This window comes from Camellia sinensis, chromosome 4 (genome assembly GCF_055761805.1).
Source record: "Camellia sinensis isolate YWXY chromosome 4, ASM5576180v1, whole genome shotgun sequence".
NCBI lineage: Eukaryota > Viridiplantae > Streptophyta > Magnoliopsida > Ericales > Theaceae > Camellia > Camellia sinensis.
Genome location: NC_138964.1, coordinates 62,282,690 through 62,343,637, shown reverse-complemented (window position 1 = coordinate 62,343,637; position 60,948 = coordinate 62,282,690). Strand labels below are relative to the sequence as shown.

General features: G+C 39.0%; 1 protein-coding gene and 2 pseudogenes across 2 annotated transcripts; 1 reads left to right on the top strand and 2 right to left on the bottom strand.

Moving 5' to 3' along the window:
* Positions 1 to 7,567: 7,567 nt before the first annotated feature.
* LOC114268843 (uncharacterized) lies at positions 7,568 to 10,295 on the bottom strand. The gene has a single exon (XM_082925051.1). It carries the CDS (start codon positions 10,168 to 10,170, stop codon positions 7,876 to 7,878), a length of 2,295 nt encoding a protein of 764 aa, XP_082781177.1. The 5' UTR covers positions 10,171 to 10,295; the 3' UTR covers positions 7,568 to 7,875.
* Positions 10,296 to 18,662: 8,367 nt separating this feature from the next.
* Positions 18,663 to 24,673, top strand: LOC114279480 (expansin-like B1; annotated as a pseudogene).
* LOC114279479 (histone-lysine N-methyltransferase, H3 lysine-9 specific SUVH5 pseudogene) lies at positions 21,313 to 31,822 on the bottom strand (annotated as a pseudogene). The gene is made up of 3 exons (XR_014366632.1): positions 26,399 to 31,822; positions 25,394 to 25,507; positions 21,313 to 21,570 (listed from the first exon to the last, which is right to left on the bottom strand). The product of XR_014366632.1 is annotated as a histone-lysine N-methyltransferase, H3 lysine-9 specific SUVH5 pseudogene (transcript).
* Between the last annotated feature and the right edge of the window lie 29,126 nt (positions 31,823 to 60,948).

Genomic DNA, 60,948 nt, shown 5'->3' with positions numbered 1-60,948 from the left:
TATGCTAAAACTATGAGATTTAATTACTATATTTTTCAAAACCTCAAGAAATGTCAGTATAATTTTCCCCTCCACATATCACTAAAAGCATTTCTCTCACAAACACTGGCACGTACACATCCTTCTTTCTCATTTTTTTTGATAAAAGGAAAAAATATCATTCAGTTATAACTTCAAAAGTTGTTAGAATGTCATAGAAAAATTTATAATTTTAATTATTAATATTCATACAATTTATTATTTATTTATAATTATTTCTTAGAACTTAAATTGGACTAAAATCTCCCCTAATAAAAACGTGAGAGATACTTCCACAAAACTTTTATGTTTGTAATATTGTTGGCATAAAATACTTGCAACATGTAGGTGTATAAATAAAGTGCTTAACTAGACACCCGTATTAAATTTCATATATAATATAGTAGTATAGACACAAATATTGACCAAGGAAGCTTTATTAAAATGGTGGCAGCAATTAATTTTGAAAATTTTAAGTGAGGGTTTGGGTGGGGTTGGAACAAATTCTAGAGGCCATTAGATGTGGAGGCATACATTGTGGGTAGGGGTCTATACAGTTGGGGCTCTTTTTGCATGTACAAATTTAGCCTATTGACATTCATGGTATTATAAAATGTTGGGTAAGTTATTTCTTTTCCTCTTATTTATTGATTTAAATTTGGTTTTGGTTTTAATTTTTTTAATTTGATCTATACATTTTAAATTTAATTTCAATTTAGTCTTTCCTTTTAAATTGGATGTTAAAATTAATAATTTTGTGAAAAGTGCCACTCTCTTGAATTATAAATGTGAAAAAAATTAACAAAAAAAACTACGTTGGAACTAAACTTAAATTGTGGAAATTAAATTATTCAAATTAAAATAATAAAAACTAAAATAAAATTTAAGTCAACTTATGAGAGTGAAAAAGTATAATTTATACCAAAAAGAAAAGTCATACTTTGATAACAAATCAGGCACAACATTAACTACTTTCAAAAGATCTCTTAAGGACAATCTATATAAGTGAGGGATAGGTTAGTGTGTTGCCATCAAATAAACTAAACCGTAAAAATGTCTTGCAATGGGGTGAACTAAAACCAGTAGTAGTTGATATTATCAAAGTTTGATTTTACTTCAATCAGATATTGAAGATATCAAAACACAACTTCATCACTGTTTGTTTGTTGAAATGGCAAGGCAAGAGAAACAAGTGCAGTTATGGGTGGTGCTAGCAATCTTCATTGCTATGGCAACTACTGTATACACTGCTGATGATGATAACTTGCACCCCTTTCCACCCCCATGCCGATTCCCATTCCCATTCCGATGCCCATTTCCAATCCCATGCCGACCACGCCCATGCCCACCATTCCCAATCCGATGCCGACCATTCCCATGCCCATTCCCTCCACCACCCCCATCACCACCGCCTCCATCGCCTTCACCACCCCCTCCACCACCTCCGTCACCACCGCCACCATCGCCTTCTCCACCCCCGCCCTCACCCCCTCCACCACCGCCTCCGTCGCCTTCACCACCCCCGCCCTCACCCCCTCCACCACCGCCTCCATCGCCTTCACCACCCCCTCCACCACCTCCGTCACCACCGCCACCATCGCCTTCGCCACCCCCGCCGTCACCCCCTCCACCACCGCCTCCGTCGCCTTCACCACCCCCTCCACCACCTCCGTCACCACCGCCACCGTCGCCTTCGCCACCCCCGCCCTCACCCCCTCCACCACCCCCGCCACCGCCTCCATCGCCTTCACCACCCCCTCCACCACCTCCGTCACCACCGCCACCGTCGCCTTCACCACCCCCGCCCTCACCCCCTCCACCACCGCCTCCGTCGCCTTCACCACCCCCTCCACCACCCCCGTCACCACCGCCTCCTTCACCTTCACCACCCCCTCCACCACCCCCGTCACCACCGCCTCCACCACCTCCTCCACCACCCCCGTCGCCTTCACCACCCACTCCACCACCCCCTCCACCACCCTCGTCACCACCGCCTCCGTCGCCTTCACCACCCCCGTCACCACCACCTGCGTCACCTCTACCACCCCCTCCACCACCCTCGTCACCACCACCTCCGTCGCCTTCACCACCCCCTCCACCACCCCCGTCACCACTGTCTCCGTCACCTCCACCACCCCCTCCACCGCCTCCGTCGCCTTCACCACCCACTCCACCACCCCCTCCACCACCCTCGTCACCACCGCCTCCGTCGCCTTCACCACCCACTCCACCACCCCCGTCACCACCGCCTCCGTCACCTTCACCACCCACTCCACCACCCCCTCCACCGCCTCCGTCGCCTTCACCACCCCCTCCACCACCCTCGTCAACACCACCTCCGTCGCCTTCACCACCCCCTCCACCACCCCCGTCAACACCGCCTCCGTCGCCTCCACCGCCCCCTCCACCACCCTCATCACCACCGCCTCCGTCGCCTTCACCACCCCCTCCACCGCCCCCTCCACCACCCTCATCACCACCACCTCCGTCACCTTCACCACCCCCTCCACCACCCCCGTCACCACTATCTCCGTCACCTCCACCACCCCCTCCACCGCCTCCGTCGCCTTCACCACCCACTCCACCACCCCCGTCACCACCGCCTCCGTCACCTTCACCACCCACTCCACCACCCCCTCCACCACCCTTGTCACCACCGCCTCCGTCGCCTTCACCACCCCCTCCACCACCCTCGTCACCACCACCTCCGTCTCCTCCACCACCGCCCCCGTCGCCTTCACCACCCCCGCCCCCGTCGCCTTCACCACCCCCGCCTCCGTCAAACTGTCCACGACGACTACTCTCCTCAACATCCTGACTATTAGAATCCCTACACAACAATGTTAGCTACTAGAGATCACTAATGAAATAATACTGTAATGGAACCTGCATTACTAAAAATAAAGAGCCAGAGTGCTATACTTGTATCTTTTTGACAGCTTCATTAACTGTTTAATGGATGCACCTTATATATTTCTATTTCTTTTCATGCATGTTATTAAATTGAGCATTTAAAATATTCCTTTTCTTTTTTAGCTTAATTATTATTTTTAACGAAAATATTATTATTTTTATTAATTTTACTTTACTTAACAAAAATAAGAAATAATTTAAATTTAAAATAAATTAAAAATAAGAATTTAAATCAAGAAAATTAAAGACTCAAGATTAATTTTATTGTAAGCATCAAACTTTGAGAGATTTATTTATTTTCTTAAACAGTTTTTCTATGCTCCTCAGTTCCAATCCAACACTTCCTTCACCAATAAAAATAAAAATAAAATAAAATAAGTAAAACCAAGCGCATAGGCGAAAATGTAAGTTTTTTTTTTTTTAATCTTTTTATTAGAAAGAGTCTCTTTCATTTTTATAAAAAGACGTGTACAAAAATATAGTGCAGATTATTCTTGTGAATTAATTGATTTTTTTAGTATTTTTACAAATTTTTTTTTATTATTTTAGTCTATTGTGAAAATAGCCTTATAAAGTTATGTATATGTGGCATGGAAAAGTTTTTATTTATTTATTGTTATCGAAGAGGCAGTTTTATTATAAATTTTTTTTTTAAGGTCCTTGATATTAAAATTTTATAAGATAAAAGACATATAATATTTTCATAGTAGTTAAGGTCCCTCAACATTTCTACAGAGAAATTCGACTTAAAAAAGTTTTTCCAGACTCAAAAGAAATTTCAATTTTTACAGACAAATTTATCTGATTTCACAGAGAAATTTCTCTGAGCTGGGCGAAATTTCTCTAAATCAAATTTTCTCTGTGAAAATATTGAGAAACTTTAGCTAATAAAAAAAAAAATCTTGAACCTCTTCTACTACACAAGGTTAGAGAGGGATGCTTTACTAATTTCCTCTTTTATTTATTTAAGTAGATAAACGAGCTACATAATATGGGGCAGCTCTCCTACAAAAATCCTACCTCAAAAATGGAGATGCCAAGAAAGGAAACTTAGGATATAATACAAGAGATTCCTATGAAAATGATTGTGCCAACTTTGCCATAGCATCAGCAACTGAGTTCGTCTGCACAGTCCAATCACGCTAAAGAAAGAACCTGAAATCATTAACAAGATATTGTATCCATGGTGAGCAATTAGTTTGTGATGTAAGTACCTAGAATAGGTTTTAAAAAATTGATCCAGAAAATAAATGAAAAGTTAAAATTGAAATAGTGTTATGTTATTAGGCAACGCTAGGCTTTAGGAAAATTGAGCATCATTGGATTCAAAAAAATTGATTTCTGCAAATATTTAACGTTTTTTATTCACACTGCAACAAAATTGGATTTTTACGACTTGCAATGCATGCCGTAAAAACTCTTTCACGACATACACACAAATATCATTATATAACATGCCATGGAAAGTTGAGCATCATTTACGACATACAGGTAAAGTTGTAAAAAGTAATAAATTAAACATTAGTGACATACTTTCTATGTCGTATATAACCAAAATCTTTAATACAAGTCCATTTTATTAACTACAAATTTTAATTACAAATACTCATTACATGGAGTAACAATAATAATATTCTCTCTCGAATAAATACAACAATAATACATGTCAAAATTCACATTGAGATACACATGAATCTCTCATTACAACAAGCTTTTCTCATTTACACTATGACGTATAATAGAAAATAAACTCTTCAATCCTCAATCCAGCATTCCAAACTTCGTTCCTGAAAAATGGTTAAAATAATCGAGATGAACACGAAGTCCAGTAGGAATCTTCCTTGATTCTAAACAATAAGGTCCCTAGATACTTTGCCAAAACACAAAAACATTTTTCTCTCTCTCTCTTTCTCTCTCTCTAAAAACCTCCTCCCCAGGCCTCTTCTTGGGCCGGCCAGCCGCCGCCTTCGGCTATGGCGGTCTGCTGGCCTAGCTCTTTCCAGCGTTCGCTTGTCAGTTTTTTCCCACCTAGGTGTGTTTGTGTTGCTGCGGTTGGTTTGTTTTGGTGACTCGGGGGCCACTTTAGCTGATTCATCAGGGGACGTCCAGGATCTTCATTCGTGTGCTCTTTTGCGAGTAAGAGCTTGAGGGGTGAACTCTGGTTCAGGTTGGTGAAGAAGTTTCGATGCTTTGTTAGGACGAAAACATGGGTGTCGAAGTCGATCCAGACCTGTCTGGTTTTCATTCGAGCGCTCCTCTTCGGGTGAGAGTTTGAGGGGTGAACTTCTTCTTAATGTATGGAGGTGTCCCAACGGTTGGTCGGTGTTTTGGTCAGTGTGTGGCGCTACAGTGGGTGTGAGTTAGCGGTGTTGGCTATGGAGTTGCAGCGGAAGAGATAATGGTGGCAGTGGGTGATGATCTGTCTTCGGCAACAAGTGTTGGAGCTGGGTGATTGGTGTGTTCAGGTGTGTTCAAGTGGGTGATTGGTTGATGGTTGATTCCGGTGTTGGCCCATGGAGCTGTTGGCTATGGTGTTTTCCGATGGTTTGGCCTCGGGAGTGCAGCAGCATAGGCGTTGTGTAGCCTTGGGAGTGCAGCAACTTAGGTGTGGGTCTTGGCATAGTGAATACGTTGTGTTCAGGCGGGTGGTTGGCCTTGGGAGTGTAGTATCCTAGGCGTGAGTGTGTGTAGCAGAATAGGCGTAGGTGGCGTGGGTCTCGGGTAGTGTGGGCTCTGGGTGTGTAGTAGGTGTATAAAATAATTGGGTTACCGGCTTGGGTGTTAGGAGTGTTAATTTTAGCAGTTTGGGTGTTTTGGTGGGTTGATTTTGTGGGGAATCATGTATTTTATTTTCTATTAAGTCCTTAACTTTTTTGTTTTTAAAAAAAAAAATTGTGAGGCCGAGGGGTTGGTTGTATGGTTGCGAGTAGCAATAGTAGGGGTTTTTTGTACTTTCCGAATCTCTCTCAGTACATTTCATCTTCCTGCACCTTTAATTTCATGTTAATTAATGAAATTTTTCTTTGCTGATCGAAAAAAAAAGGTCCCTAGATACATGTGGTCCTAAAATGCTAAAGAGTGATATAAACATAAATTCATTGTGCTCTTTTCATACTCAAATTATAATACATATAGGTAATACCATTCTCATAAAGAAATTCATGAAAACTTTTCAAAGAAAAGCCCTTTCATTTGTTTTTGTATCAGTCAAATATATATATTTTTTAAACAGAGTATTTTCAAGAATCCCTTGCTAATTTTAACTAGAAGTATGAACATAACAACGAATCACTCTCCTACATGTCACAACACATCATAACCCATTATAATCTACATAAAAAGAACCCATACAATTCTATATATTCGACTTTACTCAATCAAGATTATTCACTTTCCATTATCTCAAACACATGTACAAATCTCATTATAATCATTCCACACAATCCAAATTGGACTCCGGCTCCATTACCAAGACTTAACATCATACTGCACGCTTTACTGGTCACTAGCTGGAAAGAATGCGGAACCTCACACTTTACGGGTCATAAGCTGGAAGGAACCCGGAATCTCACGCTTTACCGGTCACAAGCCAGAAGGAACACGGAACCTTTACACATTTTATCAATCCACACGCTTTACCGGGCGCTACTCTGGAAGGAAAGCGGAACCTTTATTAAGCGCCACGCTTTGTCGGCTCAAATATGACAGGAAACAGACCCCAAGGCAACATTACAATCCATCAATTTCTTAGAGTCATTGCTCATTTTGAATTGTGGACAAAGCCAACACATTCATTTATCATTCCCATTACTTATTAGCTCAATAAGACGTACTCATTATGTTCCACAACATTCTCTAGTACTTATCAAGTCATTTGTTGTTATAATCCCGACAAAACCAATAACAACATTCATTATTTTTATCACAAAATTCATCCAATAACACATCCACTAAGAGCATATGGCGCATTTTTAGAAGCATTCTCAATTCTTATACTCCAATGGTCTTTTAACTTTTCCACATAATTATCAAGTCTTCATACTCAATTTCATAACACAATAATCATCATAAATTATCCCCAATTAATTAATTTAATTACTCATCTTAATTTCTCCAACATAACCCTTCTATACAATAGTTATTTTTCAACCATTATTCATCATTATTTATTCTCATCTCTACAAAACATAAACTTAAAAAAGAAAAAAAAAAAGTACTCTCAAAGTGTGATCCTTACAACAAAATTAATCTTGAGTTTTTAATTTTATTAATTTAAACTCTAAGATCTGGTTTGGTAATATCACATTTTAGTCTAAAAGTCAAAAATCCAATAAATTATACCAAAAAAAAAAGTTTAAAGATTCTATTTTCTCTCTACTCTTTGCACATCTTTTCATAAAAAATAAAAAATTCATCTGAAACATACTAATTTTTTTTACCTTATATTTTAACTAAAAAAATCAAAAAGTTATTAAAATAGTTTGTTCCCAAACGAGGCATAAATTTTTAATTTGTTTTAAATCTAAATTATTGCCTATTTTTGTTAGGTAAAGTAAAACTAATAAAAACAATAATATTTTAATAATTAAACTCAAAAGAAAAAGAATATTTTAGACTCTCAATTTAATAACATGCATGAAAAGAAATAGAAATATATAGCGTTTATCCATTAAACAGTTAATGAAGCTGTCAAAAAGATACAAGTATAACACTGTGGCCCTTTATTTTTAGTAATGTAGGTTCCATTACAGTATTAGTCTGGGGCAGTGATAGTGACGTGGGAAACAAAAAAAATAAAAATAAAAAAGAAAAATACATAAGTTAAAAATCACATTATTACGTGGCACTCCTCATTAGATTTCTATTAGAATTCTTAAATTATAGCTCCCAGTATTTGATTAATGATCTCTAGTAGGTGACAGTGTTGTGTAGGGGTTCTAATAGTCAGGATGTCGAGGAGAGTAGTCGTCGTGGACAGTTTGACGGACTCGGTGATGGAGCTGGTGGAGGGGTTGAAGGCCATGGTGATGGAACCGGTGGGGTTGATGGAGCCGGCGATAGAGATATTGGAGGGGTTGATGGGCCTGGTGATGGAACTGGTGGAAGGGTTGATGGAGCCGGCGATGGATCTGGTGGAGGGGTTGATGGGCGTGGTGATGGAACTGGTGGAAGGGTTGATGGAGCCGGCGATGAAGCTGGTGGAGGGGTCGATGGGCCAGGGGATGGAGTTGGTGAAGGGGTTGATGGGCTTGGTGATGGAATTGAAGGAAGGGTCAATGGACTTGGTGTTGGAGCTGGCAGAGGAGTTGATGGAAGTGGTGGAGGTGGTGGAAGGGTTGATGGAGTTGGTGATGGAGCCGGTGGAGGGGTTGATGGAGTTGGTGATGGAGCTGGTGGAGGGTTTGATGGAACCGGCGATGGAGCTAGTGGTGGGGTTGATGGAACCGGCGATGGAGCTGGTGGAGGAGTTGATGGGCCTGGTGATGAAGCTGGTGGAGGGGTTGATGGAGCCGGCGATGGAGCTGGTGGAGGGGTTGATGGGCTGGGGGATAGAGCTGGTGAAGGGGTTGATGGGCTTGGTGATGGAATTGGAGGAAGGGCCAATGGACTTGGTGTTGGAGCTGGCAGAGGAGTTGATGGAAGTGGTGGAGGAGTTGATGGAGCCGGTAATGGAGCTGGTAGAGGGGTTGATGGAGCCGGTGATGGAGCTAGTGGAGGGTTTGATGGAACCGGTGATGGAGCTGGTGGTGGGGTTGATGGAGCCGTCGATGGAGCTGGTGGAGGGGTTGATGGGCTGGGGGATGGAGTTGGTGGTGGGGTTGATGGGCTTGGTGATGGAATTGGAGGAAGGATCCATGGACTTGGTATTGGAGCTGGCAGAGGAATTGATGGAAGTGGTGGAGCTGATGGAGGGGTTGCTGGAGCCGATGATGGAGCTAGTGGAGGGTTTGATGGAATCGGCGATGGAGTTGGTGGTGCGGTTGATGGAGCCGCCGATGGAGTTGATGGAGGGGTTGATGGGCCTGGTGATTGAGCTGGTGGAGGGGTTGATCGAGCCGGCGATGGAGCTGGTGGAAGGGTTAATGGACCTGGTGAGGGAGTTGGTGGAGGGGTTGATGGGCTTGGTGATGGAGTCGGAGGAAGGGTCAAAGGACTTGGTGTTGGAGCTGGCAGAGGAGTTGATGGAAGTGGTGGACGTGGTGGTGGAGGCGAGATGGGGAAGATAGGTGGAAGGGGGATTAGTGGAGGTAATGGTGGAGGAGGCGGTGATGGAGGTGGTAGAGGGGGTGAGGGCGGGGGTGGTGAGGGCGATGGAGGTGGTGGTGACGGGGGTGGTGGAGGAGGTGGTGAAGGCAATGGTAGCGGTGGTGATGGAGGTGGAGGATGGGGTGAGAGTGGGGGTGGTGAAGGCGATGGAGGCGGTGGTGACGGGGGTGGTGGAGGGGGTGGTGGAGGGGGTGGTGACGGGGGTGGTGGAGGCGACGGAGGCGGTGGTGACGGGGGTAGTGGAGGGGGTGGTGAAGGCGATGGAGGCGGTGGTGACGGGGTTGAGGGCGGGGGTGGTGAAGGTAACGGAGGTGGTGGTGGAGGGCGTGAGGGCTGGGGTGGCGAAGGCGACGGTGGCGGTGGTGACGGAGGTGGTGGAGGGGGTGGTGAAGGTGATGGAGGCGGTGGTGATGGGGGTGGTGGAGGGGGTGAGGGCGGGGGTGGCGAAGGCGATGGTGGCGGTGGTGACGGAGGTGGTGGAAGGGGTGGTGAAGGCGACGGAGGCGGTGGTGGAGGGGGTGAGGGCGGGGGTGGCGAAGGCGATGGTGGCGGTGGTGACGGAGGTGGTGGAGGTGGTGGTGAAGGCGATGGAGGCTGTGGTGATGGGGGTGGTGGAGGGGGTGAGGGCGGGGGTGGCGAAGGCGATGGTGGCGGTGGTGATGGAGGTGGTGGAGGGGGTGGTGAAGGCGACGGAGACGGTGGTGGAGGGGGTGAGGGCGGGGGTGGCGGAGGTGGTGGAGGGGGTGGTGAAGGCGATGGAGGCGGTGGTGATGGGGGTGGTGGAGGGAATGGGCATGGGAATGGTCGGCATGGGTGTGGGAATGGTCGGCATGGGAATGGGAATGGGAATGGGAATGGGGGTTTAGGATGATGTGGTAAGTTATCATCATCAGCAGTATATACAGTAGTTGCCATAGCAATGAAGATTGCTAGAACCACCCATAAGTTCACTTGTTTCTCTTGCTTTGCCATTTCAACAAACAAACAGTGATAAAGTTGTGTTTTGATATCTTCAATATGTCATTGTAAGTAAAATCAAACTTTGATAATAACAACTGCTACCGTTTTCAGTTCACCCGACATTTTTACTGTTTAGTTTATTTGATGGCAACACGTTAACCTATACCTCACTTATATAGTTTGTCCTTAAGAGATCTTTTGCAAGTACTTAATGTCGTGCCTAATTTGTTATCAAAGTTGGGGGGGGGGGGTCACTTTCATAATTTGACTTGAATTTTATTTTAATTTCTATTATTTAAATTTGAACAATTTAATTCTCACAATTTAAGTTTAGTTTTAATTTCGTTATTTTGTCAATTTTTTTCACATTTATAAATCAAGAGAGTGGCACTTGTCACAAAATTAATAATTTTAATGTCTAATTTGAACGGAAACACTAAATTAAAACTAAATTTTAAATATCGAGATCAAATTGTTTAAATTAAAAAAATAAAAACCAAAATCAAATTTAAATAAAAAAAATATGCCAAAAAAAATAACTTACCCAACTTTTTTTAGTACCATAAATGTCAATAGGCTAAATTTGTACACGCAAAAAGAGCCCAACCATATGGACCCCTATCCAAAATTTAAGATAAATTACTAATAGGTCCTAATAATTAGATTTAATTCCTATCAAATTCTATTGAATATAAATCTTAATAAAATTATTGTTAAAAATAATTTTTTGTAACGATTTTTTGTATGTCGTTAAAAATTGGCAATTATTAACTTTTATTTGTTACGATTTTTATAAATTGTCACTAAAAATTATAATTTGCGACGTTTTTCTGTGATGAATTTTTCAAACCGTCATTGAAAGTTGAAAATTAGTGACATTTTTTTGTAACGATCTTTTTATACTATCGCTAAAATTTATAATTAGCGACATTTTTTTGTCACAAAATTTTCAAACTATTACTGAAAATTAACAATTATTAACATTTTTTACTAGTACTTGATGAAAAACGTTATTAATTTTTACATGACTTATTGGACAATAAACCAATCTATTAAGTCCTATACGTAAATTCCTCAAAATTTATGCCCCACATCTGATGGCCTCTTGGTTCCAACCCCACCCAAACCCTTCCTTAATATTTTAAAAATTAATTGCAGCCACCATGCTAATAAAGGTTACTTGTTCAATATTTGTATCTATACTACTATAATATAAGGCCCTGTTTGTTTTGGGTTATAGTAAGGGGATTAGGATTACTAGTACCTTGGGATAAGTATATGGGGTGTTTGTTTTGAGAGATAGCCTTGGGACTATTAATACCTTGGGACTGACTAATACCTTGGTATTACTAATACCTTGTTTGTTTTGAGAGATAAGGAGGGTACTACTAATACCTTTGGGTCATGTTTGATTCACAAGATTAATAGTGAAGTATTAATAATCCTATTAAATTAGTGTGGTATTCACTATCCAATTGGATTAATATCCATTGGATTAATAATCCCACCCCTACCCCATTACTAATAATCCTACAAATTTGTTGGATTAATTATCCATTGGATTAATAATCCTAAACCAAAATCTTAAAACAAACATAGGATAATTGGGTCCACAGATTAATAATCCTAATCCCATGCTCTAATCCACCCAATCAAACATGCCCTTGTAGTACTAATACCCTTGGGGAGGGGATTCATAGTGAGGAGGTAGAGATGGTATTAGAAAAATAGTGAGGGGATTAGAAATTTTTTTATTTTTTTTATTTTTTATATATTGGAAATTTTTTTAAAAATATAATTTTTAATTTTTTATATTTTTTTATTTGTTTTATTATTTTATATAAAAATAATTTAACAATTCCTCACTACTAATCCCCTCACTATCAATCTCTTCACTACTAATCCCCTCACTATCAATCCCCTCACTAACAATCCCCTCATTATTAATCCCCTCACTATCAATCATCTTCATTCTATCTCTGAAAACAAACGACCCTCACTAACAATCCCCTCACTATTAATCCCCTCACTATCAATCCCCTCTATTCCATCTCTGGAAACAAACGGGAAATGAAATATAGTGAGAGTGTCTAATTAAGCATTTTATACACCTACATGTTGCAAGTGTTTATGCCAACAATACAAACACAAAAGTTCGTGGAAGTATATCTGACGTTTTTATTAGGGAAAATTTCAGTCCAATTTAAGTTCTAAGAAATATAAATAAATAATAAATTTTATGAATATTAATAATTAAAGTTATAAATTTTTCTATGACAGTCGAATAACTTTTGAAATTATAACGGAATGATAAAGAAAGATGTGTGTGTGCCAGTGTTTGTGAGATAAACGTTTTTTGGTGATATGTGGAGGGGTAAATTACACTGACCTTCCTTGAGATTTTGAAAAATATAGTAATTAAATCTCATAGTTTTAACATAATTACATTTTACTTCTTTAAAGTTTAATTTGTATAATACTTAATCTCTTTTTTTTAGCAATAATTATATAAATAGAAAATATGTTGAAAAAAATGGTTTTAAAATATTATTTTTCATACTCTTTGAAATATAATTAATGTAAGACCCAGATGCGATTTTTTTGTGAGTTCGAGTGGTGATGAATTCATTGCCGTGTGACGAATAAGAATATATAATTAGTTAGTCAAAACTATTTACAAGCAAATGAAAAATTGAATTCAAAGTGAACCTCATGAACTTGGTATATGATTGTATGGTTCTCAACTAGTTGTTGTGTATTCTCGTCTCACATAGAAAACTTGCGATAAATTTTAGACTCTTTATAAACTCCTAGTTGGACAAGTGGTGATGGCCCCAAAGGACAACCGAGTTATATAAGGTGGGGGAGGGATGGGCAAAGGTGAGTTGGCCCCAACTGGACCCAAAATCACACACTGCCACCCTTCCCTAGACCAAATTTGAGTTGGATTGGACTAGCTCAATATTTCTCTTTTTAAATTTAAATTTTTGCTCTAATTCAAATTTCAGATTCAAAATCTTAGGCCAAAACTTTTGAAATCCAAATTCGAACTCTGGTCATCTTCTCCGATCGGTCGCATCTTTTGGATGCGACTATAAAGTCGCAACTTTTTTGCTCATTCGAACACATTTCTTTGCCTATATAAAGGCGATCCCTCTATCCATTTTGCTCATCGAATTTGTTCTTTGCTTTTATCTTCATCTTCTATTCTAATTCTGAATATTATATATTCTAAGAGCTTGAAATTGTGAGAATGCAAAGCGTAATCTTTGGTTCGTTGTACACACAAAATATATGCATATTCTGTGTCGTGATGATTATTGTATCTTAGAAACATAATGTTCATTCCATCTTAAAAATACAATGTTCAAACACTGGTTTCAATCACAATCTATTCTTCGCAATATACAAAACGTTTGTAAGTAACTTTGTTATTTGTTGTTTATTTACTTAGTTTGATTTTCGGAAAAACTATACCGGTGGTCCTTACATTTTACCCATTGTCATTTTAATTCAAGAACTTTCATTTGACTTAATTTTGACCCTTTTAATTTTTTTGTCCATTTGATCCAATTGATAATATCATTAGTGTTTTTTCTTATGAAAAATTATCACTAATTTGATTGAGGTTAACTCACTGAGTTTATTAAATTTATAATTTTGTTCTTAAAAATATGACACATGACATTTTTGTTCGCATTTTTCATAAAAAGATGCTAAGAGTTATAATCATTTTGACCAAATTGAGACAAAATCATTAATTCATGGTCAAAATTGAATCAATTGAAATTACAAAGACCAAAATGACACAATGACCAAAGTATAGGTACTACTATCTTAATTTTTCCTTGATTTTTTATTTGCATTATAAATTGATTTCTTGAAATTGTTTTTAACAAAAATGATACTATCCCCTCTTTTATTTTTAATGATTTTTTCCCATTTTTATCATTATATTTTTACACTATTTGCATTAATTTCAACTTCCTTAACTTTACTTTAAAAAATAATTATAACTATATATTAAAATTGTAAATCAATTTATATTTTTTTTAACCCTGAAGAGAGGTCATTGTAATTTACCCTATGCGGAGAGCAGTGTTGGACCATAGCGTTTAATGTGCCAACAGGGGGTGAGTTTGCGATCAAAAACAAAACAAACAAACAAACAAACAAAAAAATCTTTTGAACCTCTTTATTTTTATTTTTAAAATTTTCAAGTTCTTCTAGAGTGGAAGAATCTTAAAATTAAAAAAATAAAAATAAAAATAAAAATATATAAAAAAGGGTAAACTATAAATACATTCCCATGAGATTTGCTTAAAATACTAATTGGCTATGTACTTCTGAAAATTACTTTTCATCTCTTAAAATTTCTAATTGGACAAATTATTTTTTTCATTAATCAACCATTAAATCAATTATAAGTTTTTAATGATATTAGCAATATATTTCAATTAACAGTTTTGGTAATTTTATTGTTGTACAGAGAGATAGTTAAAAATTTTATTTTTTCTGTCAATTATGTTAAATAACCAATTATGACAAAGGAATATTTGAAATTTTCTGTCATGATCCAAACCTGCTCCTAAAAGTTTTGTTCATAACCGGCCAGTAATCACACGATTACCTATGGCCTCATACAGAAAACAAATGTTTTTAATAATGGGCCTTAAGCAAAAGCAAATTTAAGAAATAACATCCATTGAGCAATGCTTAAACGGTCAAAATAGAATACTTATATACATAGGAGCCAAGACATGAGTTACACATCCACAAAACCAACATAACAAACACTGGACAAAAGTCTTAACATAGACATAAGTCAAAAGACAACAGCTCTATCTTGGAGTTTCGACACGACAAGTCCTTATAAGCAATTTCCTGAGGCTGACTGGTTGACTTCCATGCTGATCATCTACACACATACAACATAGGGGGTGAGCGACACTCAATAAATAATAGTAAAGTAAAGAGAATCAAATGAATAATTTTGAATTAAAAAAAATCTTGTTATGTGAATACAATACTTTTCCACAATTACATCCTTCACAACATTATCCATAATTACATTTAAAGAACAGCTTTAGGACCAACATATTACGGAATAGCCTCAGGCCCAACATATAACAGAACGGCCTCAAGCCCAACATATAACATAATAGCCTCAAGCCCAACATATAACAAAATAGCCTCAGGCCCACATATATCACAACAGCCTCGGGCCTAGATATATCACAACGGCCTCGGGCCCACTCATATATTATCATATCATTAACAGAACGGCCTTGGGTCCAAGCACATCATAGCATAGATGGAACGACTTTAGGTCCATATTACACATGTCATAGAGCGTGCATAAAACTAATTAATTTCAGTCAAAACACAATATCAAAATAAGTCACTGTACCTGGATCAAAATAATCAATTAAAACATATCTTTACAATACTATTACTCACAGTTATGTTGGCTGTGCGACGGTCCTTCTGGTAGTTAACCCACACAACATAACACATATACAAATTCGGTAAACAATTCATTCATTTCTTAGTTTTTTTCTTTATTTATTCGTTTTATGATTCGTTCATTTTCCGTTCATCTTTAGGCATTACGGAAGGTCAAAACATGCACATAAACAGATTCAGAGGGTCGAAGAAGTTAAAAGAAAAAGACAGGTTTTCTGCCTGTTTTCCGCAAGTGCGGAAGCCCCTCACCGCAGGTGCAGAAGGTGCCGCACCTAGGGTCGCATGTGCAATTAAAGCAGTGTGCGAGCCCCTGTTCCATCCTATGTTCTGTACGTGCGGGACTCATGGCCGCACATGCGGTTCTCCTAACCGCACGTGCAGTTCTGGGTAATTCAGTGCAGTCCGAAAATGGCACAAAGTGTAAACTTCTATACTCATTTCCAAGCACAAATTCATGCAAAACTAACTCAAAAACATGATATACTAGCATGATTCAAGTGTAATTTCAACTCAAACACATCAATCTTGCTTCAATGTCAAATTCAAGGTCTCATCTTTTCATAAGTTCATGAATTACATGATCAATCTTAAAATACAAATAAACATCGATGATCATTCAACAAATCTTTGTTATATGAACAATCTAGAGTTTATTTTATGAATTATTCACAAGATTGAACTCAAATCAACAATGTTGAAGAGATTAAAGTTCCATTTCTTGAATTTAGTTCAAACAATTACATATCCCAAAACCCTAACTCATATAAGTGTCGGAATTTCAAATTCCTCTTGATTTCAAGCAAAAAATGAGTTATTTACAAAGATTCTAAGTAAATTTCCATATCTTAGCTCAAATTTAGGGTTTGCCCTTTGAATCTATTCCAAATCTTTAGCTTCTCCTCTTTGTCTCTCTCTAACTCACTCTCTAGCAAAAGCTCTCAACAAATGACGAACTCAAGAAGCAATATACATATACCCCACTTAGGCTAATTAACCTAATTAAATCATTACAAATCGTAATTTTACAAAATTTCACAGTAGGCTCTACAAATCATGCTAAGCACAGATATGAAGTCGATTTTGATTTTTGGCGCCTCTAAGGCTTTCAATTTCTGTTCAAAGTTGTAATTGCAACATAGATTCCTACATTCAACAGATATAATTCCAAAATAACATACTTCACACACTTAAACATGCAAATTCATATCAAACACATAATCACATGCATAATTAAGCATAATGCAGGTTGGGTTATCACATTTTCACAATCATTGGGGGAAGTTATAGCGTGTATTTGTAATTTATCAAAAAATAAGTTTACTAAAGCCAATAAAACCCAAAAAAAAAAAAAAAAAAAAACAAATTCTTTTGGCTTTTTCCCGTTTTTCTGTAGTTGGTTTTTTTCAATTTTTTTGGTTATTATTATTTTGATTTGTCAAGTAGAATCTAAAAGTACATTTTTTTAAAATTAAAAAAAAAACTAACTAAAAATAAATTAAAAAAATCATTAAAAAAGCTAATTTCAAACACACCTATGCAAGAGTTCAGAGAGAAAATTTGTATGAGAGAGTCCATGAAAAACAAGTCAGAGTTGGCATGTCTCATAAATGGTTTACTTTCTTTATTGCTCTTTAAATATTTATTTATTTGAGACTTGCAATATTTAATGAGAAAAAAAATTAAAAAAAAATTTCATGTACATTGAACTTTTGATCCATGTGTTGAGTACTAATAAACTAAGAAAGGAAGATAAAAAGATAAAAGAAAATGATATATAAGCTCACTTTTTAGATTCATTTTTTAGATCTATTGATGTGTAAGTAAGATTATTGGCTGATGATTAGAGAAAATATGAAAGAAAAAGTTACTTACACATTCTAATTGGTTGCCACATCACCCAATTTAGAAAATAAGTTTCATTTTTAGGTTTAAATAACAATACTCAAAAGATAATAAAAAGATAAAGCTCAACAAAGGATCTCACTTCCCTTAGCAAGGAATGAATAATTTAAAAAATAACAAATAAAATAAAATAAAATTGTATGGGTAGGTGAGGACCTTTTCTAGGTGATAGTTAATATGGGGAGATGGGGAGCACAACAATTATGAAGGCAAATGTGTGAGAGAAATCACAAAGAAAATGTCTTCTATAAAGAATGTTAGAGAAAGTCCAATGCATGAAATATACAATTTAAAGAATATTTGTAAAAAAAGGGGGGTTAATTTTACCATGATCCTTTCAATTATCAGTAAATATCACTTTGATCCCTTCAAATTCATACATATTAACTCATTCAACTATGAAAATCAAACAAATATACCTATTTTAAAGGTGGTCTAGATGGGATGAAACTGATATATTTTTATAGTTGAGGAAATCAAAATGCATAAATTCATAGACAAGAGGGTCAAAATGATATTCACTAGTAGTTAAAGAAGTAAGAGAAAGTCGGGCAAAATGCCCTCATCAAAAAGGTTAAGCAAAGTAAGGGCAAAAAGGAAAACAATCACACTACATATTTAGAATTTACACCTATAATTTTATTTAGAATTATGAATGTATAGTCTAAATTTAATCAATTGATGATGAACCCACAATACACCATTTGAATCTCAACACTTTATTCATTTTCTAGATAGGCTTTTTCAAACATTGGATTCACTAAAAATAATGCAATCCAGACATCTAATCCCATGACTAATCAAGCATATGATACAAATCCAGTCCAACCAAATAGTCTGGGGACAATGTATCTTAGGACTAATAGTCTGATAGATTACAATTCCTCCCTTATCCAGTCCGTCCAAACAAACACACCCTAAACGTAAATGCAGAAATATGAAATGGTCTTAAGGGGTTAATACAGGTGTCTATTTGTACACATCTCTTAGTGGAAAAGAAAAAAGGTGGCAATTCTCTCATCCAGCCCTCCTAACTTCAACTATAAATATGTGATTTCATATGTGAGCTTCCCATCCCCAAAATCTTTCCCTTATTCATCATCTTTTGAGATAATAGATCTTATTAAGAATAAGAAATGGGTTTTGCGGCTAAGAACTATTGCTCTCTTCTGTGTGTCATAGTGCTTTTGCCTCTAGTTTGCTACTCCCATGATGCTTATGTGTGCTCTAGAGAAACCTATTATGGTAGCCCTGATTGCTTAGGGACTCCAAGTATGTATTCTCTCCTATATATACACACATAGTACTGATGTATATGTGTATTAGCAAATGTATATATACTATGAAGCACGGACACAGACACAGGATACGACACGGACATGCAAATACACAAATTTTCAAAAAAATAGGGGACACGACACGCTGGGGACACGTTTAATATATATAATTAATTTTATTTATTATATATTATAAAATTATTTTTAAAAAATTATTTATTTTATTTAATGTTATTTTAATAAAAAATAATTAATTTTATTTATTATATGTCATAATTAATTTTATTTATTATATTATATGTTCAATACATATTATTCAAATGAACAAAACTAATCAATTTTTTTTTAAATATAAAATGGAATTAGAAAAAAGAAAAAAAAGAAGAAGAGAGATGTTACACTGAAAATTTAATAGAAAAAAAATAAAATAAAAGTTTACTCAAAGGAGAAGAGAGAGAGAATGAATGACTGCGAGAGAGAGACACAACAACTAAGACCGAGAGAGAAGATCAGAGAAGAAGATTATGAGAGAGCGAGAGACAACGACTGAGAAGATCAGAGAAGAAGAAGAAGAAGAAGATCGAAAAAGAAGAAGAAGAAGAATGAAGAAGAGCAACGAAGGTGTACCTTAGATAATAGCCGACGAACGACGGTGGCCGACGAGTGACGGTGACTGACGAATGACCACCGAAAAGCGACCAGGTCTTCTCTATTTCACTTCTGTTCTGTCTTTCTCTTCTGTTCTAAATTGATTTAGGGCAAATATTGTTCTGGATTTGTTTTCTTACAAATCGACCCATAGAAGTTTTATAAATTATGAAATTGACCTTGAACGAGTCCTGAAAGTGTCTGAACGTGTCCGAAACGTGTTCGGCTGCAAAAAAATCAAAAAAAAAAAAGGAGACACTCTCTATTTCGTGTCTGACACGTGTCAATCGCGTGTCCGATACGTGTCCGTGTCCGACACTGGTATGGAGCCCTTGGAGAGGTGTCCGTGCTTCATAGTATATATATATATATGTATGTATGTATGTATGTATGTATGTATGTATGTATGTAAATTTCTACATTGATGATTTATCTACGATGATTAAAATGTGTTTAATGATGTTAAATTAGCTGGAGCCTGATGGTTTGGTGAATATGGAAGAACCATCTATGATGGAGGCATGAGCAGGGTTTCTAGGCTGTACCGGAATAGAACTAGCTGTGGTGCATGCTATCAGGTAATTCAATTAAAAAACAACTTAATCTTTTTAAGTTTATTTGAGCTTGAGGCCTCGTTTGGGAACATGCTAATTTAGTAACTTTTTGACTATTTGACTAAAAAGGTAAGTAAAAAAAACTTGTATATTTGGAATGACTTTTTGACTAATTACGAAAAGATTTGCAAAAAATAGAGAGAAAAAAAAATCTTTGACTTTCTGATATGAGTTGTTGACTTTTTGACTAATTTAGTAACTTTTTGGCTAATTGGCTAAAAAGGTAAATCCCCAAACGGGACCTGAGAGTAACAAAGAATGAAGTGTTGGACACTTCTAAAAGTATATTTGAAAGGATATGCATAAATACTGTTAGGTTCCTACGTAAAATTTCAAATAAAACAAATAAATATTTAATTGTGAGGCTTGTGACTATGTTAAAGTGCAACAACTTTAAACTATATGCCTTTCTTAAAGGCAAGAAACAGGCAGCCAATTGAAGTTGCTTCAGAACAAAAAAAAAGAAGTCGCTCCCTTATTTTTGTGTCTACAATGGAAGTTATTTGTTTATTCACGACTAGAGGTTAGGTGCAAAGTACCACAACTTGGCACTGAAGATGGAGTGAGGATAGTGGTGACAGACTATGGTAAAGGGGACAAGACTAACTTCATCCTAAGAACTCGCGCCTACTCAAGATTGGCCCGTCCCAACGCAGCCTTGGATTTGTTTGCCTATGGCATGGTTGCCATAGAATACCGGAGAATTCCTTACCAGTATCTAGGTTTAGGAATGGCAACAAGACGGGACGGGGCTAGGAACTACACTCCTGATCCCCGACAATGAGAAATTCCCCGTCCCGGCCACCCCGGCCCCGATCGGGGATCGGGTATCCCCGACCCCGCAAATTTCCCGAATTACAGTAGCTGATCAATTTTTTTTTTTTTTTTGATCTGTCAGCATATTTTCAAATTAAAAAAAAATTGTAAACATTTTCAAATTAAAAAAATCTGTCAACATATTTTCAATAGCATAATCTGTCAACATTTTCAACAAATTCAAATAATCTATCAACATTTTTTCAACAGCATATCTGTCTAACATATTCATAGAGCACATCAATCTATCAATAGGGAATATGTCAATAACATATGAAAAAATCTGTAAACATTTTCAAATTAAAAAAATCTGTCAACATATTTTCAATAGCATAATCTGTCAACATTTTCAACAAATTCAAAAAAACTATCAACATTTTTTCAACAGCATATCTGTCTAACATATTCAAAGAGCATATCAGTCTAACATATTTTCAACAAATTGAAATAGCATATTCCATCCAACAGCCCACACAAAGGAAAATTCAGCAAGTTGCAAAGAAAATAATTAGTCCAAGCACAGCCCGCAAGAGATAGGCTACCCAAAAAATAAAATTAAAAAAAAAAAAAAAAATCCATTACAATATAAAAAACCAAATCCATCGTGAAAAAAAAATAACAATAAGATTGTTTGTCCAATACTCATACAACCACATCACAACTTTCATTATCTCCTTCAACTTGAATTCCTGTTAAATAAGAAAAGGAAAAAAACAAATAATCAATACTAATAATACTTGAGAGTTAACTTCTAACATTTTTAAACTTTACAAAAACAATATGAAATGAATAAATTGAGGCAGCCCATTATAATGTAAACACTAATCACATCCAAATATCCTAATGAAATACCTATAATTACAACTACAATTAATGGCTGCGCAAGTAGAATGCAAAATATTTGGTAGCAGATCTCAACCAACACCCAAAATTTCAATTAAATTATCATAAAGTACATGAATTACAGTCTGGCTGCCGTTTTTTTGAGGCCAAACATGAAAACTAAAATTTGTCTACACAACTCAAAAAACTGTTTCAGATTCCAAAATTTGAATCCAATTAGACTCTTCACAATCTTATTCGCAGAAAGAAACCAATCCTAACTTGTAGTATAAAAATAAAAATATTTTTCATGATAATGTTGATTCCTCACATGCTGAAATCAGAAAATGAAGCAGCTCATACCCATTCAAAATGAAGCACATGGACCTTTAATGAAGCACTTTCTTAGGGAAAACCCATAAGCATCATTCTACCAATTAAACAAGAATCTTACAGTTTGGTTGGATGATTGTGATCTCTCATAAACAAAAGAAATGATTGTGTCTTTTCACTATAATATTTAGATAGGTAAGAAAGCAGATTATGTGATACAGGAATGTGAGTGAAATTTTCTTTTCTTTCTTTGTATTTTAATGGGCAATCTTGGTATTATATAAACTATAAAACTAATCGTGTTATTTCTCACCAAATCTCAGATGAAACCTATAAAAGAATAGAGTTCCATTTCACATACTTTCTCAGCATTCTTCACCTAACTTATAAATAGTACTTTTTCTCTTTGATTTCTTATCATTTCTCACGAAATCACTTGATCCAAACGGAGTTTTATTCATCAAATCCAAAACTAACAATAATCCCACTGTTTTGTAAACAGATCAATAATCCCACTTCTTTGACAAACACACACACACACACACACACACATATAATAAATTTAGAGGACAAAAAAAAAAAACAGAAGTTGAACCCTCCTCCCTAGATCGACATATGTATATATATATTATACACTCAAATATATATACATATATATATATATATAAATGTAAACCCTAGATCGAATTCGAAATCCCTAGAGAGAGAGAGAGAGAGATACCTTTTCAAAATCGGCGGTGAGCTATGTTACACGGACTCTGGTACGGGTATCGGGTGCGGGTGCGTATCTAGGGGTTGGACACTTTAAAATTAAAAATTAAGGATACGTGGATATGTATCCAAATTTGGATACGGGTACGGGAATACGTTAAATAATTTTAAAAATATATATATATTTATTATATGAAGATGAGTTATATTATATAAATAACAAATAAAAATCTATGAAGATGAGTTATATTATATATATATTTTTTTATAATATTTTTATTTTAATATACATTAATTATTTATTTTATTTATTATATTTTTTAAACAATGTGTTCTGATTAAATTTTTTTATTTTATTTTAAATACATGTATTTATTTATTTATTATTAATATATATAAGTATATATTATCTTATAAATATATTATATGTTATATAATAATTATTATATAATATATAATATATAATAATAATAGTTATTATTATAATTATTAACTATTAATAGTTATTAACTATTATTATTATTATTATATATTATTATAGTTATTATAATAATAGATAGATATACGAATAGATAGACAGATATGGTAGATCGAGAGGAGATCGAGAGCAGTACGGGAGAGAAGAGGAGATCGAGAGATTGCGAGAAGATGAGATCGAGAGAAGCTGAGATCGAGAGAAGAGGAGATCGAGAGACGAAAGAACAGGAGACGAGATCAAGAGTGAAGGATCGATTGGGGTGAGATCGAAGCCTGCGACTAGAGAGAAGTCGGCGACCAGGTTCTTGCTCTCTCCTCTTTCCTCTCTTCTGTATTTAGGGCTATTTCGTTGCTTCTGTATGTAGGGAAAAACATAGCCGTATCCATTTGTGATGAGCCGTATCCTGGCCGTATCCCGCACCCGTACCCGTGTCGTGTCGTGTCGACACGGGTACCTCTGAAATTTCAAAGAGTCCGTGTAACATAGGCGGTGAGGTGAGGGAGCAGCGGCGGTGAGGGAGCAGAGAGAGCAACAGCCCCGTCGTGTGTGAGAGAGAGAGAGAGGAAGGAGAAACCCTCAACAAAAGCGGCGGTGAGGGACGATCGGCGTGAGGGAGGATCGGCGGTGAGAGAGAGAGGGGGAGACCAAACCCTAAAGAACACAACGGCGAGCGAGAGAGAGAGAGAGAGAGAGAGAGAGAGAGAGAGGAGCAGTGCCATGTGAGTGAGAGACTGATGAGAGCAGCAGTGCAATATGTCAAACCCTAAACAAACACACACACACATTATATATACTAGGGACATAATGGTAATTTTGACGTAGGGGGCTAAATGGGGCGGGGGCGGGTCTTGGACATGTATCCCCGTCCCCGGCCCGGATGTCATCGGGATTAATTTTTTAATACCATCCCCGGTCCATCAGGGGTATTTTTCGAGGAATAACCGTTTAATTCGGAGTCGGGGGGTCGGGTTTAGATTGCCATCCCTATCCAGGTTACAACCTCATGGTCAAGGTTCATGAGCACAGCAGGTTCCCTGAGTACCTAGCCTCAGTCATGTTGTACCAAGCTGGCCAAAACGATATCACCACCGCAGAAGTGTGGCAGGTACAGTCTTCTAAACAAATTTGGTGAACTGGGTATTGTAAGCAAGTTGTCGTGTGTACATATCATTTTAAGGGCAACCTAGTGATGAGGCTCTTGCTAAAGGAGGGTCTGGAAAGTCTAATAGTCATATATTTTCTTGATGCAGGCGGATTGCCAGCAATGGAGGGGTATGCGAAAGGCCTACAGTGCAGTATGGGACATGGCTAACCCACCAGCAGGGGCACTTAATTTCAGGGTCCAAGTAAGTGGCAGTGCAGGGTTGAAGAAGGTGCAGCTGACTAGTGTGATTCCTAGTGAATGGAAAGCTGGGGCTGTTTATGACACAACCATTCAGCTTACTTAAGCCCTATTAAACTCCTAATCCCAATGAAGACAAATATATCTTAAGTATATGTAGAGTAGGAGCTGCTTATTAATTATTTCCTAGTAGTTTTGATTCAGTGATTAAAGTTATGTTTGTCTCCGGTGTTAGAGCTAGTGCTCTTCACCTTTCTCAATAAGGAATCGGATTGTGTACTATGTTTATTTCACATGCAAATAATGCAGCTAAAAGAGTGTGGACCCAACTAACTCTCAACCCTATCCAAACTCTTGGTGATAGTCCGAACACCACGATTTTATGGTTAAAAAATAAGAGTTAACAACCTTTTAAATAAAAAGTTAGGCCAGCTCACAATCAAGCTAATTTGCAAAAGAAACTAAACAAAATGCCGATCTTAGTAAAGGGTATTGATATTGCAAGCAATTTGTCACTCCTAAGTAATCATCACGTTAAACAAATGTGAGAAACATAAAGTTGCAATGCAGAAACACTAAAAAAAAAAAGTCACTTACATCATAACTGTTCCACAAAATTCACATGTACAAATTCCAAATCATGCAAAATCAGCAAAACATGAAAAAAGTGCCATCATTCCAAACTATAGAAGGTTACCAGGTTAGTGCTTCAGAATTTTCTCCCCAAAATCACTAATTCAGCACATGTTATCAGAAAACAACTTGACTACTTGAGAAACCACTGTCAAAAAACTGATGTACAGACTAATGTTTGAGTTGCCACTACCTCAGAATATGATCCGAACGAACCAACTATTTTAACCCTTCTTTCAATTCTCCTCTTGTCTGCTTCCATCAAAAGCAAGGCTTGCCCATCTAAACAAGAACCATAAGCAAATCCCTGAAAATTAAGGGATGAGATGTAAAGTTTTTGCATTCATGAATTAGATTCTATATTACTTTAAGCATGAAGAAAATTTTATGATTTGTGAGGGCAGCCAGTTCAAGCAAATAGAGCTGAAGTTATTTCTGTACCATGTCCCCCCCAGAGGTTTACGCCACTTTGCGAATTGGCCAGAAGTAATATCATTTTATATCTATAAAGTATGATCATCAATAAAAACCAGTGACAACAAGATTTTGGGAAACTATCATAATGATAATGACATAATTAGATAACTGTTCAAGGTGTCTACATCAAGAAAACATGATCACAGATGATAGACATAAAAATGCTGGAAGAAAGACCCTCAAAGTTACAACATGCAAAAATCAAGACATAACATGTTTTAGTTTGATTGAAATAACTAATAATTTCAGAAACAAGGAAGAGGAAGATGATGCACACAGCCAAGCCCCATGGCAAAGTTACAGTGCTGCAGGAGTACAGTAGCCTGTAGCCAGTGACAAACACCCACAGCAACCTCTCAGCCAAGGTTGCCTCCAACCCAAATGAAAATTTGGAGGTGCAAAGTATGGGTTACATGTAACTCAATCACAGCTCACATACATACCAACAAGCACAAGGAGATACTGTAAAACATTGTATGTTGTAATCTGTTAAGGTCCTGCAATCTTTGTTTATGTAACTTTATGTCATCTTGAAAAGTTTAGTAGTGTTGGGGTGTGTTTCAATTCATGAAAATGATATTTGTCTGTATGTGTGCATCCATATTTTCTTGTTTCTGTTGAGGCATCCCAAGTACATGCTGAAACTAATTCAATATACAACCTAGCACAGAGAGTAGATAATAAATCAAGTTCCACAACAAAGTAGTCAACGAGAACTTACATTAAGACACAAGGAATCTCTACTTCTGGAAAACCCCACACTTTGTTCCCTGCATCAATACATCCTGCCAGTGCACTCTGCAGCACCACAATAGCAGCTCTTCATCTTAATATTTCCATTCAAATCTTGAACCTGATTGACGAAGTAATTATAGTGGTAAGTCAGCTCCTTCAAGGGAGGAATGTTTTCTGCAGCAAAGAGCATTATGTGGGGTTTACTCTTGTCCTCGTGATCATAGAGGACATTCTGAGCATAAAGGTTAGGGGAACAAATATGGTTGATGAACCTCCCCACATGCCCACACTGTGCTGCATCGATTGTGAAATGCTCATCCTCCACAACTTCACTAGAACTTAACTGTACAACAGGCTTGAGAGTCAAAAGTCCACCAATGAGAGAACAATCACTGAAATTGTGTCCAATATCAAACAAGTATTCATCATTTTGTCTTTTTTCAGCTTCCTTGTCTTCAAGAAGCTCCCCAATATACTCGCATATAAAACTTCCTGAAGAAATAGAAGTTAGGGATCTAACACCCCAGCCCCTTGACTTCATTTTGAAGATTTCAAGCCGTATTTTCATGCCATGCTGACTGACTTTATTATAGCAAGAAGGAGGGCATTTGCAAGAAGGACCACACTCATATACCAGAGGCTTTGCTTCAACAATAGCCCCATTGCAGTTGTATGGAATCTTTCCTCCATTATTGAACATACATGAGCATTTTTTAGAGTCCAAGCATCCACCGATACAATCACAACCCTTGGGAGCAGTAGGGCAGTACCAATCAGGATATTTCATCTCAGTTATATAATTGAATTTGGGTGGTCTCTTATTGTCTATGGTGTTCACAGCACAAATGGGAAATAACTCTTTCCCCCCTGATATATCACCAACACAAAGACCCTCCCGAATTTTAAATCTTTTTGATTTCTTCACTTCTTTCCAAGCAAAGCTCTGGTTGGCCTGGAATTCCCTTCAACTCGAACTTAAAAACCAACTTACCATGTGGCCCTACATCATGCATGTATCTGTCTACTGTATACAAGCCATCATAAGTATATGTCAGAACAATCTTGGCTCTTGCATCCAAGGTAGATAATTTTGTCTCTTTAGAACCACGGATTACCCGAACAGGATTCTTTGCTGATATACTATTTTTCAGAGCCAAGTTTCCTCTTTCAAGTTTCTGGTCTTTAGGTTGTTGTTTATCCCGACCACTTATATTTCCTCCATGACCAGAGTATATTAAAACATCAGGGTTGTCCAAATCATCTGCATAACCACCTGAGACAACAATGCTTGTTGCAATGATCATCCCGCCATGTTTCATGTAATCAATACCAGCCTGATAGAGACGATGAATGCCAACAAGAGCAAGCTCCACCCTGTATTGAAACTCATCACCCACATCGACTCCCGGCACTGATCCTATTATCTGTTTGACTGTGTTAACTTCTTTTCCTTTTGCTCTGATAATTTGTGCTGCTTTCAGATCAGGCCTTCTGCTCAAGTACCCTTGTTTCTTCAACTTTGCTTCTTCTCCTTGCAAGAGCTTCCTACAAATAGCTTGGAATAGACGTTGTGTTTCCCTCACTTTGTTACACACATTACCATGACTCGAGCTATCAGGACCAAAAGGAGGCAAGATCACCTGAAAATCATGTGGTCTCTGACCTGCAGGAGAATCTTCATCTTGCTCACATATGGAAAAATCTCCCTTATCCTTGACAATCTGTGCACTTTTATTTTCATATGAAGCCTTTCCAGAAGGAAGCAATTTCTTCTTCATAACCCTCTTTTTGGCATTTCTATCTCGAACATCCCTGTCCAATTCTTCAATGCCAGTCCTTGCTGTCTTTCTCACTAGACTACATTCCTCTTTAGCCCTCACTATCTCTCTTGACAGCGTACCCTGCACAGCAACCTCAACTGGAGCAATTGAAGTCTTGTTTCCCAAGACAATTCTTAGGCGCTGTTCCTCAATCGGACAAATAGCATGCATTCCACAAAAAGGAGGGAATTCACGAATAGCTCTAACCCTTCTCCTAAAATATTTAGCTTTCGGGTTAGTCTCCTTCGAAACATTGCCATCACTAATAGACCACTTTGGAGGAAACCATGTTTTTGCACCACCTGATGGAACCATCCCATCAGCCATAGAAACAATCTCCAACACAATTTTGCTTTCTAGTGCACCCTCACTCTTCACCACAACCTGAACTTCCACTTCGTGCAACTCCTTTGACAATTCTAGTGCATTATTTTCTAAAGCTTTTGGCAAGCCACTTCCTAGAGGCTTAACAATAGGGGACAATTCAGCCCCATTGACCTTCCCAGCCGCAACCACCACCTTCCCCAACAAATCATTCAATATGTCAGGCAATTCCAACTTCACCGGACTTTCCACCAATTGATGAGATGATGAATCATTCCCAATTTCAGAAGCTTTGACACAATCACCCTCTGCAACTTTCATCATCTTTTCATCAGCCACCAAATTCTCTTTATCACCTAGTGATGCTACTACCTCAGTATCCTGGGGCATCAGATTGATAAATGAAGCATTCTGTCCACACCCATGTGGAAAATGGCGAACAGCATAAACCTTTCACTTCTTGTACTTAAGCGAAACACCAGAAGAGGTGCAATAACCATTGTACAATGACCTCTTTTTAGAACTTCCATCAAATAAATCACCATTTGATAAGCAACCCATCCTCCTCAATAACTAGCAAGCAAACTGGCTCTTTGTTGTCGTCAAGAAAAAATGCAGCAAATAGAAGAATATGTGATGAAAAAAAATACAACAAATAGAAATCAGTGCAGACAAGCTAATGAATATGGACAGATATGAACGGGAAAGAGAAAATAGACAAAATTCATGTGATGTATCTATGCATTAAAGGTACGAGAAGCTGTGAAACTACACAAATTAGAGTTGAAATGTAACCAACGATAAATTTAGAACACCTAATATGTTAGAAGTTGCAGTTCTGGTCAAGAGAACACAAACTGATTAGAAAGGACACCAATCAACACAAACTGATTTGTGTCCATGACAGTACTTGAATGGAGAGAGTTCTTGCATACCCATTATTTTTGGTAATAGTGGAAATTTCAAATTTGCCTCGTGGTTTTCCTCTCTTTCATTGAAGGTTTTCCACATAATGTTTGGTGTTCTATGTGGTTATGTATTTTTTCTTGTCTCTTTAATCCATTGTTGCATTCTTCAATTCACACTTGATAGTGGTTGGAAGCGTATTTTCCTTAGAGCCAGCCAAACCCAGAACCGAACTGATCTTGGTTGGTTCTCAATTTTACTGTCACGCCCCAAACCCACCCCTAAAAGTTTGGGCATGACTGCTTCAGAAACAGACATAAAATTCGAAATACATACATATGAAGCCTAAACGGAAGCATTAAATATTATAAGATAACATGGAATAAAAAGAAACTACATCCATTGAGCGACCACCACTATCATGCTAGGATCACAAATAGTGAATCAGATGATAAATATTTACATATACATATACAACCCTGCTCCTTGAATAGGCGTATAACAAAAACATTGGAAACTTCTACATTTATAGACAATCAGAGTATAAGCCAAACTCAGCAAACTTCACGATAAACGGGTACACACACAGAGGTTGACAAAGGAAGACGGGTATCGAGGGTTATGGCTGACCTCCAGATTAATTATCTACAGAATCAGACAAAATACTGAGTGAGACAATCTCAGTGAGTAATAGTACTTCAATAACTCAATGTTCAACTGGAATTATAATACAAAGCAATGCGTATACAATGTAAAAGACAGGTGGTTAATCTGATTCTGTACTAATATTCAGAACGACCTTGTCGGTTCACAACGTCACAGATTGGCCCTTGACCTGGTGGGTTCACACATTCACAATTTGGCCCTCGGCCTCATAGATTCATAGCTTCACAAATTGGCCCTTATCAGAATGGCATACAGCCCTTTTCATGCATGTATGAACTCAAGAGGTGGCTCGCACGGATTCTAGAGGTGACTCGTATAACAACACTTAGTTCCGTGCAGCACTTTGTTTCATACTAACAGATCATACAGAATGACCATAGGCCCAGATATCACAAATTGGCCATAGGCCTCACAGATGTTTCAGAACGGCTATAAGCCTCAAAATTTTCACAAAACGGCCATAGGCCTCATAACTTTCACAGAACGGCTTTAAGCCCAGTTCACATATGTATGGACTCAAGAGATGGCTCGTACGGATTCTAGAGGTGGCTCGCATTGCAACACTTAGTTCCGTACAGCACTTTGTTCCATACCATAAATTAATAGGTCTAACAGATTATACCGAACAACTCATCTCATATCATAGTATAACGGAACGGATAAACTGAACAGCATAATTCACTTCATAGCGTGGGTCACATAATAATGTTATTAATATTCGATTCTTCCCTTGGATTGAGTTATTATAGGCTTGATGTGACATTTTGTCTTTTGATTATTTTAGCCTATTTTATCTTTTTGTAGATTTTAGCCCAAAAAGCAAAAAATTGCATTTGCCAAACAAAACCTAAGCCAAGATGGCTAGTAGGTTATTCAAGCTCGACTTAAAAACTTAATGAGCTTTAAAATATATTGCAGATAGACTTGCTTCTGTAAGGAGTCAATCTGAAATGACATTTGACAAACCGGATACGAGTCGAGCTCGAAGTAGCTTGATTCACATTATAGCCTACGTTTAGTGGCTAAAAAATGTGCATAAATTATTATTATTTTAAATGAAAAAGGAAATTTATATATAAAAAATTATATATATATATATATATATTTTAACCCCCCAAAAAAAATGGTGCTGAGAAACAGGTGATTTACGTGAAAACAACAATGGCAAAGAGAACCGAGACAATTCATGCACAGTATTGATGCATCCTAAGTAAGTGAAGACGCAAATTTAACAATATCCAGTTCCAACCTAACTTGAAATGACTCCTAACCCATCGAATAGACCACCAATCAACAATAAACATGATAAATTAACTGTTTGGAAGCTCAGAAAGTAAAGAAAGCTTAAAGTAACGCTAAAAATCAGGTAAACCAAGTAGAAACGCGAAAGAAAACGAGAAATGTGAAGTGATTCAAATTTAACAATATCCAGTTCCAACCTAACTAAAAATGACTCATAACCCATCAGATAGACCTCCAATCAACAATAAACACAAGAAATTAACTGTTTGGCAGCCAAGAAAATACTAACGAAAAATGAAAATGGATGAGAAAGTAAGAAAAAACTGAAATTAGCATTAAAAATCAAATAAATTATGTAGAAACTTGCAAGAAAACGAGAACGTGAAGTGATTCAAACGAAGAATAAAACTAAAACAAATCACAGTTAGAAGTGTAAAAAAAATAAGGTTTAAATCAACCTGATTTTGAGAAGAAGACCAAGAGATTCTTCGAAGGACTTAATGGTGATTCGTCGGTGGTCTTGTGCGGAGAGATGGGATCGAAAATTTAGGGTTTCTTGGTGGAAAATTCATAAGCGTTTCTGGAAAGAACTCCACGAGAGAGTGAAGGAAAGGTTTATGCTTTATATGGAAAATGGGTAGGAAAAGCTAATTGGTTTTAATTAAGAATTTAATTAATTATAAATTGTATTTTGTTTTGGACACTCAGCTAAGGTCAAATTTGACAAGTTGAAAAAAAGTCAAAAAATTAAAAAGTTACTCAAAAAGTTATTACTATTCATCAAAAGTCAAAAAAATACGACTGCACAACTCTCAATCCTAATTTTTCCCTACACACTAATTTATACAATTTTTTAAACATCCATATTTTTTCCTTCAACTTTTTAATCCAAAAAATAAAAAGTGCACTTATTTAGGACACTCCAAACAGCCTCTAAACTTCTATTGGCTTAATCTTAGATATTTTTGGTTAAAAATATATTATTTGTCCAAAAGTGATGTCCACCTTTTCAAAATCTGCCCATCTATTTATCTATTCAAATATCATATATAACATATTAATTCAATTATTTGTTTAAATGTCAAGGATCCATATACGTGTTACTCATCTATTTATATCTTTGTTTAATATCATTAATCTATCCACCTCATTATCACCAATCACCGCCGACCACTACCACCATCAGCCATTGATGATTTTCACACGATTTTTCTAACCAATTTTTCGATGATTTTTTCGGCGTTAGTGAATTTTCATTACGTATCTTTACCACTAAAAAAAAATTAAATCTTAAACCATATGACCCAATAAAAATGAATTTTTTACTAATTAATCCTTTTGTTTACTCTCCTTATGATGTTTGGTAACACATTCATCTCTTCTCCTTGTTTTTCTTTTTTTTTCTTTTTTTTTTTATACTATTTTTAGTATTTTAGGAATGTATCACATTTAGCAAAATCTTTAAATGAAAATTAAACAACCTTCTACACAGAGCTAAAATTTAATTCATTTGGACATTGAGCTCACCTCGGTTTACATAATATATGACTATTTTGAGAAGATAGTTATAATCAACTTTTTAGTAAAAAACTACTTATAAACAGCTTATAAGCAGTTTTTTTATAAGAGTGGAAGTGGGTTATAATCTGAGAAGTGAATTATAACCCATTTCCCAAAATAGGCTATAATCACATTGGTTAATCTAACATGTGTCACATCACATGACATTAAAAAAATGATGAATATAATAAAAATAATAATTTATTTACATTAAAAAAAATATTTTTAAAAATATCCTTGAAATCTAAACACTTCCGTTAATCTAACATGTGTCACATAATATTAAAAAAAAATAATGAATATAATAAAAATAATAATTTATTTCATTGAAAAGAAATATTTTTTAAAATATCTTTGGAAGCTTCTAACCACACTAATTAATCTAACATGTGTCACATCACATTAAAAAAAATGATGAATATAATAAAAATAATAATTTATTTACATTGAAAAGAAATATTTTTAAAAATATCCTTGGAAGCTTCTAGACCCTATTTCTTGGATAGAGAAAAAGCTTTATTAAACGCACCTATACCTTCATAGATTAAAGGGCGAATTATAGGAACAATCTCTATAATTTGGGGTTCGTGTCAATTTGGTCCCTGACTTTTTAATTGTGACATATTTGACCATGAATTTTGAATGTTGTTCCAAATAAGGACAATTGAAAAATATCTTTGCTTAATTTCAAGGGCAAAATCGTTAATTTAATAAAATATAAACTAATTTGACAAAAATAAATATCAAAAAAATATTTTTCAATTTTTAAATTTTTTTTCTACCCATTAAAGATAAAATTATGTAAAATTAATAAATATTTTAGACATTTTTTTTTTACCAAATTAATTTTTGTTATGTGTTTGGATGATGATCATGTAATGGATGATTGTTAGGATTTTAATGTGTAATCAATATATTTAATATATGAAATGTTTTTAGTTTTGAATTTTTTGATTTAATGGATTAGTTTAATAATGATATCAAAGTTGTAGCCATATATGACTTTTGGAAAAATAGAAACTAATTTTATGAAAATAAAATCACCAATTACATGTTCATCATCCAAACAAATAATAAAAATTAATTTGGTAAAATAAATAAATAAATGTCTAAAAGATATATCAACTTTATAAAATTTTATCTTTAGTGGGTAGAAATAATTTTTAAAAAATAAAAAATATTTTTTTTGACATTTATTTTTGTCAAATTAGTTTATATTTTATCAAATTGACGATTTTATCCTTAAAATTAAATAATGGTATCTTCAATTATTCTTATTTAAAACAAGATTCAAAATTCGCGGTCAAATGTGTCACAATTGAAAAGTTAGGGACCAAAGTGACACAAGCCCCAAACTATAGAGACCGTTAGTATAATTCGTCCTAGATTAAAACATGCTTTGATTTAAGAAAATTAAACTCAGCTCATTTAACTTAAAATATTTACAAAATAATGGAAGCGCAACTTTTTTGTGTGCAAAGAAAACACAAGAAGTTACACCACCAAAAGATTCTCACCTTTTGTGTATTTTTTTCCCCCCATCTCCCATTGATTAGTAATTTCTCCTCTCTAACAGGATTGATTTGAACATTGGAATGCCCAATTTTGGATTAAATTATCATAGCTATACCTTACTCTTTTTTTCAAGATTGTAGGATATTAGTTTTTTAGTAAAATCAAATTGCAACTAAAGGTGTAATAACCACATTCTGTAATCTGCTATTAATCAATAATTAAGAATACTAATTAAGTATTTAAGATGAAATTATTTGTTAATTATGTGATTTATGCGATATTTGAAACTGAATCTGTTAGTGTTAGGATTATCTATTGAGAATTCTGTTTTGTTATGAAAATTGAAGGCCTTAATGGCGTTAGAACACGAAATTGACTAGGTCAATAAGTTATTTGGAAATTTTAGAATTTCATGGCAAGTTTAATTAGATTTTGATTCAAATCCAAATAATTAGAATAAATCAATTAGCTTAAGTTAATTAAAACTATATTTATGTGATGTAATGAGCTTAGCTCATTTTGTTGAGCTCAAAACCTATCTAGAGAGCCTTAAAGAAAGAGATAGACTACACTTTGAGAGAGATTATCATCTAGAGTAGAGGAAATGAAGAATTGTCAAAGAATTTGAGGAGATTTGAGAAGATCTAGCTAATAAAATCTCAATCCAAGCTCTAGGTAACATCATCACTCTAAATTTTTGTAGAATTCACCATGTAAAAGTTAAATTCATGAAGTTGTGAGGCCATTTGCGTGGATTGAGAAGAATGAGTTAGGATCACCATGAATGTAGTCAATATGGGTTGAATTGGAACATGCATGTACAATTCATCATTTTCAAGCTTGATTTTCAAAGAATTCACACATGCTTGAGGGTTTTACTTGTTATCCTAAAGGATTTTACATAATTCTCCACTAAACACCTCATATGTTCATGATTTGAAGGAAAAGAATCTAACTTATTATATGCATGGTTGAGAAAGGAAGTTTTAAACTTGCTTTTAAGGAATTACCAAGATTTTGAGCTTTGATTTTGTACTTTGGCTTTGTGTTCATGTTTTGGATGAAGTTCTACGAGTTTTTCAAGGTTATGGCTCAACCATGCAAGTTGAAGTTTTGGAGTTTGTGTTTTGAATTTAGAAGTCAATTCTAGAAATTCTAGAATCTGGTTGCACTGCTCGAGCGATCAAACCGTCGCTCAAGCGCACTTTTAAAGCTCTCAGTATTTTTGCCGACGAATGCAGCTAGCTCGAGGGACCAAATGTGCACTCAAGCGAACTCACCTTTGCACAGCTTATGGTTTGAGCGGCCAAGAAGTTGGCTCGAGCCTAGATTTTCAACATCTGGAAGTTTTGCAAACTTTGCAGATTGTTCGAACGACCAAGGGTGCGCTGGAGCGAATTGCTCTATTTTCAGCATTTTTGTAATGCATTTCTAACGCGTGAACTACTTTGTTTTCAACATTTTTGTAATGCATTCCTACGTGCATAATTTCATCTTCATTTCATTATAGGTATTCTTAAGCCATTGTTTAGACAACAATAATGAGGCAATGAGTTAAAAACACACTAAAGAGGATTGGATTAAATAAATATCATTTGGGAATGTGTGTTTCAATGTGAATTTGTTATGTGTTTGTGTAGGTCACACGCTACAGTCAGTTTGATCTATATGAGAAGCCATCTGTGAATAACAATTCTGTAAAGCTAAGTTTGATATAAAATATTTTATGAATTACAAGTTATATTTGTTTCTAAACTGATGTTTTATGAATGAATGAATGATTTTCTGTTTTCTGAAATGTAATCGTGACATCCTTAGCATCTGTATTTGTTATTTGCAATTTATTATCTGCTATCTGTTACAAAAATCTCTGTCAGTTCCATTTCTCGGAACTACAATCTAACCTTTAAGGTTAACTGTATTGATGGCAATCAAATATGACTATTCTGGTCTATATGACCAACTCTATTGTTCTGCTAATGGATATATTATGTATGACTGTTTACAAATACGAGTATGATTCTAATATGTTACAAATTTTGATTCTAGAATTGATTCCACCTTTATTTGTTTAACCGTTTTATTTACCGTAATGACCATAATTCATTATCCCTTTACGTTGTTGTTATTCACTGGGCTCTAGCTCACTATTTATATTTATATATGTATGTGGTCAAGCATGACCAGGCTTGAAGCCTTCTATCCGGAGTCTATTTTTGCAAGTCAACCCTTGTGCCTCACGTAGAGGTTCTAGAAGTGCCATGTGTCAAGGGCTTTTGTGTTCAATGATTAAGTCCTTGTTTTCTTTTGTTAATTAAGATATTTGAATATTAAAGACAATTTTTTGTATATAGAGTTTAATCCCTTTTTGATTTGACTGTAATATGTGTATGGCGTAATAATGATGCCATAATATATGTATATAAATGTATAAATTTTTATGTCTCATATAAATCTGCACAACTCATTGAACGATTTATTTTGTTTATCTACTTCTGCTAGCCCCTATATTTATGAGTCTGTTCAAGAAGGTCTCTGGTAATCTTAGGATTACTGACTAGTCACTTCGCTAATCCCTTGGGGTGGGGGTTGGGTCGTGACAAAAGGGTAGGATATTAATTTGTTAATAAAGTCATATTATAATTAAAGGAATCGCCATTGTTTTATCAACTTGAACCACTGACCTTCTCCTTAATAAGGTCAAAAATTTTCCCTTACACTTTCATAACTAAAAATGATACAGTTACTTCTTCTTCTTTTTTTTTTTTTTTTAATAATATTACTTTTGTAATAAGCGCTTGAATTATTCATGTCCAATAAAATACATATGGGCCACATTTTAACTCAACTTTGTTCTTGAACACCAAGTTAATGATTGTAGATATAGAGAGAGAATGTAAATATAGAGAGGAATTTGTGTAGGGAATTGTGAAAAATTAGGTGTGTTTCTGTCTTATTTGGCTACTTCTAAAATAAGTAACTCTTAACTGAATAATAGAAAAATTATTTATTTTTGGTTTAACAAAGAAGTTAAAAACAACTTTTATCATTAACCACCCCCCTCCAAAAAAAAAAAAAAATCAACTTTTTAGCATTTATACCATTTTTTTTTTATAGATTTTACAAAAGTGAAAAAAGCAAAAAAAAAAAAAAAAAAGAAGGTAATTCCCAAACCAACATGTGTAAGAGTGTGTAAAGGACAAGAAATATCATAATGGGAAAAAGGGTTATCTATATGGATAGGTTTGTAAGACGATCTCCAACGGTTAAGCAAATCTGGCATTAAATTTGAAATTTGGTGAAAAATGCACTTTTTGGAGCTCCAACGGTTTCACCAAATTAGTATCAAAATGAGAATTGAACAAAAAAATCATCAAACTGAGAATAGAATACAGGTTTTACCAAATTACTGTGCGTGACCGTTGGAGGAGACCAACCAGTTGACCAGCCGGTTAACCAACCGGTCGACCGGTTCCCTTTCAAATAGGTAGGTTCAAACCGGTCAAAAAAGGTTCAAACAGGCAAAAAAAGAAAAATTGCCTTTACTGGTCGACCGGCCGGTCAACCGGCCAGTCGACCACTTCTCTCAATTCTGCTTTGATGCTCACCGTTGGAAGAAGAAGTATTAAATTGAGAAAACAACCTATTTTTTACTTAGATTTGGTGAAAAAAGAAGTGAATGGTTGGAGATGCTCTAAGGGGTTTTATTACTTACGGGTGAAGTATAAAAATTTTGCACCACATGAGCTAAACAGTTAGGTTCGGTAGGTTTTAATTTTAAAATTTTTAAAATTGAAGCTAAATCAAAATTAGTTTTTTTTTATAAAATATAGCTCAAGCAACTTAAAGCCATAAGGCCTTGTTTGGCAAGTGGTGATTTTAGTAAAAAAGTTAAAAAGTCACTAAAAAAATTAAAAAAGCACTAAAAAAATCAAAAAGCCAATAACTTATACAAAAAAGTTAAAAAAATTTCTTTATACTTTTTGCACATCTTTCGTAAAAAATCAAAAAGTCATTACAAACATACTAATTTTTTTATATCATATTTTAGCCAAAAAGCTAAAAAGTTACTAAAAAAGTGTGTTCCCAAACAAGGCCTAAAAGGTCAATTTAGTCAGCCCAGTTATTATTAATCCTTTTAAGTAAATTATAAATACATCTCATCAGATTTGTTTAAAATATGATTTATTTTTTATGATTTTGAAAATTATATCATACCCTTAAAGTTTCTAATTTCATAATAAATGACTCATTTTATTAATAAATTATCAAATCAATTAATAATTTTTAATGATGTTAGAATTTTATTATTATATAAGATGACAGTTAAAAAATTTATTTTTTCAATTAATTATGATAAATACAAAATTTTGACAAAGGAATGATTATGATTTTTCAAATCACGAAAAATAATTTATATTTTAAACAAATTTCATATGGTATTTATAATTTTCCTTTTTTTTTTTACATCCCTAGGTGGTGTGATAAGGGCATAGGCACCAACTATTCTTTTTGTTCACCAAATTCTCGTAATTTCGTATTAATTATCTAAAATAAGGAGGTACAACTGTGACAAAAATGAGACAAGTAATGCCATTCTTGGACAAACAACACCAATTTTCGGATTATCTTTCTTTTTCCATCCAATGGCCGAAACAAATGTTCCATGACATACAATCTCATGAAATGGGTTTCACATTTTATCTGTTCCCTTAGGACATGTTTGTTTCGCGACTTGAGTGGTTAGATTAGATTATCATACCTGTGGGTTCCACTTACAACTTATTTGGTAGTGAGATGGGAGGGCAGATTGATAGTACAAGGGGCTTAGTAATCCCCCTCAGTATGAGGATTAACTTGGTTGAGTTTTGGGTGGAATTAAAAAAATAGTGACGGGATTAAATCTATTTGATATAAAAAAATTATTTTTTTTACCAAGTGCATCTGTTTGTTTTAATATTTCTTTTAGTTTTTTTTAATATAAAAATAATTTATTTATTTATTTTATACAAAAATAATTTAACAATCTCATAATTAACTGTGGGGACATATTTTTTGAATGATGACACGTGGCCGAGGTGTCACCGGAGTGCTAGCCGAGGTGCCACGTGTCATGGCCATGATGCCGAGATGATTTCGGCTAAGCCGAGGTTATCTGCGAGAATATCGAAATTCGAGATAAGCGGATAAGGGACAGGAGTCCTAGAATGTGAGAAGACTTCAGTTTGGGTAAAGATGAGACTCTTAGAGAGTTTATCCTAATTCAACTAGAAGTCCAAGATTAGCAACAATCCTAAGTCCAATGGAGCTAGGCTTCTATTGGGACTAGGATTATGTTGGCTATAAAAGAGAGGCACCCTCATGGGTCTAAGATATGCTTTTGATATTCTGTCTAGTGAGTTAAGCACTATTGGTTATCTTTGAGAGATATTGAGTACTGACTTGATCGTCGGAGTGCCCCCGGGTGGACAAGCCACCGCCGGAAACTCTTCTTTCTGTTGCAGGTCGTTCGGGCTTAATCTATTCTGCCGGTATTCTCCAGTTGAGTACTAAGTTGGCAGTGTGGTCAAAAATTGACACACATAATTTGGCGCCGTCTGTGGGAACGAATGGAGAATAGATGGCCAACGACAGACCGAAAGAGAAGGTTGAGGACGACACCCCTACTAAGAGTGGGAAACATATTGACCTTGGCATCGAAGAAGACAACTACAACGAAGAAACTCGTGATAAGAATCACGGAGAAGAGGACGTCAGCCAAGAGGGCGACGTGCCGAAGAAATCAGACTAAAGCAAGTATTATAACGAGGACGACCTCCAGTTACCGTTCCCGTCACAAGATACGGCAATCCCAGCAGCCAAGACAGATGCCCAGGTAGGGGGGTAGAAGACAACTCCTACGACTTCTCAGCACGATAGGACCAAGGAACATTCTCACCACTTCCCTGTATTTTTGCCACTGATCTTGGCCCTATATTTCTTGTATTCTTTATGCTCTTGATAGACCATCTCTGTTCTTGATTCTGAAACTCCGTTCTTGCTTTCTGTTTTTTTGTGTCTTTTCCAGATCTGTGCCTTTGATCTTCATCTCCATAGTTTTAGGTTTGGGATTTGTTTGTAGAACCCACAATTTAGGGCAAAACTGAAACATCCCTTACAATTTTCTGCACCAGCTCAAACCTAGGTTTTTGTCGAGGTCCCAATAACTCTTTTCTTGATACATCCTCTTTCTGAAATCCAATACCTTTAGTTATCTCGATATCATGGGTATGTGGAAACATCGGGTAGACACCCCTTCTAAGCTAGACTTTTTTAGGCAAGAGTTTGAAATCCCAGCCGATGTCCATTTGAGGTTGGCTGGGGATGATGACTCCATCATGCCTACTGATCATTCCATGCCTTTTCTTGTAGTTGCCTTTATTGAGTGTAGGCTTCGGTTTCCACTTGACCCTTTTTTCCGTCAAATTCTTCACTTCTATAAGTTAAACCCAATGCAACTCGCCATCAATTCTTACCGAGTTATTACTGGTACCATAGCTTTAGCTAAACAAGAGAATGCTAGGATTACGCTTGCCGACTTCCAGTACTGTTATACTATGTGTCGCCTTAGAAAAGACACGGATTATGTCTACTACCTCAAGCCGAGATCCACTGAATATAAAATCGTAGCCGACCTCCCAGACTCCAACAAGGGAACTGGAGACGATTACTTCATCGTCTCGGGCAATTGGGAGTTTCAGCAAACGATGACCTCCATCTTTATCCTTTAAGCCGAACTGTTTTGGGGGAAGGAGCTGGTAAGGGCCACCCTTCATAAGTTTTCTTATCTCCTTGCATAAAGTTTTCAATATTCTTGTTCTAATGTCTGTGCTGTTTTTATCTTTGCAGTTCTTCCTCAGCCTCCAAAGAACTTCCGCCAATCCTTCTTCCCCAGCAGGGATTTGAAGAAGCTACTGAACTTGTCAGTTCACAAACGGAAGGCGCCTTTGCTTCTCAATTTTATCCCAACGTATAAGTCAGCTTTGCCCGACGTCCCTAAGAGGAAGAAAAAAAGCCTCTCTCCTCCTTCTGCCATAACTCCACAGACTGCGTCCACATCTCGGACAGATCAAAGGTTAACTTCTGATCCAGCTGATCAGCTATCAACCTCGGCTCCATACCTGATTCCAATATCCCAACGCCGCCGTCAACGCCGAACAGTTTCTACTGTCGAGATGGGTCGCCCAAAATCAATTGCGAAAGATCTCTTGGCTAGCATCCCTTTTGATGTTAATGCACAACTAACACAAGCCCTGCCTTCACCGAAGCCGAAAAGAATAAAAAAGGCTCAGCCCACGGCTAAAGTTACTCAAATTGAATCTAAGGATGCTCTGCCAATCTCCAAGTTAGCTGAGAGTGACAAATCCCAACCTTCTGCTGGGGAGAGGCGCTATGAAGCCCAACCCTCCGAATCGCCCAAATCAAAAAAGCCGAGGTCATCCTCTGCAACGACCTCGGAGTCTAAGAAACCTGCTGCCCCCTGGGCCCCCGAAATTACTTTTGAGGATAAGCCCGTCATGGAAAATGATAGTGCCGAGGATATTAATGTCGGCGTTGCGCTCAGTACTGCTCTATTGTTACCAGGCAATCTGGAGCGAAACGCCGAGTTGAGCGAATACGAAAACTATGCGTTGATGCTTCAACACTCTGTTCAAGTAAGTGTCTTTCATCTGACACTTTTTTTCCCTCTTTTTCATACTTAGAAATTTTTGCAATAACTTTTACCTTGTGTTTTTTTTTTTTTAGGCCATCCAGCATGCCCACTCTTTTTCTGTTCAATCTTTTGAAAATCGGCAGAAGCTGGTCGATATGAAGAGGGAGTTCTCTTCTCTTCAAAAAACCAACAAGAATTTGCAGTCAAAGATGAAAAAAGTTGGAGGACCAAGCCGAGGCTGCAATCAAAGCCCAAACTGAAGCCAAAGAGAAGGCTGAATCTTCTGAAACCATCAGAAAGGTTGCTGAGTCGCAAAGAAAAGAGGCTGAGGAGAAGATGGCCCAAGCCGAAAAGGAGCTTCAAGAAGCCTTGGCCACCAAAGAGGCTGAAATCAAAGATGCCGATGAAAAGGCGTATGCCCAGGGCATGGCCGATGTTACTGAGGCTTATGAAAAACAGGTGAAGGAGGCATGCAACAAGGGTTTCACCCTTGGTTGGATGTCCTTTCTGAAAAAGCTCAACGTTCCTGAGGACTCGCCCTTGAGAAAAGATGACGCTATTCCTCTTCCATTCCCTCCATCTCCACCTCTAAGTCAAGACGTCGGCGAATCTGAGTCTGAGGATGGTGATGAGGATGAGGATGAGGCCTTGTGAGAAAATCCAAGGATGCTGATGGGGCCAAGTCCCCTCTTCAGAAGGAGCAAGTCCTAGACTTGACTCAAGATGAGGAAGGTGATGAGGTTCCCAAAGACGCTGTTCATGAGAAGGTATCAGCCGACGTCCCCTTCGCCGACAAGAGTGTTGAAGAAACTTTGCAAGAAATTGATGCTGAACTAACGGCGGAGAAGGCGGTCGAGGTTACTTCTCAACAATCGTCCGAGGTCCCAACCCAGCTCACTGTCGACGCTGAGGAACCTTAGTTTTTATGTCTTTTCTTTTGTACTTTGTTTTTCTTTATTTTTTTTGAAACAATGTAAGCTCTCCATATGGCCGATGTGCCTCATTTTCGTTGAATGCTGATACAACTTTCCTTTATTGATTGCTTGTACTTTTGTCTTTTCTTGACTGCTCTGGCGTGATTCTATGCTTAGAATATTCTGCATGTCTTTCACATACTCTTCCTTCTTTGTACAATCTTCTCGGGGTGACACACCTCGGATAAACAAACTTCTTGGTTTAACTTAACTTGTAAACTTTTAACAAGTGTTGAACATCATACTGGTTTAACTCAACTTGTAAATTGTCCATAAATTTCAACAAGTGTTAAACAAGGACTTCGGTTTAACTTAACTTGTAAATTGTCCACAAATTTCAACAAGTGTTAAACATATTCTTCTTCTTTCTGCCCCCTAATGTGAACCTGAGTTCCACTTGGGTTCTCATTATGCATGTATTCTAGAGACAATGTCAAGTATCTTGAAAAGAGAATTGAATCTTTATTTATTTACTTCGGCAAATGGCAAAGGAACAAAGAAATTCTAATGATAGAAAAATTTCAAATTACAAGTGTTCCAAGGTCTTGGCAACTCTTTGCCCTCATTATCTTCAAGCCGATATGCCCCATTACCCAGTACCGAGATGATTCTGTAGGGTCCTTCCCAGTTTGGGCCAAGCTTGCCCTCTCCGGGATCCTTCTTATTACCGATGACTTTCCTCAAGACTAGGTCGCCGACTTGAAATTCTCTTGGTTTTACCTTCTTGTTATAAGCTTTTGCAAGTTGCTGCTGGTATGCTGCAAGTTGGATTGCAGCTTTCTCTCTTCTTTCTTCTAAAAGATCCAGATCTCAAGCTAAGAGTACATCATTAGTCTCGTTTTCTACTCCCTGGATTCTGATCCCTGGGATGCCGATCTCCAGCGGAATGATTGCTTCTGTGCCATAAGCCATGGTGAAGAGGGATTCCCCTGTTGATCTTCTCGGCGTAGTTCGATATTCCTAGAGTACATTGGGCAATTCGTCTACCCACTTTCTTTTTAATGCCTGCAGCCTCTTCTTTATCCCATCTAGAATTACTTTATTGGATGCTTCTGCTTGTCCATTACTTTGTGGAAAGCTTAGGGTTGAAAAGTAGTTCTTGATCTAGAATTTTGCACAGAAGTTCTTGATTAGCTTGCTGTCAAATTAAGTTCCATTGTTGGCAACAATTGCTCTTGGAATCCCAAATCTGGTGATGATGTTTCTCCATATGAAGTTCTTGACATCCACATCTTGGATCTTGGTGAGAGGTTCTGATTCTATCCACTTTGTGAAGTAATCTGTTGTTACCAGCAAGTACTTTCTTTGTCCAGTTGCTTGGGGCAATTGCCCAACGAGATCCATACCCCATTGGGCAAATGGCCAAGGACTGGATCCAAGGTTCAGGTCAGCAGCTGGCTGGTGTATCAAAGGTGCAAACCTTTGGCATTGTTCACACTTCTTCACATAGGCTTCTGCATCTTTTTGCATGTAAGGCCACCAATACCCCGGGGTAATGGCCCTGTGAGCTAGAGATCTGCCCCCAGCGTGGCTTCCACAAATTCCTTCATGGATTTCATATAAAAAATCTTCAACCGGCAAAGGGTGTACTCACCTTAAAAGGGGTCCAGTGAAGGACCTTCTGTAGAGATGTCTTTCTGCTGTCAGACTTAATCTTGCCAACTTCAATCTAATCTTGTGTGCCTCCTTGCGGTCATCTGGTAGCTTTTCTTCTTTCAGGAATGCAACAATTGCATCCATCCAGCTTGGTCCCATGTCTACGCACATTGCTTTATGCTCTGTGGTTACTGGTTCAATGCTCAGGCCCGATAGGTAGTCAATCGTTATTGTCCTTGTTTTTCCAGGTTGTACCGCACTAGCAAGGTTAGCCAACGCATAGGCGTGGCTGTTATCATCTCGGCTTACCTGAAGTAGTCGGCAGTTCTGAAATAAGGCTGACAGTCTAACGACTTCCTTTGTGTAGGCCGACATTCGTTCATCTCGGGCTGCAAACTTGTCTGTTGCCTGGTTAACTATCAATTGTGAATCACAAAAAACTATTACCTCATCTGCTTGCACTATTGCTGCCAACTTCAGTCCTGCAATGAGTGCTTCATACTCTGCTTCATTGTTTGAGGCCTTGAACCCCAAACGAATTGATTGTTCTAGTACCTGCCCATCTGGGGATATCAATACTACTCGTGCCCTCACTCCTTATCGGTTTGAACTCCTATCAATAAACAGCCGAAAGGAGTCACCAATGTAAATGCTGCAGGGTCTGAGTTTGTCTTCTTTCCTTTGTTTTTTTGCCTTTGGCTGTGCTTATCCTTATTTGGTTGGATACCGCTCATCCTGGCTCAACGGAGCCCGATGTTCGATGGATTCTGGTGTGAACTCGGCCATGAAGTCGGCCAGAACCTGGCCTTTGATTGCTGTCTTGGCCTGTACTCCAGGTTATACTGGCCTAGGGTGACTGCCCACCTGGCTATTCTTCCTGCTAGGCCTCCTTGTTGCAGTAAAGACTTCAAGGGGTGCTTTGTTAGCACCACAATTTTATGGGCTTGGAAGTAATGGTTCAACTTCTTTGAAGCCATTACTAAAGCTAGTGCCAATTTCTCTAAGGGCAGATACCTCGTTTCTGCATCGGCTAGGGTTTTACTTACATAGTAAACAGCCCTTTGTTCCCCTTTTTCTTCTCGGATTAGTACTGCACTTATCGCATGTCCTGAAACGGCTAAGTACAGGAAAAACTCTTCCCCAGGTTTTGGATTTGAAAGAACTGGAGCTGTGGTCAAGTACTTCTTTAGGTCGGCCAAAGCGGCTTCGCATTCTTCTGTCCACAGGAAGTCTGTGGCTTTCTTCACCAAGTTGAAGAAAGGTCTGCACCTATCTGAGCTTCTGCTAATGAATCTGTTTAGGGCTGCGGCCCTTCCAGTTAGCATCTGTACCTGTTTTGCCGACGTCGGGCTCTTCAACTCTAGGATGGCCTTGATCTGATCTGGGCTGGCCTCAATGCCCTTTCTGGTTACCAGGTATCCTAAAAACTTACCAGATCCAATTCCAAATGCACATTTCGATGCATTGAGTCGGAGCCGATATGTTTTAAGGATTTCAAAGACTAATTTTAGATCGGCGAGATGACCCTCAGGCTTCTTGGTTTTGACGACCATGTAGTCGATGTAGTCTTCTTCTGTTCGGCCAATCAGGTGTTTGAACATTTTGGTTACCAATATTTGGTAAGTTGCTCCTGCGTTTTTCACCCGAAAGGCATTACTCTGTAACAGTACAGGCCTTTTAGGGTGATAAATGCGGTTTTTTCTTCGTCTGGGGGGTATATAGCTATCTGGTGGTACCCCTTGTAGGCGTCTAGAAAACTCATTCTTCCATGCCCTGAAGTGGCATCTACTAGCTGGTCAATCTTGGATAGAGGAAAGCTGTCTTTGGGGCAGGCTTTGTTGAGGCTGGTAAAGTCTACACAAACCCTCCATTTTCCGTTCTTCTTCTTTACCACCACTGTATTGGATAGCATGTCGGGTAATGAACTTCTCTAATGGCTCTTGCCTCCAGAAGTCTGTCTACTTCTTCTTCTACTGCTTCGACGTGCATCAACGTTGGTCTTCTAGCTCGTTGAATTATAGGTTTTGCCGATCTGTCGACATTCAGTTTATGGCAAGTGACCTCGGGGTCAATGCCAGGCATTTCGTACGGTGTCCAAGCAAACACCTCAATATTTGTTCTCAGAAAAGCTTCCAACTCTTTTTCCTTTTCTACAGTTAAGCTCGAGCCGAGAAGAAAGAAGCGTTCTTCATCCCTATCCTGGACGAGGATTTTCTTCAATGCCTCTTCGCTCTTTTCGGCTGGTTCCTTGCCGACGTCTTCTAGGACTTCCACGTCCTCATTTTCAATTTCTGCTTTTTCTAGCTCTCGTATACTGCAGGTAGATTTCATTGCTGTCATGGAGCAATTTTTCGCCTGTAGTTGATCGCCTCTGACTTCCTCTATCCCATGCTCTATTGGGAATCGCAATAGTTGATGCAATGTTGAGGGAACTGCCCCCATTGCATGCAACCATGGTCTTCCCAAGATGATGTTGTAAAGGGAGGGTATGTCGATTACGGTGAACTCTGTTGTTATCTTTTTGGTGCCTGCTTGTATTTCCAAGCTGGTTGTTCCCAGTGGCTATGTCGGCGTTCCATTGAACCCAACCATTGGGCCATTGGATTGTTCCATGTCATCTGGGTGAAGGCCAAGCTCCTTGTAACATCGAACATACATGATGTCACAGGAGCTTCCTTGGTCAATCAGGATGCGTTTCACCTGGCACTCCCCAACCTGGAGGGATACTACCAAGGCATCATTATGCGGACGTTGGACCATCTCTAGGTCGACTTCAGTAAAGTTATCATTGGTCCCTGGCATTCTTCTGCCCAATGTCTTTTCTCCCCGACTTGGTAGACATGTTGTAGGTGCTTCACTTTCTGGGTCTCCCCTCTAATTTCGTTTTCGTTGACCTTCGAGTGAATCACATTGATTACCCGAGGTCCTACTGCCTATGGTTGTGGTGCTGGGGGAGGTGGAGCCGCTGGTGCCTATGGCAATCTTGCCTGTTCTTCCCTTGTCTTGGTCTCATCGACAAGGTCTCTCAGATGTCCTTGTCTCACCAAGTCTTCCAAATGTATTTTCAAGGCTTTACAACCCTGAGTTGTATGTCCATCTTCATTGTGGTAGGCACAATGTCTACCAATGTTTCTTCCCATGAACTCTCCTGGAGCCCTCTCTGGTGTTCTGAAATAGGGCTGGTTCCGAATCCGGTCCAGGACTTTGGGAATTGGAATTCGGAACACAGTTGTTACTGCTTGTGTGGCCCTTAGTTCTGCCTCTTGTCTGCTCGTTCCATTGTTACCTCGGCCCTGCTTCGGTGAGCCGTTTCCTTTCTCTTGCTTTATCTTCCTGGTTCCCGATGTGTCTTCTTCGGCTCTGGCATATTTCTCGATTCTTGCCATGAGCTCTTCCATGCTTTTCGGCAATGTCTTTGCCAAAGACTTTCGTAGCGAACAGTTGTCTTTCAGGCCGTTCTTGAAAGATACGACTGCCACTTCTTGATTACATTCGGGTATTCGATTGAACACCTCATAGTATCTTTTTGCATAAGCCCTAAGGCCTTCATCCTTGCTGATCTTCAGAGCCATCAGTGCGTCTACCCTTAATGGCTGTAGCTTGTTTGTCACGAACCTGGCCACAAACCTCTCGGCTCGGCCTTCCCAGGTCTTCACGCTTCCCTTCGGTAATTTGTGGAACCAATCTGATGTAATCTCACCAAAAGATGAGGGGAACACTTTGCAGAGCAACGGCTCGTTCCCACTATATAATGTCATTGAGTTCAAATATAGTCCAACATGAAAGTTGGGGTCTGACTTACCATCGTATATTTGAAACCTCGGCATACTGAATCTCTTTGGTGCCTCGAACCTGTCCAATTCCACCGAGAATGGTGTCCTCGGCTTATCTGGGGAGGTTACCTCGGCCTCGGCATTCTGTTGCTTCCTCTTGAAGTAATCTCTTAAATCTTCCTTCGTCCGCCCAGGAGCTCGGCTATCTCCTGCTTTCAATCTTTTTGGTGTGCTACTTGCAGCTTCGTGGTTAGTCATTTTTGACCCTTCTCCATGGGTCGTGTCGAAGCACAGTGCTTGCCCCTGGACATTCCGATGTCTTTTGGGGTCTGCCTCATTTGTGCGATGTGTCCTCCATGATTCTTCTCTTCTTGACTCTCTTCGTCCGACTTCCCTGGAAGGTCGGGGAGAGTATCTTTCGCTCCCGTTATGCTAAGGGGCTACGGTTGCGGGAATCGGCGTGTCCTACAGCAGGAACGGTGGCTGCATGACGTTGTTTTGCATCATGAAATTGACGACCGACTGTAGGTCTGCCAATTTATTTGCCATCTCTCTTACCTCTTCGTCTCTTCGCAGGTATCTGTCCTTCCAAATCTGGAGGTCGTCCTCATTGTAGTACCTGCTTTGATCAGGTTTCTTTGGTACGTCGCCAATTTGGCCGATGTCTTTCACTCCATGAATCTGGTCACGAGTTTCTGTGTTGTGCTCGTCTCCTGTGATATCAAGGTCAATCGGTCTCCCACTCCCAGCAGGAGCATCGTCCCCAATCTTTTCCTTCTGTGCGTTACTGGCCATCTATTCTACTTTTCTTTCCCACAGACGACGCCAAATTGTGTGAGTGATTTTCCGATCACACTGCCCAACTCAGTATTCAGCTGGAGAACACTGGCAGAATAGATGACACCTAGCTAACCTGTAACAGAAAGAGAAGATTCCGGCGATAGTTCGTCCACCCGGGGACACTTCGACGATCAAGTCAGTATATCTTTAAAAGATAATCAATAGTGCTTAACTCACTAGACAGAATATAGATTGCGTATCTTAGACCCACGGGGGTGCCTCTCTTTTATAGTTACCTCAATCCAAATCCCAATAGAAGCCTGACTTCTATGGATTCCTATTCAGTACTTACCTTGGACTCTTTAAGAGATAAAGATAAACTTCCTAAGAGCTTTATCCTTATCTTAGCTAAGTCTCCTCTTTATTCTAGGACTCTTGTCCTTTATCTTTTATCCGCTTATCTCGGATTCCGATATCTTCGGAGATAACTTCGGCCATACCGAAATGACCTTAGCATATCGATCAGGACACGTGACACCTCGGCTGACACGTCGACGTCACCTTGCTACGTGTTGGTACTCAAAAATATATCCCCACAGTAAACTTTACATTTTCGCCCTATGGACTTGGTTTTACTTTTTGAATTTTTCTTTTATTTTAGTTGGGGTGAAGAGAGTGTTGGATTGGAATTGAGGAGCATAGAAAAATTGTTTGAGAAATTTTTTTAAAAAAAAATCTTTCGAAGTTTGATGCTTACAATAAAATTAATTTTTGACTTTTTAATTTTCTTAATTTAAATTCTTATTTTTAACTTATTTTAAATTTAAATTATTTCTTATTTTCGTTAAGTAAAGTAAGATTAATAAAAAAAATAATATTTTAATAATTAGACTAAAAAAGAAAAGGAATATTTTAGATTCTCAATTTAATAACATGCATGAAAAGAAATAGAAATATATAGGGTGCATCCATTAAATAGGTAATGAAGCTGTCAAAAAGATACAAGTATATCACTCTGGCTCTTTATTTTTAGTGTGTGGGTGAAAATCTGACCACACTGCCCGTTTAGTGATCAGCTGGAGAGCACAGGCAGAATAGATGGCTTTAGTAACCTGTAACAGAAAGAAAAAGCTCCGGCGGTGGTTCTTCCACCCGGGGGCACTCCGACGATCAAGTCAGTATATCTCTCAAAAATAATCAAGTGCTAAACTGAATACTCAAAACATAAATTGCATACCTTAGACCCATGGGGGTGCCTCTCTTTTATAATATACTCAATCCAAGTCCCAATAGAAGTATGACTTCTATGAACTTCATATCAATGTTTACTTTGGATTCTTCAAGAGATAAAGATAAACTCCCTAAGAGCTTTATCCTTATCTTGGTTAAGTCCCCTCTCCGCCTTAGGACTCTTGTCCCTTATCTCGGATTCCAATATCTTCGGAGATAACCTCGGCTTCTTCGAGATTATCTCGGCTTAACTACCAGGACACGTGGCACCTCGGCTGACACGTCGGCGTCACCATGCCACGTGTTGGTATTCAGAAAATACATCCCCACAACTGCCCCCTAGGTTCTATTACCTCGGTATTCTGAGGTGATGGAACCTATTCCGATATTTTATCACTTCTTTTCTGAGTAATGGCTCAAAAACTGATTAGCCAAGATTATCCACTTTCAGCCGATGTGTTCTCTTCGGAGAACAAGGCTTCGATCGTACTCTCCCACTCGCATGAGCTGTCATGCATATCTAACCGTTCCTTTCACGTGTTTTGTCTTCATTGGAGTGTGTCGGTGACGCGCCTGAAAGCTGTCTGTTCGTTCGTCTGCGCCGTCTGACGCATGCGTTGCTCTAGGCGTAATAATTGCCCTATTTTTGCCGCTGTTTCACGTTTTTGACAAAACTTTTCCTTTGCCTCTATTTTTCCTTCACTTTTTCATTCTGTCTTCTTGCTCTTTCTCTCTCTGAAAGCTCTTTCTTCTTCGAATCTGCCATTGCTTCGATGTCTCTTCTGGAATTGCTCTTAATCCCTCATTCTTGCGAAGCCTTCTTCGCTGTTGCAACCGGTTTCTGAGCTCGGCGAACATTGCCCCGGCTTCATTTGTTCCGGTAAGATTCATTCCCTTCAATGTTAATTTCTCTTTATGTGCTTTTGTTTGCCTGTTGCCATTGCTGATCTTGTTCGAAGCCTTGGATTTATTTGTACCTTGAATTGTGGCTACGCCTTGAACTTCTATACTTTTTCACCATTCTTCTTGCCACTGTTCTTGATTTTTTTTTTACTTCTGTATCTCTATTGTTTCTGAGAGCTATACCTCTGTTCTTGAATCTGAAACTTCGTCTTTGTTTTCTGTTTTTCGTATCTGTCCCAGATCTGTGCCTTCGATCTTTATCTTCATAGCTCATAGATTTGGAATTTGTCTGTAGAACCTTTAATCTTTAGGGAAAACTAAAAAACGCCCATCTTCTGAAACACATTTCTCTTAGCTTAAGCCGACATAATGGGTATGTGGAGGCATAGGGTAAATACCCCAACAAAACTAGAATACTTTAGGCAGGAATTCTCTATCCCAGCCGATGTTCATCTTAAACTAGCTGGGGACGGTGATACCATCATGCCCACAGACCATACGATGCCCTTCCCTATAGTAGCTTTTACCGAATGTGGACTTCGGTTTCCACTTGATCCCCTTTTTCGTGAAATTCTTCATTTCTACAGGCTGAACCCCATGCAACTTATTATCAACTCTTATAGGGTGATTAATGGTATTATAGCTTTAGCTAGGCAAGAGAACCTTAGAATTACCCTGGCCGACCTTCAATACTGCTCTTGACCTGAAGGATAGGGGTTTCGTTTATTACCTTAAGCCGAGATCTACTCAGTACAAAATTGTAGCCGACCTCCCAGACTCCAACAAGGGGGCTGGAGATGATTTTGTCATTGCTTCTGGAAATTGGGAATTTGGCCCAGATGAAGATGTCCACCTCTACCCTCTACCTCGAACAGTTACAGAGGGCAAGAGTAAGAGCCCTAAGTCAACACTTAGTTGTTTTTATTTAAGTCCTTAATACTTTCTGTTTCTGACGTCTGTTTCTTTGTTTCTGCAGATCTTCATCAGCCACCGAAAAACTTTCGTCAATCCTTCTTCCTAGGAACAGATCTGAAAAAACTCCTTAGCCTTCCAATCCATAAACGAAAAGCCCCACTATTACTAAACTTCATCCCTACATATAAATCCCCTTTACCCGACATCCCAAAGAAAAGGAAGAAAAGCCTTTCCCCGCCTACTGCCACAACTCACACCGCTTCAACATCACGAACAGACCAAGAGTCTACATTTGACCCTGTCGATCTTCCATTGACTTCGGCCCCCTACTTAATACCAATCCCAGAACGCAAACGTCGACGAAGACTTGTAAAAACTACCGAGATGGTTCGTTCAAGGCCCGTCGTTCAAGATCTTCTCGCCGACCTTCCAACCGACGCCGATGCTGTTCCTTCCCAATCAATGCTCCCACCAAAGCCAAAGAGAGTTAAAAAGGCTCAGCCCAAGGCCAAGGCTACAGATGCCGAGGCTGAGGATGTTTTGCCGATTTCTAAACTGGCAGAAAGCAAAAAATCAGCCTCTACTTCCACCAAGAGGTCTGCTGAGGGCCAACCCTCAGGGTCTACACAATCGAAGAAGGCGAGGTCATCGTCCGCGACGACCTCGGCTTCAAAGAAGCCCGACGTCCCCTGGGCCCCTGATCTATCCCTGGAGGATAGGCCCATTATGGCTAGTGAAAGTGCCGACGACATTAACGTTGGTGTCGCCCTCAGCACTGCTCTTCTCCTTCCGAATGACTTGGAGCGAAATGCTAAGCTTAGTGAGTATGAGAATTACGCTCTCATGCTCCAACACTCCGTTCAAGTAAGTATTTCTGTTTGTACTTGTGATTTTTTCTTCCGTTTTTTACTGAGAGTATTGTCTAACACTTCTATTTTTCTGCAGGCCATTCAGCATGCCCATTCATTTTCAATGCAATCTTTTGAAAATCGTCAAAGGTTGGTTGATATGAAAAGGGAAGCATCTTCCATGAAGAGAGAGATAAAGTCCCTTGAAGCAAAAATGAAAAAACTAGAGGATCAAGCCGAGGCTGCAACTAAAGCTCAAACTTTAGCTCTTGAGAAGGCCGAATCTGCTGAGGCCGTTAAAAAAGTTGCTGAGGTCGAGAAAAGAGAGGCCGAGGTTCAGAAGGCCCAAGCGGAGAAAGAACTCCAGCAAGCTCTGGCCACCAAAGAGGCCGAAGTCAAAGAGGCCGATGAAAAGGCCTGCGCCCAAGGTATGGCCGACGTCGCAGAAGATTATAAGCTTCAAGTCAGGCAGGCGTGCAACAGGGGATTTTCCCTAGGTTGGATGTCCCTGATAAAGAAGCTTGATCTCCCTGTTGACTCGCCCCTTCGGAATGCTGATGCCATCCCTTTGCCATTTCCTCCACCTCCACCTGAAGGTGAATCAGAATCTGATGCTGATGCCGAGGATGAAGATAAGGAGGTCAATGAAGAAGCCTTGGTGATAAAACCCAAGGATGCCGTCGAAGCCAAGTCCCCTCCTCCTGCAGAGCAGGTTATGGACTTAACCTTGGATGAGGAGGGTGATGAGGCCGAGGAGGCAACCAAGGAAACTGCCACTGGGCAGCTATCGTCCAATCTTCTCTTGATAGAAAGAAGTGTTGAGGAATCATTAGCAGAGATTGATGCCGAGATACAAGCGAAAAAAGTGGCCGACGAGGTTCCACCAGAATCGTCCGAGGTCCCAGTCCCTGCGGTGGCTAACAGTGAAGAATCTTGAGAAAATTGTCTTTTGTACTTTTTCCTTCTTTTTCTGTACTTTGCACTTTTGTACTCTTTTAATTTTTGGACAATGCAAAACTTCTTCTTATGGCCGACGTGGTTTTTTCAATATGTAATTGCAACTGTTCTTTTCTACGGATGTTTTAATCTTGTGATGTTCTATTTGACTGCTTTCTGCATAGTCTTGTATTTTTTTGCATGCTTCTTCATGTTGCTTCCTTTGTGCAATCTTCTCGGGGTTACATACCTCGGGTATAACTACAAAACTTTTACTTCGGCAAGATACTAACCTGCAAACTTTTCATAAATTTCAACAAGTATAGAACATATATTTCGGAATGTAAACTTTGCAAGCTTCTTCTCAAGTTTCAACAAGTATTAAATGGTAATCTTAGTCTAACCTACTTGTAAATTGCTACAAATTTCAACAAGTAGTGAACAATATACTTAGCCTTTACTTTAACCTGTAACTTTCTGTATACCTCAGCGGGTGATCATATGTCGGCTTAACATAAACTTGTAAATTGCTACAAATTTCAACAAGTGTTAAGAATCTTCCCTAGGGTTTGAGCAACCCACATTTTGCTATGAGAACTTAAGCAATAACCTCGGCTTATCTTCAACTTGTAAATTGCTACAAATTTCAACAAGTGAAGATAAGGAATCAGCTTAATTCCAACTTGTAAATTGCTACAAATTTCAATAAGTGAATTAAGGAATAATCTCGGCTTAACTTCAACTTGTAAATTGCTACAAATTTCAACAAGTGAAGATAAGGAATCAGCTTAATTCCAACTTGTAAATTGCTACAAATTTCAACAAGTGAATTAAGGAATAATCTCGGCTTAACTTCAACTTGTAAATTGCTACAAATTTCAACAAGTGAAGATAAGGAATCAGCTTAATTCCAACTTGTAAATTGCTACAAATTTCAACAAGTGAATTAAGGAATAATCTCGGCTTAGCTTTGCCTGAGTTTGACTTGGGTTTACATTAATTATGTCTTCAATAAACATCAATGCATAGCTTTATCAATCATATATGTTGAAAGGATTCTGAAAAGACTTTATTGATGATATCGGCCAAACAATGATGTATATATGATAGAAAAATTTCAAATTACAAGTATTCCAAGGTCTGGGCAATGCTTTGCCCTCATTGTCCTCAAGCCAATAAGCTCCATTGCCTAATACTGAAGTAATTCTGTAGGGTCCTTCCCAGTTTGGGCCAAGCTTGCCTTCCCTGGGATCCTTCTTGTTCCCGACGAATTTTCTTAGGACTAGGTCGCCAACTTGAAAATCTCTAGGATTAACCTTCTTGTTGTAAGCTCTGGCAAGCTGTTGCTGGTATACTGCGAGTTGAATTGCAGCTTTCTCTCTTCGTTCTTCCAACAAATCCAGGTCTCGGGCTAAGAGTATGTCATTGGTGCCATTCTCTACTCCCTGGGTTCTGATCCCTGGGATGCCGATCTCCAATGGGATGACTGCTTCTGTGCCATAGGCCATGGCAAAGGGGGATTCTCCTGTTGATCTTCTCGGCGTGGTCCGATATGCCCAAAGTACGTTGGGCAACTCGTCCACCCACTTTCCTTTTGCTGCCTGTAGCCTCTTCTTTATTCCATCCAGGATTACTTTGTTGGATGCCTCTGCTTGCCCATTGCTTTGAGGAAAACTTGGTGTTGAGAAATAATTCTTGATCTTGAATTTTGCACAAAAGTTTTTGATAAGTTTGCTGTCGAACTGTGTTCCGTTGTCGGCAACTATTGCTCTTGGAATCCCAAATCTGGTGATAATGTTTCTCCATATAAAATTCTTGACGTCCACATCTCGGATTTTGGCAAGAGGTTCTGCCTCTATCCATTTTGTAAAGTAGTCTGTTGCTACCAGCAAGTATTTTCTCTGCCCAGTTGCCTGGGGAAGTTGTCCAACCAGATCCATGCCCCATTGGGCAAACGGCCAAGGGCTGGATACTGGGTTCAGGTCGGCAACTGGCTGATGTATCAAAGGTGCAAACCTTTGACATTGTTCACACTTCTTTACATAGGCTTTGGCATCCTTTTGCATGTAGGGCCACCAATACCCCTGGGTAATGGCCCTGTGGGCTAACGATCTGCCCCCAGCATGGCTTCCACAAATTCCTTCATGAATCTCGTAAAGAAAATCTTCAACCTGCAAAGGGTGTACGCACCTTAAAAGTGGTCCAGTGAAGGACCTCCTGTAGAGATGGCCTTTTGCTGTTAGACTGAATCTGGCCGATTTCAGTCTAACTTTATGTGCTTCTTTATGGTCTTCTGACAGCTTCCCCTCTTTTAGGAATGCAATGATTGCATCCATCCAGCTTGGTCCCAAGCCTACGCACATTGCTTCTTGTTCGGTGCTCTGTTTATCTATGCTCGGGGCCGACATGTAGTCGATCATAATTGTCCTTGTTTTTCCAGTTTGAATTGAACTGGCCAGGTTAGCTAACGCGTCGGCGTGGGTGTTGTCATCTCGGCTAACTTGGAGTAATCTGCAGTTCTGGAATAGGGCTGCCAATCTGATGACTTCCTTTGCATATGCCGACATTCTTTCATCCCTGGCTGTAAATTCTCCTGTTGACTGGTTAACAATGAGTTGTGAATCACAAAAAACAATTACCTCATCTGCTTCTGCTGCTGCTGCCAGTTTTAGCCCTGCAATTAATGCTTCGTATTCTGCTTCATTGTTTGAGGCTTTGAACCCCAAACGGATGGACTGTTCTACTATTTTTCCATCTGGAGATATCAGCAGTACTCCTGCCCCTGCTTCCTGGCAGTTTGAACTGCCATCGACGAATAGTCTGAATGAATCCCCGACGTAGATGCTACAGGGTCTGAGCTTCTCCTTCTCTTGCTTTTTTGGCTGGGATTCCTTTTGCTTATTGGGACAATGCTCATCTTGGCTCGGTGGAGCCCGATGTGCGATGGCTTCAGGTGTGAGTTCTGCGACGAAGTCGGCCAACACTTGGCCCTTTATGGCTGTTCTCGGCCTAAACTCTAGGTCAAATTGGCCCAGAGTTACTGCCCATTTTGCTATCCTTCCTGTTAAGTCTCCTTGTTGTAACAAGGACTTTAGTGGGTGCTCTGTTAGAACCACAATCTTGTGTGCCTGAAAGTAATGGCTCAACTTTTTTGAAGCCATTACTAAGGCCAGCATTAATTTTTCCAGTGGTAAGTATCTTGTTTCTGCGTCAGCCAAAGTCTTACTTACATAATAGACAGCCTTCTGCTCCCCTTTTTCCTCTCGGATTAGCACTGCACTGACTGCGTGTTCAGAGACTGCTAAGTACAAAAACAATTCCTCCCCTGGAACTGGGTTAGAAAGGACCGGGGTTGTAGTCAAGTACTTTTTTAGGTCGGCTAAGGCAGCTTCACATTCTTCTGTCCATAGGAAGTCTGTGGCTTTTTTCACCAGGTTAAAGAAGGGTCTGCACTTGTCTGAGCTTCTGCTGATGAATCTGTTTAGGGCTGCGGCCCTTCCAGTAAGCACTTGAACTTGCTTTGCCGATGTCGGACTCTGTAGTTCCAGGATGGCCTTGATTTGGTCTGGGCTGGCCTCAATGCCCTTTCTTGTTACCAGATATCCTAGAAATTTACCTGACCCAACTCCAAAGGCACACTTCGAGGCGTTGAGTCGGAGCCGATATCTTTTGAGTATGTCAAAGACTTCTTTTAGGTCGGCAAGATGACCTTTGGATTCCTTGGTCTTTACGACCATGTCATCGATGTAAACTTCTACTGTTTTGCCAATCAGGTGTTTAAACATCTTTGTTACTAACCTCTGATAGGTTGCTCCTGCGTTTTTCAGCCCAAAAGGCATTACCTTGTAACAGTACAGGCCTTTCGGGGTGATGAACGCGGTCTTCTCCTCATCTGGAGGGTACATAGCAATCTGGTGGTACCCTCTGTATGCATCTAAAAAACTCATCCTTTCATGTCCCGAAGTGGCGTCTACCAGTTGGTCGATTTTGGGCAGAGGAAAGCTGTCTTTGGGGCAAGCTTTGTTGAGGCTGGTAAAGTCTACACAAACCCTCCACTTGCCATTCTTCTTTTTTACTACTACTGTGTTGGACAACCATGTTGGGTACTGAACTTCTCGGATGGCCCTGGCTTCAAGGAGTCTGTCTACCTCTTCCTCTACTGCTTCGACGTGCATCAACGTCGGCCTTCTGGCTCGTTGAATCACAGGTTTTGCCGATCTGTCGACATTCAGACTGTGGCAAGTGACCTCGGGGTCAATGCCAGGCATTTCATAAGGTGTCCAGGCGAACGCCTCTACGTTTGCCCTTAAAAAATCTTCCAGTTCTTTTTCCTCTTCTCTAGCTAAGCCTGAGCCGAGAAGAAAAAATCGTTCTTCGTCGCCCTCCTGGACGAGGATTTTCTTTAGCGCCTCTTCGCTTTTCTCGGCTGGTTCTTTGCCGACATCTTCCAAGACTTCTATGGCTTCATCTTCGATTTCGACTTTCCCTGGTTCTCGTATGCTGCAGGTGGACTTCATTGCCGCCATGGAGCAATTTTTTGCCTGCAGTTGATCTCCTCTGATCTCTTCAATCCCATGCTCTGTTGGGAACCGAAGTAGTTGATGCAACGTTGAGGGAACTGCCCCCATTGCATGCAACCACGGCCTTCCCAAGATGATGTTGTATGGTGAGGGTGTGTCAATTACCAGAAATTCCGTCTTGACCTTCTTAGTGCCGGCTTGTACTTCTAAGCTTGTTGCGCCCAGTGGCCACGTCGGCGTTCCATTAAAGCCGACCATCGGGCCGCTGGATTGTTCTAAGTCATCAGGGTGAAGGCCCAGCTCCTTGTAACATCTGACGTACATGATGTCACAAGAGCTGCCTTGATCTATTAAGATGCGTTTCACTTGGTATTCCCCAACCTGGAGGGATACTACCAAGGCATCATTATGCGGATGTTGGACCAATTCCAGGTCGGCTTCAGTAAAGGCTATGATCGGCCCTTGGCATTCTTCTGGCCGATGTCTTTTTTCCCCGACTTGGTAGACATGCTGTAAATGTCTTACCCTCTGGGTCTCCCCTCTGACTTCGTTTTCGTTGACCCTTGAGTGGATCACATTAACCACCCTCGGTCCTCCTGCTTGTGGTAGTTGTGCTGGGGGTGGGGGTGCTGCTGGTGCTTGTGGCAACCTTGCCTGTTCTTCCCTTGTCCTAGCTTCATCGACCAGGTCCCTCAGAAGGCCTTGTCTTAAAGGTCCTCCAAGTGTGCTTTCAGGGCTCTGCATCCTTGAGTTGGGTGCCCTTCTTCATTGTGGTAGGCACAACGCCTACCAACGTTCCTTCCCATGAATTCCCCTGGTGCTCTTGCCGGAGCCCTGAAATATGGTTGGTTTCGAATCTGATCTAAGACTTTATGGATTGGGATTCGGAATACCGTTGTTATCGCCTGTTTACTCCTCAACTCTGTTTCTTGTTTGGTCGGTCCATTGTTGCCTCGGCCTCGCTTCGGCGAGCCGTTTCCCTTTTCTTGCTTTACCTCTTTGTTTCCCGATGTATCTTCTTCGGCCCTGGCGTATTTCTCAATTCTTGCCATGAGTTCTTCCATGCTTTTTGGCAATGTTTTTGCCAGAGACTTCCGTAATGGGCAGTCATCTTTCAGGCCGTTCTTGAAAGACACGACTGCTACCTCCTGGTTGCATTCGGGTATTCGGTTGAACACCTCGTAGTACCTCTTCGCATAGGCCCTAAGGCCTTCTTCCTTGGTGATTCTTAGAGCCATCAAAGCATCAACCCTCAGGGGTTGCAGCTTGTTGGTCACGAACCTGGCTACAAACATCTCGGCCAGGCCCTCCCATGTTTTTATGCTTCCTTTTGGTAATTTATGGAACCAATCGGATGCAATTTCCCCAAAGGATGAGGGGAATACTTTGCAGAGCAACGGCTCGTTTCCGCTATATAATGCCATTGAATTTAGGTATAGCCCAACATGAAAGTTTGGATCTGACTTACCATCATAGATTTGAAACCTCGGCATACTGAATCTCTTGGGTGGTTCGAATTTGTCCAGTTCCACCGAGAAGGCTGTCTTCGGTTTTACTGGGGAGTTTACCTCGGCTTCTGCATTCTGCTGCCTCCTCTTGAGGTAGTCCCTTAGGTCTTCTTTGTTCCTCCCTGGAGCTCGGCTGTCTTTAGATTTTAGTCTTTTTGGTACACTGCTTTCGGCCTCGTGGTGGGTCCGTTTGGATCTTTCTTCATGGGTTGTGTCAAAGTGGAGTACTTGCCCCCTGAACATGTCGATGTTCTTTGGAGTCTGGATTCTTCATGTGGTGCGTCCTTCGGGACTCTTCTTGCCTCGGCTTTTCCTGTCCGACTTCCCTGGAAGGCCAGTGAGAATGCCTTCCGCTCCTGGTATGCTGAGGGACCTCAGGGATTATTTTTCTTCCACCCTTCTGGGTGTTGGTCGCTGGCATCGGCGTATCTTGCAGCGGGTATGGTGGCTGCATAACATTATTCTGCATCATGAAGTTGACGACTGACTGAAGGTCCGCCAACTTGTTCGCCAGTTCTTTCACTTCCTCATCCCTCCGTAGGCACCTGTCCCTTCATACCTGGAGGTTATCTTCATTGTAGTACTTTCCTTGGTTTGTCTTTTTTGACGTGTCGCCTTCTGGGATGACGTCGTTCTCTCTGTGACCCTGGTCACGGGCTTCTGTATTGTGGTTGTCTCCTTCAATGTCAAGATCAATTGGTCTGCCACTCCCAGTGGGAGCGTCATCCCCAGTTTTTTCCTGTTGTCCGTTACTGGCCATCTATTCTTCCTTCGTTCCCACAGACGGCGCCAAATTGTGTGGGTGAAAATCTGACCACACTGCCCGT

Bases quoted from the DNA above. Each gene is read 5' to 3' on its own strand.
- LOC114268843 (XM_082925051.1), bottom strand. From the start codon at position 10,170: ATGGCAAAGCAAGAGAAACAAGTGAACTTATGGGTGGTTCTAGCAATC.